Raw genomic sequence first — 71,161 nt, 5'->3', positions numbered from 1 at the left:
GGGGTCTGTCATTGTGAGGTCAGAGCAAGAAATGGACCAATGATGGCTTGGCTTAGATCACTGGTTTTCTTCACATTCTGTTCCTAAGTACAGGAAGGCTGCCCTGGTCAGTTGGCAGGTAGGGGCCTGGGGAGGCTGGTTACACCCTTTTAGAATTCACGATATCTCCCCTTTTTGTTGATTGTGGTCTGTTCTTTTCATTCTTTTCTTCTTTTGTGGACCTGACACCCAGCTTCCAATTAAATTATACACAGTAGCTTCTTCTTACTTACAATGCCTAGCCTTAGCTTGGCTTGTTCCTTTCCAGCTTTTCTTATCTCTTATCATTATCCTATCCTCCTTTTCCTCTGGCTCTGGGCTTTTTCCTTTTTTCCCCTCTGTTTAACTTACTTTGATTATTACTCAGTGGCTGGGTAACTGGATAGCTTCCCCTAGCATCCCCCTCTCCTTGTTCTCTTGCTCTTTCTCTGTTCCTTCCTCTACAATTTCTCCTTCCATTTATACTCTCTGTGTGACTGTCCAACCTATCCTTTCTCCTGCCTTACGTTTGGGCATTAAAATCTTCATTAGCCCACCAGGTGTTTTAGACAGGCAAAGCATCACAGCTTCACAGAGTTCAACAAGTGCAACCTAAACAGAAGTCACACACCTTAAAATAATATTCTAGGCGGGCAGTGGTGGCTCATGCCTTTAATCCCAGCACTCGGGAGGCAGAGGCAGGTAGATCTCTATTAGTTCAAGGCCAGCCTGGTCTTCAAGAGCTAGTTCCAGGACAGGAACCAAAAGCTACAGAGAAACCCTGTCTTGAAATTCCAAAATAACAATAATAATAATAATAATAATAATAGTATTCTATAACACCCCATAACCTACCTTTTCCTTCAGGGCTTATTTATCAGGTTTCTACAACTTTGAAATATGGCCACATGCTAGGGGTCAGTACCCAAACACAGGATCCAAACACATGAAAACCCTAATAGAAACCCTGTCCACTTTAATAATCACAGTAGGTGGAATCATGTGAATTATAACAGGCTCTGGATGATGTCCTTCACTGGGTATGGACACTGTATACTTGCTTTCTCTTTCTGTGAAGAAACATCATGACCTAAAACAACTGGAGGAAGGAAGGTTTACTTCCCTTTCACTTTCCTATCAGAAGCTGCCATGAGTGGAAGTCAGGGCCGGAAGTCAAGACCAGAACCTCGAGGCAGGAACCAAAGTGGGTACCATGTAGTAAAGCCACTTACTGACTTGCTCTCCTTGACTCTATAAGCCAGCTTATTTTATATATACAGTCATGACCTCCAGCCCAGGGACATCAGTCACTGATTGAAATTCCCCATAGACTTACTTATTAGATATTTAAGTTCCTTCTTCCTCAGATTACTCCAACTTGTGTCAAGTTGACAAAATCCAACTGGCACACACTGACACCCATCTATTAGTGGATGGGGAGCATGGTCCACTTCTCACAGACCCTAACATACTGTCATGACTTTTGGCTCATGGAGCCCATCACATCCATCCTCAAAGCAATCAATTCCTTTTGTAGTAGACTCAGATTGATCAGAGTAACATGGTAGCCTCTGATTGACTATGGGATGCTGTGGGAATGCTCTGTTTCCCAGGACACTCCAGGGCAAGTGACTAACTTCTACGGGGCTGAGAGGAATAGAGTTTATCACATTTTCTCCATAAACTCCTCATCCAATTTCCCACCAGACAGAAAACTAGGACCCCAGCAGGCAGTGGGTTGATATGTTCAAAGTGATCAGAGGAAAAAAATCCATCAGTGGTCCACGAATCCGCATCCCTGAAGGAGGAGGCACATGTGGTTTCTTTAATGAAACCTGATCTTCTGGGCCAAAATTATAGGGAAAGTAGAGGGGGAAATCCTCCCAAAATAAACCAAATAACCACCAAAATAGTTGAGAATGCAAATGAAAATTTTAGAGCAGACCTAGGAGCTAGGGCAACTCCCAAGTAGCTTGTCTGAGTGTTTTTAGACTCCTTTAGCTCTCATGGCCCCTTTGACGATTTTAGTTCTGTTTTGTGTCTCTGTCTATGTGGATTCTAAACCCTGGAACAGTTAGTGTTGTTCTAATTCCAGGCCTTTAAGATCTCATGCCTCAGAAATACCATCCATTGCCACCTGCATTAAGCCATCTGCTACTGCTAAGGCTCTCATTGTTGTCACCGTCTGACCTCCAGTCCCTCACAGCCACACCCCACCTTCTCCAAATGTCTCCACTGCCTGTTTGTCTTGCAGTCGAACCCAAGACCAAACCACAAGATCAGCTATCCACTCCCAGCTCTACTTTTTTCAATCATTTATCGTTTTTAGTGAGATATAATTTTCTCCCCTCCCCTCCCATCATCCCCTTCCCCTCTACCCTCTCCTATGACCCCCATGCTCACAGTTTACTCAGGAGTTGTCTTTTCCTACTTACCATGTCCATTAGATCCCTGTGTGTCACTCTTAGGGTCCTCTTTGTTGTCCAGGTTCTCTGGTTTGTGAATGTTTGGCTGGGTTTTCTTTGCTTTATGTCCACTCATGAGGGAGTGCTTATGATATTTGTCTTTCTGGGTCTGGGTTACCTCCTTCAATATGATGCTTTCTACATCCATCCATTTGCCTCCAAATTTCAAGATGTCATTATTTTTTTTCTGCTGTGTAGTACTCCATTGTGTAAATGTACCACATTTTCTTTATCCATTCATCACTCAAGGGGCATTTAGGTTTTTTCCAGGTTCTGACTATGACAAATAATACTGTTATGAACATAGTTGAGCACATGCCCTTGTGGTATGATTGATCATCCTTTGGAGATATATATATCCAAAAGTGGTATTGCTTGGTCTTGAGGAAGGTTGTTTCCTAATTTTTGGAGAAATCGCCATACTGATGCCCAAAGTGGCTGTATCAGCTTTCATTCCTACCAGCAATGCAGGAGTGTACCATTTACCCCACCATATATCCTCTGCAGAAAATGCTGTCATTGGTGTTTTGATCTTGGCCATTCTGACAGGTGTAAGATATTAGCTCAGAGTTATTTTCATTTGCATTTCTCGGAAGGCTAAGGATGGTGAGCATTTCCTTAAGTGTCTTGCAGCCATTTTAGATTCATCTGTTGAGATTTCTCTGTTTAGGTCTGCATCACATTTTTTACTGGAATATTTGTTCATTTGATGACCAATTTCTTGAGTTCTCTGTATATTTTGGAGAACAGCCCTCTGTCTGATGTGGGGGGGGGGGGGTTGGTGAAGATCGTTTCCAAATCTGTAGCTTGCCATTTTGTCTTGTTGACCATGCATGTTCTCTGCTTTACAGAAGCTTCTCAGTTTCAGGATGTCCCATTTATTAACTGTTGCTCTCAGTGTTTGTGCTACTGGGTTTCTATTTAGGAAGTGGTCTCCTGTGTCAATCTGTTCAAGTGTATTTCCCACTTTCTCTTCCATGAGGTTCAGTGTGGTTGGTGTCATGTTGAGATCTTTGATCCTTTTGGATTTGAGCTTTGTGCATGGCGATAGATATGGATCTATTTCATTCCTCTACATATTGATATTCAGTTATGCCAGCACCACTTGTTGAATTTGCTTTCTTTTTTCCATTTTATATTTTTACTTCTTTGTCAAAAATCAGGTGTTTGTAGGTGTGTGGATTGATATCCAGGTCTTTGATTCAGTTCCATTGGTCCTCCTGTGTGTTCTTATGCCAATACCAGGCTGTTTTCAGGATGGTAGCTCTGTAGTAAAGTTTGAGTCAGGGATTGTGAGGCCTTCAGAAGTTCCTTTATTGTACAGGATTCTTTTGGTTATCCTGGACTTTTTGCTTTTCCATATGAGGTTGAGTATTGTTCTTTTGAGGTCTGTGAAGAATTTTGCTGGGATTTTGATAGACATGGCTTTGAATCTGTAGATTGGTTTTGGTAAGATTGCCATTTTTACTACGTAAATTCTGCCTACCCAAGAGCATGGGACATCTTTCCATCTTCTAGTGTCTTCTTTAAATTCTTTCTTCAAAGATTTAAAGTTCTTGACTCACTGGCTGCTGCTCAACCTGGAGGCGGAGGCCAAAGGGGAAACTTTGTGGACCGCCTATCGATGAGCACCTGAACAGGAGCTGCTGTCCTTGGAACCGGAAGAGATCCGGAAGCGCCTGGAACTGGTTAAAGTGCCAATTCCTTAACTGCCGCCACGATACTGATCCGGGGTCTTCCGGGGGACTTGACCAACCAGGAAGTACGCGATCGCGATCATCTGAGTGACTACGAACTCAAGGACTTTTGGTGGACAAATACAAAGGGACAGCTTTCGTGACCCTGCTGAATGGGGAGCAGGCTAAGCTGCCATCAAGGCCTTCCACCAGATCCGCATTGAGTCGGGAGCTGTCGGTTCAGCTGCAGCCTACAGATGCTCTGTTGTGTGTGGCCAAGCTGCCTGACACAGGCAGTGTGAGGAGCTGGTGCGGCCCTTTGGCAGCCTGGAGCGCTGCTTCTTAGTGTACAGAGAGCGCACAGGCCACTCTAAGGGCTATGGCTTTGCAGAGTACATGAAGAAAGACTCGGCTGCCGAGGCCAAGTCCGATTTGCTAGGCAAGCCACTGGGGCCCCACACACTGTATGTGCATTGCACAGATGCTGGGCAGTTGCGCCCTGCCTTGTTGCACTCCCGTTGACTCTGTGTGGACCACCTGCCACCTGGCTTCAATAATGTGGATGCCCTGCGCCAGGCACTGTCCGCGGTCGATATGCCCACTTTCTGTCAGCTGCCATGTGGCCAGGGTGGGCAGCTGAAGGGCTTTGCAGTACTGGAGTATGAGACAGCAGAAATGGCAGAGGCTGTACAACTGCAGACAGATGGCCTGGCCCTGGGTGGCAGTCACCTTCGTGTGTCCTTCTGTGCTCTAGGTCCTCCTGGCCGCAGCATGCTGGCAGCACTCATTGCTGCCCAGGCCACGGCTCTCAATCCAAGCAAGGGACTCCCGCCTGAGCCAAACATCCTGCAGCTGTTGGACAATCTGGGCCCATCTACCTCCCTCCAGCTGCTGCTCAATCCTCTGCTGTATTAAGTGCCAGTGGCCAGCGGGCCTTTTGGGTGTGCCCACTCCATGCTACGGCTCAGCGGACCTACCCTGTCCACTGCCCTGCTCCAGTTATCCCTGCACACCCAGAGTCAGAAGAAACCTGAGATCCTGGGAGACTCCCCTCTGGGTACCCTCCAGGCAGGTGCCCAACCTGTCAATTCCCTCCTTGGGAGGTGTCTTCAGATGGTGATGCTGGCTCTGGGACTGAAACCTGCTGAGGGAAGCCACAATCCCTTACTACCACCACTGCTGGGCCCTTCTGGGGTGACCGGGAGCCCATGAGTCTGCATCCCCCAGCATCCCAGCTCACTCCACACCCAGCCCCTGTGGGGCTCTGAGGCCCCAGTCTGAGTTAGAGGCCTCTTCAAGGACAGTGTGCCCCTGCCAACGACCCCTGGGGTGTCACTGTTGGAGGAGCCCCCAAAAGGACTACCGCATCTCCTTGAACCCCTACCTGAATCTACATAGCCTGCTTTCATCCAGCAACCTGGCAGGCAGGAGACCCGGGGCTGGTGAGCATTGTTTAATTTCCATGTGTTTGTGGGCTCTGGAATTAGCATTGCTGTTGAATTCTAATTTTAAGCCATGGAGATCTGATAAGATGCATGGGGTGTTTCAAATTTTTTGTATCTGTTGAGGTTTGCTTTGTTACCCAGTATGTGCTCAATTTTTGAGAAGGTTCCATGAGGTGCTGAGAAGAAGGTATTTTCTTTTCTGTTTGGATGGAATTTTCTATAGATGTCTGTTGAGTCCATTAGAGTTATTACATCTGCTAGAGCCACTCCCAGCTCTAAATCTGCTCTAAAAGGTGACCTTTGACTCTTGTCAGTGCTTTGACCTTGCTTATCTCTCAGGGGTGATGTGAACAGTCTTCTGGGATGGATGACTGGGACCAAGCCTGCTTTGGTCTCAAGGTAGAGTGGCCTCACAGGAAAACCTGCCTTCAGTCAGGACCAGAAGGGGTTAATCTTAACAAGCCCTGGCTGGAATCTTCTAGGGTGGTTGCACCACTGTAGAGAATTAGATCCTCAGGAAATACTGGTCTTTGTTGTGATAGTCAATGGGAGGCTCCCCCAAGGGACTGAAATGGCTGAGAAGTCTAGTCACATTTGGGGTCTTTCCTAGTTAGGTTTCCACTGCTGTGATAAACGCCATGACTGATACCAACTCTGGGAGAGTGGGGTTTGTTCTTTACTACACTTCACCATCCATCAATGAGGAAAGCTGAGGTTCAAAGCTGGAGGCAGGAACTGAAGCAGAGACCATGAATGGAGGCTGCTTCCTGGCTTTGTCTCTCTGCCCTGCACTTCCACATTCTTGGCAATTATGCAGCTTCCTTTCCTGTTGCCACCAGCAGCCCAAATCCCCGCCTAAGCTGTCAACTTTTGACCATACTTGGGCACAAGGCCAGCTTGTGGTGAACACATCATTGTTCCTCACCTAAAACCTAGAAAGTCTCAGTGCTTTAACTTGGAGGTGCAACTTCTCGGGCCTCGATCTCTGGGACCAGAGAACTCGCCCGGGAGTTACTTTGCTCTAATAAACCTAGTGTCATATTTTTTGGTTCAGCTTCATCTGGCCCACTGCATTAGTAGAGAAACTTACTATCAGGAGGCAGGAAATCTATGACCTAGGAGTGCACATTCCCGCTTCTTATGGCCATTTCTACAAGAACAAATGTGCCTATGCCTGCCGCCGTACAGGCACAGCAGTGCCTGTGGTGTGCCCGAGCTGCCGTGCCCACCTGCTGTGCTGCTGTGTCCTGCCTGGACTTTGTTGCTGTGTTTTTGTCAACTTGATGCAGAAAGAGTTAAATGTGAACACCCTCAATGAAGAAAAGGCCTCCATTGTTGAACTGGCTGGAGGCATGTCTGTTGGGTATTTTCCTGATTATGATTGATGTTCAAGGGCTCAGCTCACTGCAAGCCCTCTGCCTCAGGTCCTTTCTCAGGTTCCTGCCCTGGCTTCTCTTCATAGTGGACTGTAAGCTGTAAGGTAAACAAACCCTTTTCTCCCCAGTTCCTTTTGGTGTCATGGTGTTTATGCAACATGAAGCAGACTGATATACACGACTACCTTAGTTCCTACTTTTGAGATAGATAGGAAACAGGCTCATAACCCTCTTACATCACCTCTGCTGTTTTCTGTCCTGTGTGTCTCCAGGGAGACACAAAGCCCGATTCGTTTAATGCCGTATGATCTACCACACACCAGCCATATTTGCCACCTTAATTGAATTTATTGCAATACTGTGACTTGGGTCTGTTTTTCTGAATAACTCTTCTCTTACATTCATTATCCAGCAATTAACCCTCTAATTGATAATGACAGGAACTTTTCACATCTTTTTTCTATAAATGGATAATGTTTACGCATGGAGTGCGAATCAAAATCATTATGAACTTTTTTTAGTTTTGTTTTTATGGGCGGTTAGTTTCGTTTTGTTTTCTTGATGTTGGTTTGGGTTTGGGTTTTTTTAATCTTGAGGATAATTCTGACAGAGGTAGAAGAACAGCACCAAGGCAAGCAAGCTGTAAATCCTAGCAGCTGGGGGGGAGGGGAAAGGAGGGGGAGAGCGAGAGAGCATTGCTGTGTGCCTGTGGCCACACAGGAGACAGTGAGAAGAGGGTGAGGCAGGGTTTAATCTCAGAGGAAGAGTGCAAATGCCCAAACTACCAGAGGAACATACTTGTTTTGGGTTTTGTTTTTGTTGTTGTTGTTTACATTGTGGGGGTTTTTTTGTTGGTTTTTTTTTTTTTTTTTTTGAGAAAAGGTTTTTCTGTAGCTTTGGTGCCTGTGCTGGACTAGCTCTTGTAGACTAGGCTGGCCTCGAACTCACAGAGATCTGCCTGCCTCCACCTCCCGAGTGCCGGGATTAAAGGCGTGTGCTACCACCGCCGGGCTCCAGAGGAACATACTTAAGCTCCAGCCAGACCCAAAAGAAAGAAACAGGAAAAAAAGGGCAGGGATGGTTACAGCCATGACCATACCTACACACAACGCAAGTTACAGAAAAACCACTTATGTACAGTAGATGAGACCCCTACAAGGGCCAGGAATGAGGAGTTCCACGGAACATCCACAACACAGAGTCCATGCTCCTAAGGAAATGGGAACGGTGATTTCCAGCAAGAGGGTGCCCTGATGTGCAGAGAGCACAATGTCCACCTCCTGCTCACAGGAAGCAGTAAAGAAAGAAAGAATGTTATACAGGCAGGCTTTTCTCTTCAGCAAAAGGGATCTCACCTGGTTTCTACTGCGAAGACTGGTTTGGATGCTCTTTATAGCCTGGTGATCATTTGCTGTTTGTAGAGCTAGGCCTCCCCTGAATCCCACACACTCCAAGCATTGTCAGTCAATAGACACAATTTGTTTATTTGTATTTTATGTGCACTGGTGTTTTGCCCACAGGTGTGCCTGTGTGACAGGAATTACAGACAGTTGTAAGCTGCCACGTGGGTGTTAGGAATTGAACTCAGGTCCTCTGGAAGAGTGGCCAGTGCTCTGAGCCCTCTCTCCAGCCACAGAGCCTATTCTTGCAGAAGAGGTCACAGGTACTTTGCAAAAGAGTTTTGATGTGGCCACGCCTTAAGCTTTGTTGTGATAATTGTCAGAAGGAATCTTTCTTCCAAATCTGTGCTGTGCCTAAATATACCAAAAATAAACTACGAAGAGTCAGAGTCAGTTTGAACCAGTCTAGGTTCAGCCACGCTGAACCGATTTCTTTCCTGACGTCCTCGGTCATGGCACAGCTGGCACAGCTGGCTATAGTGGTTGCAGGGAAAAGACCGCTTCCCCAGTCTTCCGTCCACTGCTAAGACCTAGGGATTTGCTTGGTTCATAGCCCCGAAGGACAGCAGGCCACTCCTACAGTGTGAGTGACTGCTCAGGGCCTGTGGCCCAGAGGCCTCATTTCCTACGTGTTTCCTCTTCACTGGACCTGAGTTTGAGTGAACATACACAAAATCAACTCTCTTGATGTTATTCTTTGATTTATTGTTTTCCTACTTCCCTACAGCAATGTTAGTATAATCATTCCCGTTATTTTTCGTAGTATCCTTTTAGTTGAAAGTGCCAGAAACACAAGCAAGTTTCAACCATTCAATAGCGTTCTCGTCAAAATTCCAATACCATTCTTCTCAGAAATAGAAAAAAAATCCTAAACTGTACATGGAGGCACCACAGGCCATAAAGATAGAAGAGATCGCAAGAGAGAAGAAAACCACTGGAGGGATGGCCACATCTTCAAGTTCTACTGCAAAGCCAAAGCAACAAAACCAGTGTGGCATTGGCATAGAAACACACTCAGTGGAAGCAGACAGAGTGTCCAGGTATAAAATCATGCTTCTGTAGCCACCCGAATTCTGACGAAGTTACTGAAAAGCGCACTTGGGAGAAAGTCAACTTCAAAACAAATGGCTCCAGCAAAACTGCATATCCACATAGAGAAACTGAAGCCGAGTCCTCTCCCTTGTGCAGAAATAGCCCAAATGGATCAAAGACCTCGCTGTAAGAACTCAACCTGTTGGGGACGGGAGAGGAAGGAACACTGCAAGAGGTCACCACAAGCAGGGACTGTCTGAGTGGACTCTCATGAAGTGGGTAGTCAGGTCCTCATGCAGTGTTAGCAGACTGGCTGGAGATAGCTCGGTTAGTAAAATGTTTGTCTTGAGAGGATACATATAGCAGCTTCTTTTATTGTTCTATTAATAAATAAAGCTGAGGAGTCAGATATTAGGGTAAAGCATGACAGGTCCACAGAGTGACAGAGAAAAGGTTCAGCTAACCCTCCTCTCTACTTTCCCAGATACAAAGCCCAATCTTTCCAAGTCCCTCATTTTCCTCCCCATGTCTCTCTATCTTCATCTGGGCCCACCAGAAAACTCTCGGGTTTATTCCCGGCCAGCTGAATGTGCACTCTGCTCTCTTGTTCAAGGTTTAGTTCTACTGGGAGTTTCAAAGTGACAATATAAACAAATCTCCCACATTTCCAACCCTGTTGTCTAAATAAAAATAAAAGGTTGTAACTCTAACACAGTAAAATATATAGAGTAAGATCAATTATCAGATAAGAATTAGAGTCACAATGTTCAGTCTATTTGTATCTGGAAAATTCAGAGAAAATATTCCATTATCTCTCTTCTCTTGATAAATCCAAAGTTTTGTACCTAATTTATTTCTGTCATGACTAAGGAAGGCTGTAAACCTATCTTGTCTTCAATCCCATCAGAGACCCAAGAAGGACTACAATATTACCAGAGTAGATGGGAGATGCCAAGCACCCAGACTCCCTAAACTACAGCAAAGAGACATCTGGCTGTCTGGACAATCACCCAAGGTTCCTCTGCAACATTGGAGCTTCCATATTTGGCCTAGACTTTTCTGACAAACTTTTCTGTGAAGCAGAAATTTTGAGCGACTTTTCTCTCTTATCTTGGCAAAGTTCAGCAGCTGCCTTTTTGTGTGTGTGTCCTGCTGGTCCAATTTAGACCGCATGATATCAGCAGTTGAGGTAAGGGCAACTTTTTTGCCCACTGACTAACTTTGCCACAATGAAAGTAAACTCCATATGGAGGTCCTTCAATACCCATCATCCTTTTTTGCAGTAAATTGGTGCTGCCAGAAGCAGACGTGTCTCATTGTCATGAAAAGCCCTTTGGTATTAAGGCATTTTAAATGCCATATTCTATAGGGCTCTGAATACCACCTATCTATCTAAAATATATCTGTTTGACTTTGAAAACATACCTAACATGACTGTATGTTTGTCTATTAGAGATGACTACTTACTAACCTGTCTTTCTTTATTATCCTAAATAGCCTTCAAGAACCAGAACTTCATATTCTATTTTTAAATGAGCTGCATAGGTACAATAACTTAAACAAGAGTAGAAACATATATGCAGTATAACAAAAATAACCTTAAATTTGTACCAATATACAAAACTCCATATCAATGTAAACTAATTGAGACTGGTAGTTGTTTTTTTTTAGTTTAGAAATAGATTCAATAATCTCCCTCTTTATTCTGTCATTCCCATATCTCCCCCTTTTCTTTTCAGAACAAGATCCCTCAATATAATCTCCTTCACTTAGCTTCCTCCCGGACCATGAGCAATAACAACTTGTAACCAACCCCCAAATGATGACAAACAGCCACCGAACGACCCAAACCCACCCACCCCACCTCTTGGGTATCTGGATGTCGTGTTCTTAAAATTACTTCCTGTTGTCTGGGGGTGATGGTATCTTTTAGGGAGCTCTTAGAATATTGAGATAAAGATCAAGTCCTGGTAAATGAGCAAAGGGTCAAGGTTATGATGGAGAAACCCACAGAGACAACTGATCTGAGCTAGTGGAAGCTCATTGGCTCTGGACTGATAACTGGGGAACCTACATAGAATGGAACTAGACCCTCTGAAAGTGGGTAATAGTTCCATGGCTTGGGCAGTCTGTGGGGCCACTGGCAGTGGGACCAGGATTTATTCCCAGTGTATGACCCGGCTTTGTAGAGCCCATTCCCTATGGAGGGATTCCTTGCTCATTCATGGGTCAGGGGGAGGAGCTTGACCCTGCCTCAACTTGATATGCCATGCATTGTAGACTCTCCAAGGAAGGACTTACCCTTTCTGAGTATTGGATGGGGGGCCGGGGGGGGGAGGTGGCAGGGAGTAGGAGGAAGGAAGGGAGAGGGAACTATGGTTGGTATATAAAATAAAAAACTTTTAAATAATTTTTTAGATTTGAAAAGGAAATAAATTTGTTAAAATAAATAATTAAAAATAAAGGATAACTGTTGGTCCAATGACCTTGATGTGCTTGTATAGGTTCTAAGATAAGCATGTGTCCATGCTTGCCAGAGAGGATGAACTTGTATACATTATAAGATAAGCATGTGCCCAGATTAATATTGGGGTCTTTAATCCATTTGGACTTGAGTTTTGTGCATGGTGATAGATATGGATCTATTTTCATTCTTCTACAGGTTAACATCCAGTTATGCCAGCACCATTTGTTGAAGATGCTTTCTTTCTTCCATTGTATACTTTTAGCTCCTTTGTCGAAAATCAGGTGTTCATAGATTTGTGGGTTAATATCCAGGTCTTCTATTTGATTCCATTGGTGATTCTGCACCTGGATGGCTGATACATTGGGTACCAGCATCCTTATAGCTCACCATCCTGGGTGCATCAATAAGACAGGAGTGTTCTGCGCCCAGATGGCTGATACATTAAGTACCAGCATCCTTGCAGCTCACATCCTGGGTGTGTCACTAAAGACAAGAATGTTCTGCGCCCGGATGGCTGATACATTGAGTACCATCCTGGTTGCATCACTAAAGACGGGAGTGTTCTGTGCCTGAATGTCTGATACATTGGGTACTGGCATCCTTGCAGCTCACATCCTCGGTGTGTCACTAAAGACAGGAGTGTTCTGCGCCCGCATGGCTGATGCATTGGATGTCAACGTCCTTGTGCTCATTGTATGTTTGTGGCACTGCTTGCTGAATAAACAGACATAAATGAACACAGTTCAGATAGACTCTGTTTAGTTTGATGGAAGACACTCCAATCTCAAGTCTGACTTGACAGTCACTTCTGCCTTTGAAATAACTGATCATAAATAAACCTTCATGCTAAGAACTAAAAAGATCAAGTTTTGGGAAAGCAGGCTGTTTTACTTGTTGTCTAGTCTCAGTGTGATGGGAAAATGCGAGGCTCATCTGAAGGCCTGGCTGGAGTAGTCTCTGATGCTGGACTGTTTTAGCTGACTGCCTTGAAATTGCCCTGAGCAGTTTGCAGTCCAAAGCTGATCTTCGAGTAATGTTTGTCAGCTTAGTGGCATTACGACAATCCAGGTGGAATCATTGATGTGGGACCCCATTACTCTTTTGGAGACTTCAAAGGTCACTGTTAGTGTCATGGTTCACTGCAGAAAATTTAAACATTTTAAATGTCATATGCAGCAGATCTCAGAGAGAATAAAGGACTACAATCTACTAAATACACCTGAGATACACAAGCCTAATTTCTAATTACCTGTTTAGGGTCAAGCCCAAAATCATACATAGAGTCACATTAAGTCTATATCTAGAATTATGTAGTACTCTATATGACCATTAATATCATGACAGAAAGTTGAAATATGTATGTATCAACCTTATAAATTTTGAGACAATATTTATATCTTAAGAAAAGTTTTAAATTTAAAAGTCAAAATAAAATCAAAGAATTATGAGATTAGTGACAATAGAATAGTCCCTTACTTTGGATTTTCTTTTGTCCCATACCAGGTGACTCTTCCGACATGAAACAGAGATTTTGGATTTTTCCTTTAGCAAGCATGCTTGAGTTTAGAGAAGGACTGAGGTGAAGAAAACACAAACCGAGGGAAGGCTGGATATGGAAATACTGGGTAAAGGAACAGGAACCAGAGAGACAAGTATTACCAACAGAATACAAGAGATAGAAGAAAGAATCTCGGACACTGAAGATACTATAGTGGAAATAAACTCACTGATTAAAGAACAAAACAAATCCAACAAATTCTTAACACAAAACATCCAGGAAATTGGGACACTGAGAAAAGACCAAACCTAAGAATAATAGGGGTAGAAGAAGGAGAAGAATTACAGCTAAAAGGCCCAGAAAATATATTCAACAGAATTATACAAGAAAACTTTCCCAACCTAAAGAAGGATATTGCTATGAAGGTACAAGAAAACCAAATAGACTGGATAAAAAGAAAGCATCCCCACGCAATATAATAATCAAAACAAAGAACACAGAATAGAGGACTAAGCCATACCCCAACTCTAAAGTCAGCTTTAATTGTTTATTGGACTGGGGCTACAAAAAGACCATTTTCCTTCAATGTCTGTAGGGAACAGCAGAAACAAAGATTTGGGAAAATTTATCTAATTTTTTCCTGCTGAAAATGTGCTATACCATTAAGCCAATATACGCTTTTCCTCGGGACATTTTCTCTGCATGATTCATCCTTCTTAGTCAGATGTCTTCTTTGTCCAGTGATCTCTAGATTCTTTAGTTGGATGCTTTCATTCTCCTGAAAGATAAAAACAAAACCCTCTCTAACTCTGGGGAGTTTCCGTTTTTGGCAGGTTAAGTCTGGTGAAATGAAAGGCATTGGTTAGTCTTGTAAGTTAATTTAGACGTCTGGCCATGCTGTTTCATGAACTATTGCCTCTCCTAAACAAGAGGGCCCTCCCATTTGAATCTAATCTTTATCAGTCTTGATGGTATCCATAGCTTTTCTTCTCCAGTAGAAACAAAAGTAAAACCTCTTCCCCAGTGTAACACATGTTCTGGTTTCCATTCTGAAGTTGACACATCTTTAAAGTATAGAGGCTGATTTAATTCAGCAGATTTTTTTTGTTATCAATGTTTCTCCGACTTTAAAGTTACTAGAGCACTGTGCCATCTATCTCTGGGGGTCTTAATTATCCCTTTCTGTTTATTAAGCATCTCTATTAGAGTTGGATTAGAGCTTTCTATAACTGCCTGCCCTGTGGGATTGTGTGGTATACCTATAGCATGCTTTATAGTATAATAAGCAAAAAGCTGTTTCATTTTACTAGAGACATATGTTGGAGCATTGTCAGTCTTAATTTGCATAGGTATCCACATGATGGCCATAAGTTCTAATAAATGTGTTATTATAGAATCAGCCTTTTCAGAACTCAAGCAGATGCCCATTGAAATCCTGAATATATATCTATGGTATGGTGCACATACTTTAATTTTCCAAACTCTGCAAAATGAAGTACATCCATTTCCCAAATTTCATTTCTTTGGGTACCTTTAGTTTCACAGAGCAACACAGAAAATGTTCAACTGACCCTCCTCTCCACCTTCCCAGATTAAAAGGGCCACAATTCTTTCCAAGCCCCTCCTTACTTCTCTCTGTGTCTTCTCTATTCTGCATCTGGGTCCACCAGAAAACTCTATGTTTTATTCCAGCCAGCTGAATGTGGATTTTCTGAATAAGGTTTAACTCCACTGATAGTTTTGGAGCAACAATACAAACAAATCTCCTGCAACAGATAAGGAGCTGAGCTAGATCCCCAGAGCCCAAGAGGTTGGGGCATGGGAGAAGCCGGAGTTGGCAGCACAGGTTCATAATCCCAGCACTGGGGAGGCAGAGAGCAGCTAGACCAGCCTCTGCTTTTTTCCAGGCTAGTAAGAGACCCTGTCTCAAAAATCAATGTGGACAGTTGACGAGTAATGGTACCTGAGGCTGTCCTCTGAACTGCACACAGATGCACCCAGCCATACACATACACATGGATGGACTAGGACACACACACACACACACACACACACACACATTGGCAAATAGTACTTCATGAAATCAGAAACACCTGTACTACTAAGGCAATATAAAATTATGTCTACAGAACAAAAAAAGTATCTTTGTCAACTATACTTCAGAAAGGAGATTAATATCTAAAGTAGATAAAGCACTCAAAAAGACTAAACACCAAGAAATCAAGCAATACAATAAAAATGAGCTAATTAATAAAATGATGGTTCTCAAGTGCTAAAGTATAAATGGTCAAGTAAACATACAGAAATGGTCAATATCGCTAAGCACCAGGGGTATGAAAATGAAAAACCACATTGAGATTTCAACTTACCCCAGTTAGAATGGTGATCATGAGGAAAACAAACCAGTGCTGGAGAGATGGCTCAGCAGGTAAGAGCACTGGATGTTCTTCCAGAGGACCCCGGTTCAATTCCCAGCATCCACATGGTGGTTCAGAACCATCTGCAACTCCAATTCCAGAGGATCCGATGCCCTATCTGGCTTCCATGGGTACCAAGCATACGTGTGGTGCACAGACATATACGTAGGCAAAACATTTATACACATAAAAATAAAAATTTAAAAATATGAGAAAACGAACAACAGCCTACCAAAATGGTTGCATAAGTAAAGTTGTTTGTCACCAAGTCTGTTGACCTGCATCACCAAGTCTGATGACCAAGTCTGAGGACCCACACAGTGGCTCTAACTTTTGAATGCACTGTGGCATGCATGTTCTTGTCTGTGCACACACACTAAATGAATATATGTAATTTTAAAAAACTAAACAAAAATGCTAGCGAGAATGCCAAGAAAGAAAACCCTTATACACTGTTTACCAGCATAATAGTCCAGGCACTAATATGGATATTTCTCAAAATATGACCCGCCTACACTCTTCTGGCTATTTACCCAGAGGTCCCCAAGCTTACATGTCATAGATACTTGCCCATCTATTTATTGTGGCACCGTTCACAAACATCAGATGTCCATCAACAGAAGAACAGGTAAGGAAAATATGACATATAGCTATATTAGATACCATCTATCTAATACATACATGCATATGCTGGAATTTGTTCAGTCATAAAGAACAAAATTGTGTCATTTGCAAAAAAGCGATGCTACTGAAGACTTTCATATTAAACAAAATAAGTCAGATTCAGATATTTTCTCTATGAATCATAGATTCAATATAAATGCATAAAGCCACATGTGCCTCTATGATATGACAGTAGAAGAGAACATGTCTAGGGGCATGGCGGGGGCTAACAGGAGCAGAAAGGGAAGGAGAGAGTCAGACCGTGTGGGGGACTTGTATAAAAATGTCTTAGATCAAAGAATGTAAGCATCAAAGAGTAAAAAGAAGAAAATGAAGTGGCACACGGAAGAAGCAAGGAATAATGGATTTCAGGTACAGTGGGATCCAGGAGGCCAAAAGATGCCATTGGGTCCCCACTCTTCACTGTCTTGCTTTCTCAACTACATCCGGTTTGCTTGTCCTTCCGCAGGCCACTGTAAATCACCCACTCTAAACTGCTGCCTCAAGCTTCCCCAGCTGGTCATTCCACCCTAAGCCAGTGGCCATGATCAAAAGATCAGAGATCCACCCCTGCCCACCCAAGCTTCACATGAACTAAGAAGCCAAGGTAGGTGAAGAAAAAAGCAAGCTCTTTTGACCAGGCTGACCCTGTTCTCATGTAGTCAAACTTCCCAGACTCTTAGTCGGCAGTGAAGTTCCACAAACCAGCATTCCCTGTTGAGAAGGCAGCCCCAAGACTCGTCCATCCCCTTCACGTAACTCCTCAAATATTTGTGTCTTCCTGTTACAGAAAGAAAGTTAAAGTCATTACTAACAGTAAGAGCATACGGCCTAGCTTCATTGCCCGTGAGCTCACGTCCCTTGCCTCTCCTCAGGCAGAGATCACTGTGCCCCCCAGAAATAAAAACCCAAAGACCCTCCAGCTGTGACTTCCACAGGATGTATGGACTGCCCTTGCCCAAGCAGCTCGCACCAGCTGCCCTGATCACAGGTCGGCATCTAGCAGAGGAAACAGGGCTGTTCAGTCTGCACCAGAAGACTCTATTGGCCAAGGAGGGCCAGGCCTGGACTTTAGACCTGGTGGTAAAGCCAGAGTAATGAGGAACTCTTATTACTAGGAGGTGCGGCACAGCTGGAATGCAACCCCAGGGGACACCCTGGCAGATGTCTTGCCATCACCCCTACTGAAGGCCACCCTCACCAGCCAACAAACAAAAACAAAACAAAAATAAATAATTAAAATCTAAAATTTTTATCCTAATTTTGTTTTTGGCCTTTTGGTTTTTTTAAAAACAGAGTTTCTCTGTATAGCCCTGGCTATTCTGGACTTCACTCTGTAGACCAGGCTCTCCTTGAACTCACAGAGATCTGCCTGCCTCTGCCTCTCGGGTGCTGAGATTAAAGGTTTGCATTAATTATCTTGATGGGTTGGTTGGTTTGTTTTGAGACAGGGTCTCACTGTGTAGTCCTGGCTGGCTGGTCTGGAATTGATAGAGATACATTTGCTTTGGCCTCCCTAGTGCTTGGATTTAGGGTGTGCACCACCACCACCAATCTCAGCTCTCCCGTTTTTAACACATTGAGTTAAAATATAATTTCTTCACAAAAAATTGTTTGTGCCTGTAATCCTAGATCTTGGGAGATCTAATCCATCAAAGTCAATAGTTCTGAGAAAGTCCCTAAATGTCCTAACCCTGCCTTCTGCCTTCTGTAGATCCTCTTCTGCTCACTCTCCTTGTTAACTGCAGTCTGCCAACCCAGGACACGGTTCTTATGCTGAAAAGCTCATCCTGAGGAAGGCTCAGGGCTACACTGGGATCCTGGACACCCAGTGTAGTCACCAGCCAGCTAATAAAGATTTTCTATTGGCTTAAACCCACGTCCAAGCAGTCGCCTCTGGTGAAAACCCCAAAACAGCTCCAGGTCAGCTTGAGCTACATATCCAAACCCTATTTCAGAGCAACAATAACAAAACAATCTTTAATTGAAGGAAGGAAGGAAAACACCACTGACAAGATTGTAAGATTTGGGGGTGACACAGTTTATTGTTTACCAGGGATTGGGTTAAAGGCTTTGCCAGTTTTTTAAAACTTATTTTTGCTTTGGGTTTTGTTGTTGTTGTTGTTCTTCTTTTTGTTATTTTAGTTTGTTTTCGTTTTTGAGATAGGGCCTTGGGCACCTCAGTCTGGCCTGGAACTTGCTATCTAGCTGAGGATAGCGGGAACTCCTGATCCTCCCTCTGGCTTCCCCCACCCCTGGTTGGATTACAGGTACACACCATGGCTTTCCGGTTTTAGGGTTTGTTTGTGGTGTTTTGAGACAAATCCTTGTATCCCTGGCTGGCCTTGAAATGATTTAGTAGCCAAGAATTACCTATGACATCCTGACCTCCTCCTTCTCTTCCCTCCTCCTCCCAGGTGCTGGGATTTTGGGCCCAGGCCAGTATGGCATCCAGGTTTTTGGTTCACGGGGTTTGTGCTTTTACCACTGAGGCATCTCCAGCTCCCATCATTTCCTTGAGACATGGCCTCAGTAGCCCAGACTAGCCTCAAAGTCCATGCACTCTTCCCACTTCCACCTCCCAAACATTGGTATTCCAAACACATGCCACCGGTTCCAGGGATCATTTCCTGATGTATTCACACAACGGTTGAAATAATCATCCCATTTTACAGATAAAGAAGCCAAGGCACTCTGAGGCAAGCAAACTAGCAATCCATCTGACGATGGCAAAACTTGGAACAGTACAGCTTCCTAACCCATCTCTCATTTTGGCTACTTCTCCCCTGGGCGCAGGAACGACAGAGCTAAGGTAGCAGGTGGTACTGAGAACTATCACACCCTCTCATTGCTCACCCACTCAGGCTCCACTCACTCAGTAGCCCAGGCTGGCCTGGGCATCACTGACCACTCTGGTCTCTTGCAGGAGTCACCTACTGGTGAGGTCGGGGGTAGTGATCCAGGCAAGTTCATGGTGCTCCCCCACCAACAACAAGTGTTCCCAGAAAAGCGGGGACAGCCTTTCTCTGTGGAGGGCAGGCCTCCCTCTCCCCCATGTCTGCCACACCCGGAAGTAGCTGTCTCTCTCCAGGGCTGAGTGGGAGGAAGAGAGCCAGCCGATAAGGGGCAGAACTTATGTCATCAGCTCACAAAGCTGCCCTTGTCTCAGCCGGCTTCAAGGGATCTGCTCCTCGCTGAGCTTCCTGCGCCCTAGCGGGGAAACCCCTTGAGAAACACGGGCATGAAAGGGGAAATGCAGGGCACCCCAAACTAGAACCTTAAACGGCTGAGCAACAAAAAGCAGCTTGTGAGGGAAACAATGTTATTCACAAGGCTCCTGGGAAAGGGCCATCTCAAGGTATTGCAGCTGGGTAGCCCAAGCTGGTCCTAGGAAGAGCCCAAGGATGAAGGGATGGTTGTGAGCATGCGTGGATGATTTCAGGAGCCAGACTGCAGGTCGGGAAGGGAGGAAGTTTAACTCCTAGTCCGTATCTTGTCCTGGGACCAGTTTTGCCCCTTACCACATGCATATATAAATTTGTCATTTAAGGGAAATAATTTATTTTGTCTTTATCTTATTTATTAGTATTGTGTGTGAGTATGGGTGCTTGTGTGGACTAGAAGACAACTTTTGGGAGTCAATTCTCTTATCAGGTAGGCTCTGGGGACCAAACTCGGGAGTCAGAGTGAGGTTACAAGCCCTTTAGCCATGTCGATATTTTACCACACACCTGTTTTCTGAATTAGGGTTGCTCTCGTGTAACCCATGATGCTCTCAGAGTTGTTACTTTGCCAAGTGTGGCCTTGAACCCCTGATCGATTGGTCCTCTTGCCTCCCTCTCGAAACTTCTTAGGTTAGAGGTGTGTGCCACCATCTTGTGGACTTCCACCAGTGGACGTCAGGTTGGCAGCTCCTGCGCTGTGGTGGCTCAGAACCTTCCTGATGCTGTGGGGAGGACCACTGGCATTCTCCTGATGCTGTGGGGAGGACCACTGGCATTCTCCTGATGCTGTGGGGAGGACCACTGGCATTCTCCTGATGCTGTGGGGAGGACCACTGGCATTCCCGATGCTGTGGGGAGGACCACTGGCATTCCCCTGATGCTGTGGGGAGGACCACTGGCATTCTCCTGATGCTGTGGGGAGGACCACTGGCATTCCCGATGCTGTGGGGAGGACCACTGGCATTCCCGATGCTGTGGGGAGGACCACTGGCATTCTCCCGATGCTGTGGGGAGGACCACTGACATTCCCCTGATGCTGTGGGGAGGACCACTGGCATTCTCCTGATGCTGTGGGGAGGACCACTGGCATTCCCGATGCTGTGGGGAGGACCACTGGCATTCCCGATGCTGTGGGGAGGACCACTGACATTCCCCTGATGCTGTGGGGAGGACCACTGGCATTCTCCTGATGCTGTGGGGAGGACCACTGACATTCCCCTGATGCTGTGGGGAGGACCACTGACATTCTCCTGATGCTGTGGGGAGGACCACTGACATTCTCCTGATGCTGTGGGGAGGACCACTGACATTCTCCTGATGCTGTGGGGAGGACCACTGACATTCTCCTGATGCTGTGGGGAGGACCACTGACATTCCCCTGATGCTGTGGGGAGGACCACTGACATTCCCCTGCTAGGAAGTAACAACTCAGGCCCTGTTGTTAGGGACAGGTCTACGGCATGTACCTCCAAGTTAGGTCATTATGAGGACTTAAGTCACAGTTAAAATCATAGTCAGGCATGACTATGTCAGTTCACACCTATAACTCCAACACGTGGGAGGCTGAGGCAGGAGGACTGCCCCAAATTTGAAACCAACTGGGCTACAGGAGACTGACCCTTTTTCCAAAGACAAAAATGGGGGCAGGGCTCACGCCTTTAATCCCGGCACTCAGGAGGCAGGGAGAGACAGATCCCTGAGTTCAAGACAGCCAGGCTACACAGAGAAACTCTGTCTTAAGGGAGGGAAAGGATCGTAAAAATACAGTAAATACAAACCTAATGACCTGGGTTAATTTCCAGGATTCACGTGGTGGGAGGAGAAAACTAACTTCTAAAAGTTGCCCCTCTGACCTACACACGCATAAGCATGAACACACACACACACACACACACACACACGAATTGTAAAAAAAAAAAGGGGGGGAGGGATTAAGATGATCAAAATATAGTATCTACATATATGAAGTGTCATAATGAAATTATTGTTTTACACAATAAATTGTAGGGGGGTGTGTTAGAGCTGCGGAGTTGCAGAGACACCCTAACTTAATCAGGAAGCCAGGCTATACTTAGAGCCGCAATAGGACAGCTCTGGAGGCTGGAGCTGCAATGGGACAGCTCAGCCCTGGAGGGAAAGTGTCCTGACCTACAGGAAGCCAGGCTATCTGAAGCAGTTGGAGGTGGTTTCCCGGAAGGCTACAGCAATCCTGCTTTTCTGGAGAGTCTGCTATGGCTGAGCCCTGCTCTGTTCCCTTAAGGGAAAGTCTTAGAAGAGCTATCTGCTTCTTCTCTCCCCCAAGATGTTACTTCTTTAACTAACACTCTGCTACAGGGGAAGCCCCTTCAGAAATGTAGCAATCTTCTTGGGCTCTGGCAAAAAAAAAAAAAAAAGTTACTTTTTCTGCTCAGCTTGGCTCAGCCCCTCTTAGGGAGCATCCCAGCAGGTTCTTCTGTTCTGCTCCGCCTTGCTCAGTCCCCCGAGGTTCCTCCCAAGGACAGATAAATGTCAGCCTCTAACTGAACAGGGAGAGAGGCTTACGTAGAACTTCTTAGAGGTGACGCTTTCCCAGGGAGAAGAGGGATTGGTTAGTTTTCCCTGCTCAGGGATTGGTTAATTTAGTTGGTCATGACAGAGACGGCTCTGATTTCATGGCCAAACTGTGCTTTTTTTTTAATGGTCCTTTTTAGCCTTTTGACTCTAATCTTAGGACCAGGGCATATTTTTTTATTTTTTCACTGGTTCTGATTCTAGGGACAAAGTGTGTTTCTTTTGGCACTGGTTTCAGAGTCAGGGCATGTTTCTTTAGTTCTGGGTTCAGGGATAAAGATATTTCTTTCCCTGGCTCAGGTCTCAAATCCAGGGTGCTCAGTGATTGGTTGTTTTCCTGCTCCAGTTGTCCCTTTTACCCTACATAAATGCTAATCATTTTCTTTTAAAGTTATTATTATTATTAGTTTTTCAAGACAGGGTTTTTCTGTGTAGCCCTAGCTGTCCTGGAACTTGCTTTGTAGACCAGACTGGCCTGGGACTCACAGAGATCTGCCTGCCTCTGCCCCCCATGTACTGGGATTAAAAGGTGGCTAATCAATTCTTATTTTAAAAGTTAATTCATTGAAAACCACTTCAGAATGTAAGGCACAAAACACAGGCTGGTGTAGCCTCTTGGAAAGCCAAACACAACCTCTTTTAAGCTCCAAAGTTCTATCAGTGGCCACACCCTGAGCCAGCCCTGGGGAAGTGTAAGTCCCTCATGCAGGCCGTGTTGGGACCTAACAAAGGTCACATATTCCTGATGGTCAAAGTGGTCAAAGGTGAGAGGCGGAGTGGGGCAAAGGTGATAGGTCAAACCTAGGCAGGAAGTCTAATAGCCAAGGAAAGAGAAATGGGGACAATGTCCCCTCATCCCAGCAGGAAGAGCCATGGGGGAGGGCAGAGCCTGGACCTGAATCTGCAGCCCAGCCACAGGGAATGAGGCTTGAGCCCCCAGTCGGTGGTGGACGATGGACGGTGTGTGGGGTTGGCTCCTGAGTACACGGGACACCTCCTTTTCTACTCTGGTGAAAATGCTGCCCTGCTGTGAGCTTCTGCCTGTGTTCTGCTGGCTTTCCCAGAACATCTCTGAGTCTCTGAGTCATTCAACCCAACCACAGGGTTTTAGATCAAACCCTGTCCCTGAGTCTTAGAGACTCAAAAATGCAAAATCATTTTACTATCAACCAAAAGAGAACCAGCATTCTTTTTTTTTTTTTTTTTGGCTATTCAGATCAAGCTCATTTACTGCTCTGCCTCCAGTTCCAGATCCTCCCGCTTTAACATCCCCAATTCTGGGACCACAGGCACCAGTGTCTACCAGAAGAGAGGATCCAAGCTGGGTAAGGAGGTATCCGCACTCTCATAACTCAGAAGGTAGAAGCCGGAGGACTGGAATTCAAGGTCATTCTCAATTATACTGTATAGGAGGATTCAAGATTAGCCTAGTCCACTTGAGACTCTGTCTCAGAACAACAACTCAACCAAATAAACAAAAACACAAACAACAACAACAACAACACACACACACACGAGGGCTAGAGAGCTATAAAGAGCACTTGCGGCTCAATGATGAGGACCAGGGTTCGGATCCCACAGCCCTGTAAACAAGCCGGACAACTCCTCTAATTTACAAGGCACACACACATAAAGGACTGCAGCGGTTAGATGGGAGAGGTACCAGCTCCCAAATCACGACATAGAGGCTTATTAGTTTTGAACGCTCGGCCTTGCTTAGACACGTTTCTAGCTAGCTCTTTTTAACTTAAATTAACCCTTTTTTCTTTATCTGTTTTGTCTCAGGGCTTATTACCTTTCTTACTTATTACCTTTCTTAGTTATTACCTTTCTAACTTTCACTGCTTCTCTCTGTCTTGCGGTCCTCTTCCTGGCTTCTTGTCCCTGGCATGTACTTCATTTTCTCCTCCTTCTGGTCTTGTTCTTTCTGTTGTGAGCCTAGATTTCTTCTCCTATTTATTCTCTCTGCCCGCCAGTCCCATCTGCTCTGCCGAGCTATGGACTGTTCAGCGTTTTATTACACCCATCAGGTGCCTTGGGCAGGCAAGGTGAAACAGATGCAATTATCTTTTCATAACTAAACAATTGCAGCATAAACAAAAGCAACACATTTACACTCACTCTGCAGCATAAACAAATGTAACACATCTTTGCCTAGTTAAATAATATTCTACAACAGGGAGGGGAATTTATGTGTCCACAAGTTATCTGCCTGGGACACCTGGACGAGCCTCTGGACTAGCTACCGCCCAGCACGACCCCCGCCGCTGGCCTCAGGCTCTGGGCGCCGCAGCTACTGTGGCTCCCGGCAGGCACGCTGTGGCTCGCTGCCCTCCCCGCCCGCGGCAGGCAATGCAGGCGACCTGGGGAAGCCGCGGACCCTGCACCCGGGGGGCCAGGATCTGGAGAGAGCTGTCTGGTTTCCCGGGTCTGGAACGGAGTCGCCGCACCTGCCGCAGCCGGGTGGAGCGCCACCCATGACAGGACCCGCCCCGGGCCCGCCCTCCCAGCCTCCCCGTGTGGAAACCGGCAAACTGCTCGGCGACGGCGGCTCGGCCTCAGCGCGATAGGTAAGCAGCAGTGGGGCGCTCGACCCCGCGGTGCCCTTGGACCTCGCAGCCCTGAGCTTCTCGGGGACTCGCTCCACTCGCGCTCGCTCTGAGTCCCGGCTTCCTGCTACCCGCCCCACTCCTCTCCGACCCGCAGTCAAATGAAGGGGCCGAGCCAGACACCTCCTCTGGTGCGGTGCCAACCAGCGACTCCATTGGGGAGACCCCCTCCACCTTTGCGGTCCAGAAACGGGGGGGGGGAGTTAAGCGGGGAGCTCCTACTCCCTCTTCCCCTCTCGCACGCCCGGGCGCCTACTCTGCGCTTCCCCAGATTGCGATCACCTCATGTGCTCGAGCGCGGGAAGACCTTCAGAGAGGGTCCTTCCTGCCCTGTCACCTTTGCGCAGAAGGGACAAACCAGGGGAAGCCTTGTTGGTGGGGGCCGCTCGGAGCCCTTGCCTGCTTGATTCCCCCCTTGGATGCTTGGCACTTTTGAGGGGTAGAGAGCCAGTTCTGTGGTATGGTATAGGGACTGTATGACTTACTGTCACCAACTTCCTGATTCTCTTCCTCACTTGTTCCATACCTCATGAAGACTACAGGGAGAACCCTCCTGTTACTTGCCCAAGGGCCAGTCATCCCAGACTCCAGACCACTGCCTCTGTGGACACTGCTGATGATAACTTGCCCACAAAGCTCAAAAAGGAAGCCCTGTCTTAAGCAGGAACTCACTGCAGTGGTCTCAGGGAGAGCTTTAAGGATTGCACTCTGAGCTCATCCCCAGACCCACAAAGGCAGGCACTGGCTGACGTTAATGACTCTAGACACACTAAAGAACCTCCAGGGCTATGTTCACTTAACCACAGATGTGCCTGCATTCCACAGGCCCTCCTCTCCGCCCGACAGGAGAGTCTTCCCTGTCATCAGGAAGGCTAAGAAGGATGAGCTGGGCAAATTCATGTGATGACTGCATCAGGGTTCTGAAATCTACTTCATTCAAATTATCCAAGAGTCTGCGTCAGCACAGGCATTCCCCGGCGATGCCACGTGCTTCAGGAACCCAGCGGTGACAGGAGAGAGCTGCTTCGGGGTTACCAGGACCAAAGAGCACGACAGGACAGTCAAAAGGAAGTATAGAGCAAGTGAAACCGAGGGAAACTGGCTGCTGGGTAATCACTGCCCACAGCTGGTGCTGCCTCCAGCACCCGGAAGAGTCCAGGAAAGGGAGGCCCCGTGGGTGTCAGGAGATCATAACTATCTTAGCCCAAGTTCAACTGGGAGAAACCCAGACACGGATGCGATCATAGGTTGAGTTCTTGTAGCCACTGTCCGGAACAGAAGTCAGGCTAGGGAGGGGCAGCGCCGTGTTCACCTGAGGCTCACAGAGGGAGGTAGTGGTGGATAATGAAGGCTGCCAGCGGCTGACTCAGCGCTTGCTCCCACTAAGGTAGCTGTTTAACCTTGGCCACATCATGTAAACTCTCGGGGTAAGGAGTAAATGAGGAGGTGCCTGTGGAAGTAAGTGCTAGAGCTGTAGGGACCAACCCGACATAAGATGTGTCATGGCTCTGGACAGACATGAGTCTTGGTGTGAATCTGCTTTTTCCTAGCTGTGTGCCCACAGTCAAGCTAGTCACTCTGTGCTTCACTTTATTTCCAGGTAAAACAGAAGGTCAGAGTTGGGCATGTAGCTCAGTTGGCAGAGTGTTTGCCCAGTGCGCATAAGACTGTGGGTCCAGTCTCTAGCATCGCAAACACTGGGCATGATGGCGCACGCCTGGAACCTAAGCACTGAGGGAGAAGGAGAATCGGAAGTGCAAGGTCATCCTTGGCTAGGTAATGAGTTTGAGGCCAGCCTGGACTACCTGAGACTCTGTCTCAAAGCAAAAACCAAAACCAACACCAAACAAAACAAAAAACATAACTTATGTGAGGTTTTTGTTTATTTTTTCTTTATTTTTGTTTTTTCAGATGGGGTCTCTACATAGACCTGACTGAGCTGGAACTCACTATGTAGACCAGGCTGGCCTCAGACTCATAGAGATCCATCTTCTTCTGCCCCCCCCCCCCAGTGCTGAGATTAAAGGCATGCACCACCACTGTATTCTCAGCTTCTCAGGAGGATGCGGCAGAAGGGTTGCTTGAGCCCAGGAGCCAGGCTGAAGCCGAGCCTGGGTGACAGTGAGGTGATCATAGGCGTGTCCTTGTGGCCAATATCTTTGTTGCTTGAAAAAGCAAGTGAAAGATAGTGATAGCATTGCCCTAAACATCCCCCGGGGCTGATGGATGTAATCCAGTGTCTCCAGTTCTGGAAGTGAAGCCGAGTACCACAGTGGGTGTTTGGCTGTGCCAGAGTTCGGGTGAACTTGGCTCTTCATATACCCTCAGTCTTTCTTCTGGAAAAGCCCAAAATGCCCGTTTCTGGTCAATGGGATGAGAGCGAGCGTTTCAGTACGCAAGAGGTCAAGTGCAGGGCAGTGCCTGTCTCAGTGAGGATCTCAATGCTGTAATTGTGCCTTGTGTGGTAAACAAGGATGGGTTCGGCCCAGGGAGAAAAGAGCTTTGAGAATGAGTCCCCTGGCACCTGAGAGCCCTGTGGGGCCCAGTTACTCTCCAGTACCCGGCCTAGCCCGGCCTGAGTCCTAGGGAGAGATGTGCAGCAAGAAACCCCTTCTGACCACAGCTCTGCATCTAATGGCAAACAAAAGACAGATAGGGAAGGAAGTTACTACATACACATACACACACACACGTGTATGCACACATACATACACATACTCCCCTGCACGCATGTACACTCACACACATGCACACAGATGAGCATACACACATGCACACACACATACATACACATACTCCCCTGCACGCATGTACACTCACACACATGCACACAGATGAGCATACACACATGCACACACACATACATACACATACTCCCCTGCACGCATGTACACTCACACACATGCACACAGATGAGCATACACATGCACACACATATATACACACACTCCTGATCACACACACACACCTCAGTGCGGAGGGATGGATACCTGGCCAAGCTGTCAGAATAAGAAGCTTGAGAAGCAGGGTTTAAGGGTACAGAAAGCAAACAGGACGAAGTTGTCTGGATGTGTTGTTCACTTTCCTCCATGAATCTAGTGGGAAAGTCCCACGTGAAGAAAGCAGGACAAGTGAGGAGTGAGTGACTCTGGGGACAAAGATGCACACTCAACTCCCGAGGGCAGGGACACACCTAGGGAACCTTGCTTTCTTCTTTGAGAGATGGGTTTCACGTAGCCTAGGATTGCCTCAACTTCTCCACGTAAATGGAAGTGACCTTGAACTCATTTTGATTTGATTTTATCTTGTGTCTGTGAATGCCTTTCTTGCCTACATTCACGTGCGTGTGCCATGTGCATGCCTGGTGTCCATGGAAGGCAGAAGAGGGCAGTGGGTCTCATGGGACTGGGGTCACAGGTGGTTGTGAGGCACTAAGTCCCTGCAAGAGCAGCCATGCTCTTAAGCACTGGGCCATCTCTCTAGTCCCTGACCTTGAACTCCTGGTTCTCCTTAAAGGTTGAAAACACAGGTTTGGGCCACCACATCCTACTAGGAAGAGCTCTTTTTATTTGTTTTTAATTTAATTATGTGTGTGTGCCAGAGAGGAGTTGGGTTCACTGGAACTAGAGTTGCAGGCAGTTGTGAACCATCAGACGCGGATGCCAGGAACTGAACTTAGGCCCTTTGGGGGAGCAGTGAGCTGTCTTAGCTGCTGAGCCACCTTAGGAAGGGAAAGAGAGCCACACCAAGCGTCTGGTTAGCCTGGAAGGTAAATAAATGCAGATGGCAAGCTGACTGCTGGATGAACCTGCCCCGTTAAACAGCCATAATCTAAAGAAACGTGGCCAGGGCTTTGCTGATCACGAAGCAAAGGAGTCAGGCAGGTACTACATCTCGTCCTCCAGGGCGAGGACAGTTTTTTATGACAGTTTTGGGGGGAGAGGAAGGGCGCTCATGGGGAAGGGGAAGGGCACCCAGAAAGCAGGACATAACCAGCAAGGGCTTGGTTACCTTGGTACCTTGAAGGGATTGAACATCACAGATCTTGGTGTGAACCAGGAATTAGGGGTGCTTCTGGAAGCACTGGGGAACTGCTCAAGTCAGCGGGCTGCTTGCAGGCCTGAGGGCGGTGGCAGGTGGATGTTTCCAGCCATCCTGAGCAGGACTCCTGCAATCAGGATCAGACTGCCCCGAGAGAAGAGAGGGTCGAACTTCAGCTCCCCAACTTCTAGCTCCAGCCCTTAGAACCATCTGTCCCGTGACCCCCAGCTTGTCTCCTCCTATCCACCACCAGCCGACAGATGGCAAAACTCAATTCAAACCCTAGGAGGTTAGAGAGGCCTAGCTCCCCCACCCGAGATCCTGGGGATGAAGCCCGAGAGCTGCTGAGCTTCCTGTTTAGTTGCCTGCTGTTCTGATTTCCAGTGGGTTACGCTTGGGGTAAGACGACAAAGGTGTATCAAACGCTTTTATGCCAAACACTGATTCTGTTACACAGTGGTGAGAAACTGGTTGTTTTTTCAGTGGAAAATCTGTTTGGATACGTTTAGTTCAACATTTTCTGTAAAGCCAAAATGAACCTAGACGTGCTAGCCGCAGAAATAACTCAGCACACAGCTCTGGGAGAGCGAGCCCAGCACATTACTGTAGTGCTGGTGTTCAGGAAGAGCCAGAGTGTCCGTGAAGGTGTAACTCAGGGACAGGGGGTGGAAATGTCCCACTGTCCTGGGACAGGGAAGGAAGGCCCTAGAGACCATCGGGTCATCTTCTCATAGTGTGACTGCAGGGGAGGTAAGGCCACTGGGCTTGGTGAAGCGAGCATGTCATCGTGGATGAAGGGACAACCATTTGGCTTTACAACCTTGGAGCGCCCTTCCCCCTCCAGGATCTTGAAACCAACCTGTTCCGTGAGGTCCACCTGCCTACACCAACACCTTGGTGAGCCAATTAACTTGAGCAAATATCCTGTGGGGATGGTGTGACAGCTCTCTTCCTGCAGGCCACAGAAGGCCACGTCTCTCACCTCCTGGAGGTGTGCGGTTCATTTGCATATACAGGAAGAAACGTCATTACAAAGAGGCCACCTGGCTATGGTCTGGGTGGCTGACCCTGCCTTTCATGAGAGCCAAGACCTCACTTGGTACTTCCTAGTTTTGACATCTTTAAGCATGGAATCCCTGAGTGGGAGTTGGAGAGAAGGGAAATGCAGTAAGGGGGTTTAGGAGTGGAGGAGAGGGGCAGAAGAGCCCAGGCCCTGGAGCACCGCCATCGGGAAGGTGAGGGAGGCAGGAGCATAGCAGAGCTCTGAGAACCCAAACCAGGAACTGCTCCTGGGAGCTTCTAGCTGTGCATCTGGAGTCCAGTGGAACTAGGCTCACCGACACAAGGCTGCTGCATACCCAGATGGCAAGCTGTTTGTGGCAGCAGAAGGCCACCTAACTCAAACACTCATTCCATCAATAACAGGCTGGGTCACCTACTCATTCAGACTTCGCAAGTGACAGATGGTAGAAATGGCATGGCCCTCAAAGTCCAGGAGTCCAGGTCCCTAGCAGGGCATAGAGCCACAGTTGACACCGGCAGATTTGTGTCATGATGACAATGAAGAAAATGGAAGTCAGGAGGCCAGAGCTGGAGGTGTGGTTCAGTGGGAAAAGCCCTTGCCTTGCCCTGGCTTAGATCCTCAGCACTGGGGGCGGGGGAAGGAGAAAGAGAGGAAGACAAAGACAGGTTAACTCTGCTTTAGTTTTGTGAATCTTGTATAGCTGATTTTTCGTATTACTTTACTGAAGATGGCAGAAGATCAGAGGAGACTCTCCTGGAAGAGGGTTGTGTCCCTGAGTTTTAAATGTGTGGCTACAAAGAAGGCATTTTCCTAGACCTGGACTCATATCAGTGTGGCAGGAGAGCTCAAAAGTCTCCCAGCAGCTTCCACACACGATGGCATCACAAGTGTAAAGTGTGTGCCGTAGCGAAAACTCCCTGCAAATGTGATTGTTTAACTGCTTACTTCATTGAGAAGTATACATTTTGGAGAACACATTTTAGTTATTATTTTATCCCATTGCATTGCCCTTTTGAGACCGGTCCTCACGTGACCCAGGCTGCCTACAAACTCAGTGTAGCCATGTGACTTGAACTTCTGAGCCTCCTGCTGTCGACTCCTGAGTGCTGAGATTACAGATGTCTCAAGTTTATACAGTGCTGGGCCTCGCGTGGCTAGACAGGCTCTTGACCCACTGAGGTCCATCCCCCAGCCCAAGTTCTGATATAAATCAAGTAATGTTTGTCACCTTCAGTAAGATAAAGTGTTAAATTTTAATTATTCAAAATTCATAAACTAAAAGCAAAAATAAAGTTTTCCAAAGATCCTTGTTGAATCTGTAGCCTTTACACCTCTGAAGTTACTAAAGCTAAGAGCTGTTCTGAGACGTTGATCCATGCTGTAGCCATAGGTAATAACGGAGAGGAAAATATAATAAAACCATGCGATGCAGTTTTGGGTTTTGTTGTTGTTTGTTTTTGTAGCGCTAGAGACATCACCTGCCGGGCAAGTGCTCTACCATTGAGCTATGTCCCCAGCCCAACTTGGTTTCTCCTCTTCTCTTTTTAGCAGTCGCTCACTGTATAGCCCTGGCCTGGAACTTGCTATGTAGCCCAGGATGCTCTTAAATTTTTAGACATCCACCTGCCCTGCCTCCTGAGTGCTGGGACAAAAGATACACCGCCGCTATAGCTGTCTTTTTGCATTCTGATCTTTTTTTTAATTAATTTTTATTTTATGTGTTCGACTATTTTGCCTGCATGTATGTGTTTTGCATGCATGTCTGCTGCCCTTAAAGACCAGAAGAGAGTTCTGGATCCACTGGAACTGGAGTTCTGAGCACTTGTGAGCCCTCATGTGGGTGCTGGGAACAGAGCCAGTGTCCTCTGCAAGAGCAGCAAGTGCTCTTAACTGCTGGGCCATCTCTCCAGCCCCTTCCAATGTCCCTCCTGCCATATGCTGGCTATTTAAAGACTTTTTTTGCAGTGACCGATTGAAATCAGTATTGGGGTAGCCTGGGCTCTGCTCTCTAGAGCAGCAAGGGAGTGAGTGTGTGCTCTAGCCCATCCCCCATGTCTTCCTCAACTAGGACTTGGGGTATCTTGGCTCTGAAAGTCTGATGAGCAGTCCCAAGGGAGGGACAGACCTGGGAGTGGACGCTCCCTGGCAGCCACAGGCTGTGAGCACGGTAGGGAGCGGCATAGGTCCTGCAGAGCCCTGAACTCAACCAGCTACTACATTAGGGGTTATTCCTTTCCCAGGGCTCAGGGGCACAACTCCTGGCCCTTGTTTGCCATGATTCTAGGACTGCGTCTGCATGGAGCAGGAACCCTCGACCCCGAAGCCCTGTGGCATCCATGAAATTGATATTTCTCCGGGACTATCTTCCTGTTGCTGGCATGCTGAGCTGACAGTGAGAACAAGTCCTTTCCTGCCAAGTCTAATCACAGGTGTCTCGTTTCATTTCAGGATGTGGTTAGAACCTTGAGGAACTGCAGGTTCCAGAGAGAGCGCTTTAGACGGCCGGACTGGATCCAGAGAGCAGATGTTCCAGAGGAGTTCAGTTTAACCCAAGGTCTGTTTCCCCAGGGAAGAGAAAAGGAGTAAAGGTGTCCACCTCTTCAAAGGACCACACTCAGCGCCTGGATGAGGGTGCTGGAGTGACGGGTAACTCCAGGAGGCCTTCCTGGAGGAGGTGAGTCCTGGCCTGGCTCTAGCTAATTACTGCAGTGTTACCATGCCCATGTGTCCAGCTGTGCCCACTCTCATGCTGGAGTGGGAAGTAACCAGAAAACTGTCCTGAGTGCAGGCTACACAGTGGCTCAACAGACCTAGCCCAGGTACAGAGCTCAATCTGCTCTCGATAGTCTCTAGACTGAGGTCTGCAGCTCAAGCAGAGCCCTGGAGCTGGCCCTCTGGGTAGCTCAGGCCCTGGGAAAGAGCCTCCACACACAATCTTGCTCCTTTCCTTGAAAACTCTGTGAGACCTGGAGGGAACCCTGCCTTTCTCAGCTGTCTGTGCTGTTCGCTACCTTTTACTTTCAATAGCTTGAATAGGTAGTACCATGCGGCTCGCAGTACGGTGTGGGCTCGCAGTACGGTGTGGCTCGGAGTTCGGTGTGGCTCGCAATACAGTGTGGCTCACAGTACGGTGTGGCTCGCAGTACCGTGTGGACTCGCCGTACCGTGTGGTTCGCAGGACAGTGTGGTTCGCAGTACGGTGTGAGCTCACAGTGCAGTACAGTGTGGGCTCGCAGTACAGTGTGGCTCGCAGTACGCTGTGGCTCGGAGTTCAGTGTGGCTCGCAGTACGGTGTGGGCTCACAGTGCAGTACGGTGGGGCTCGCAGTACCAGATGGCATTCAGCGCTCGCTCCTCCCTGGCCTGCCCTGTGGAATCACCTCTTCCACTTAATTTTGTTTAATTTTGTTTCTATTTTATGCATATTTCGCCTGAGTGTATGTCTGTGTAGCACAGATATCTGGGTGACTGTGAAGCCAGAAGAGAGCACCAGCTCTCCCAGAACAGGAGTTACAGCAGTCATGAGGTGTCATGTGGGTGCCGGGAGTTGAACCTGGGTCCCTAGAGCACCCAGTGTTCTCAGCTGCTGAGTGTTTTCCCAGGACTGCCCCACTTCCTGGGACCTTCACAACCCTTGGGGAGAGGCGTTGAGCCTCACACCCCACTGTCTACCTTTGTGTCCTACCCTAAGACCCAAAAGAGTTTTGCTGGTGCCACTTCCGCCACTGGCAGGGCTGCTCCCTGGGTCCGATCTCCGGGTCCCTCTTACCTGGTCACCCAGCTGCTGAGCAGCTGCTGCTCACGTCATCAGCCACCAGCTGGATTCCCCCTCCTAGAATCCTTCCTGGAAAACTGCTCCCCGTTTCTCAAGGGCAAACAGCGTGAGGGCTTCACCCCAGCCAGCTTTTGCGCTTCTCTGAGCTCCCACTCCCCTCGTCCTGGGTTGCTCACTAATTGGCCGTTCCAGCTCAGCCTTCGATAATGCTCTTCACTTGAAACATGCTAAACTTGTGCAGACAACTAAGGTGAACTCGGTGCTCAGCCCAAGCTCCCCCCCCCCCCCCGTGTGACGTCTTGGCCTTCCTCCATCTGGCATTCCCTATAAACTCCTCCTCCCAACTAAGCCCCCCCATGCTCCCTCCCTGAGGGGAGGCCTTACTCATCCTTGCCCTTTCCGAGTCCCTCGCACATAGTAGGTCTTCCACTTATAGCAACAGAGTCAATAAATGTCTCTCATAGCCTATATAATCCTTAATACAAAGCAGGAATTTAAAACAAGATTTGTTTTTATTTTGTGTTATGGATGTTTTGGTTGCAAGTAGAGATGTGCACCATATGCACGCAATGCCCTCCAAGGCCAGCAGAGGGTGCTGGATCCCCGGAATGAGTTGTCAGCTGTCCTGTCTGTGTTGGGAACTGAATCCAGGTCCTCTGCAAGAACAGCGAGCACTCCTAACTGCTGAGCCATCTCTCCAACATCAAAATAAGGATTTCTCTCATTTATTATTGATAATGCTACGAAAGAAATCACTGTCTCCGCAGCAGACTGAGCTTGCTGGCCATTGAGTCTGTGCTGACCATGTATTCTCCATGTACAAGGGACTCCCAGCACCAGGCTTCCCGCAGACAGACCTGGGCGCAGCGAAGAACACTAAGCATCTCAAGCAGAGTCACTGTTTTTTTTCTCAGAGTAGACTCAACAGGTCTTGGGTGTGTACTAGGAGGAACGAACGGGGATGGGGACGTAACTGTCATCGTCAGCCCAGGGTCACCTTAAAGCAAAGGGTGCCAGGTGCCATGCCGTGGCTTTGGCCAAGGAACAGATGCCTGGGGGTGGTGATTGCCGGGAAACTGCACAGGGCCTTATTCATTGCAACGATAGAAGTACCCGAGGGCTTAGAAAACGACACCAACTCGGCCGTAGGTTTTGCATACATCACCTAACCTAATCCTCAGCACCGCCCGAGTTGGGTGTTGGCAACTCCTAGTTTATAGATGAGGAAATCAAGGCTTAGAGGGATAAAATAAATCTCCCAAGGGTCACCTGTGGCTAATAGCTGAGACTATTTTTTGAAAACTGACTGTGCACACTGATAAGACGGCCACACTTCTGAGAAACATTTCCTTTCTCCCTTAACCCTGTACCAGCTATAGAGGTGGCTCCTCTAAAGGGGGCCTGAGCCTGAGGTCGCATCTCTTGACACCAGCATCCATCAGCTGGAGACTTTATACTAGCTTAGCTCCCGTAGAAAACTCTCCATATTCATCCTCTGACTGGGGTGCTGCCTGGCCAACCCCCTCCCTCCTCACTCCACCCTCTTACCCCTAAATCCCCCTCCCTCCTCCCTCCACTCTCTTACCCCTCAACCCCTCCCCATGCCTAGTACTGCATGGAAGGTGTTATCATGGAATAGAATTTTAGATTAAAAGCAGCAGCAACAACAATTTCATCTGGAATTAGCAACATGTGCTCATAATCTCAGCTTGCGGGAGCTGAGGCAGGAGATCAAGGGTTTTAGGCCAACAAGTTACATAGTAAAATCCTATCAAAAAATAAAATAATTGCCAGACAGTGGTGGAGCATACCTTTAATCTCAGCACTGGGGTGGAAGAGGCCGGTGGATCTCTCTCTGGGTTCGAGACCAGCCTGGTCTACAGAGTGAGTTCCAGGACAGTCAGAGCTATACAGAGAAACCCTGTTTCAAAAAACAAAAAGCATGGGGGCTGGAGAGATGGCTCAGAGGTTAAGAGCACTGACTGCTCTTCCAAAGGTCCTGAGTTCAATTCCCAGCAACCACATGGTGGCTCACAACCATCTGTAATGAGGTCTGGTGCCCTCTTCTGGCTTGCAGGCATACACACAGACAGAATATTGTATACATAATAAACACATATTTTTTTAAAAAAAGCATATACATACATACACACGCATACATACATACATACGTACATTCATACACACACATACATACGTACATTCATACACACATATACATACATACATACATACATGTTCTAAGTGAGTAAATACAGAAGAAACCACTTGGCCCTCGGGCAACAGGAGTTTGAGCTCCATGGGCCCACCCATATGTACATTTTGAGGGGCAAGGAATTTTTGACAATCTGAAAAATTAACAAGTGAATGTAGAAATGTATTTTAATAGATATATCATGAATACATAAAATATATGTCGATAATGATGTATCTGACACAAAAGATATACAAACCTATTGTGTGTGCATGTTTTTAATTGTCTCTCACAGTCCAGGTTGACCTTGAACTTACTAGGTAGCTGAGTATAATCTTGAACTTCTGATCCTCCTGCCTCCACCTTCTGGGTGTTAGGAGGACGTGTATGCATCACACTCTGTCAACTAAGCTCCGCCCCTGCCACACGAATCTATGATTGTGAGAACGTGGGCACACAAGCACGCCGTGTCCGTGTGCGAGAGGAGAGCAGCGCTGCAGAACTGAAGATGACCGTGCGATCAGTCCCAGCTGGAAGCGGGCGCAGCTCTGTGAAGAGTGCGTTTAGACACGTGAGGCCTCCGCGTGACTGAAAAAGTCGTAATTGCATAGAATGAACTGCAGGATTACAGCACTGAAATCTATATGCCCTACCATGTGACAACCTCGTTGCTTCCTCTCCTGTGCCCCTGTGGTGCTCAAGTGTTGGGAGTAGCTGCTTAAAATTGTCTCCATCTGAGCTGGTCATCCTTCCAGGAAATCTCACATGATACACAGAAATCTTTCACAGCTGGTGTGTACTGGCCACCATACAGAGTATACATGTGATCTTTCATAGTTGGTGTGTGCTGCACTACACAGAATATACAGAGTATACATGTAGTCTTTCACAGCTGGTGTGTACTGGCCACCATACAGAGTATACATGTAGTCTTTCACAGCTGGTGTGTACTGGCCACCATACAGAGTATACATGTAGTCTTTCACAGCTGGTGTGTACTGGCCACCATACAGAGTAAACATGTGATCTTTCATAGTTGGTGTGTGTTGGCCCCCATACAGAGTATACATTTGTATTAATTGATTACTATTGCTATTAGTAAGGCTTCCTTCCAGTCAATAGCCACTGAAGATAGTTTTAGGGGAGTCGAAAGTTATGTTTTCAACTGAATAGAAAGTTGACACCCTTAGCCCCTGCATTGTTTTCGGGTCAACTATATTTACAAAATACGTATCAGACATAAAGACTTAGAGTAGCGAGGTGTGGCGGGGCACTCCTTTAATCCTAGCACTCATGAGGTGGAGGCAGGCAGATCTCTGTGAGTCTGAGGCCAGCCTGGTCTATAGAGTTAGTTCGAGGACAGCCTTGTCTACACTAGCAACCCTATCTCAAAAGAAAGAGAAAGGGATGCTGGGTAGTAGTAGCACATGGGTTTAATCCCAGCACTCAGGAGGCAGAGGCAGGTTGATCTCTGTGAGTCTAAGGCTAGCCTGGTCTACAGAGCGAGTTCCAAGACAGGGCTGTTAAACAGAGCAACCATGTCTGTGTCTTGTGGGAAGAGAAGGAAAGAAAGAAAGAAAGAAAGAAAGAAAGAAAGAAAGAAAGAAAGAAAGAAAGGAGGGGGGAGGTAAGATACTGCCCACATCAACATCCGCCTCCAGAAAGAAGAACGCATTTTCTAACTTTCTAGTCCTCATCTGTTTATCTCTAATTGGTATTTCTTTGTACCTCTTTTTCTTTTTCCCCTACCCCCAATAGCCCTGGCTGTCCTGGAACTCGCTGTGTAGACCAGGCTGGCCTTGAACTGACAAATATCTGCCTGCCTCTGCCTCCCTAAAGGCGTGATCCACCAAGCCCGACTCCTTTATACATTTTTGTCTTTCTTCAGAAACATGGCTTTCTTGTTCTTAGCCTCTTTATAGCTTTACCACATATTTATACGTACAGCACCATCTCTAACATGGGCGTATTTTATAGTTTTCAGTAAAGGGAAACACTGTCTTTCTGCAGCTTGCCTTTTTACCCCACTGCTCTGGAGCGCTTCAGAGAGGTGGCTCATTCCTTCCGCGGCTGCAGAGAGCTTCGCGGAGTGGTAGTCTCACACTTCACCGTTCAACAGCTGATTATTCATTGCTGCCGCTTTTGCTCAGTGATGCCACAGACATTCTTGCCCAGGCCTCCAGGGTCACACAAACCAGTTTATCTGACGTGCAAAGCGGTCCATGCCTATCATCCCAGTTCACAGGAGGCTGTGGATTAGGAGTTGAAGGCCAGCCTGGGCTAATTAGCAAACCCTGTCTCAAAAATCAGAACAGCTTGGAATGAGACTACAGGGGGTTCATGGAGTTGCTGCCCGTCCCATTCTCTAAGTCAAGGCACCGACAAGTGTGTTCCAGCTAAACTTTATTTTAGTGACAAAGTGTTTCCCAAAGTAGTTTCCTCCCAGCAGGAAAGACCGGGACCCGGTTTTCTCATTTATAGCAAAAGGAAATTTAGATGCCAGGATGCTGTGGCCGTGCACGAAGGGGACGGGCACACTCACCTCGGAGTCCCCAGCCCTCCCCATCTCTGCAGTGGCTCATGTCTCTCATATGCCCTCTTTTCTCAGGCTGAGGCCCCAGGCGTGGCCACCCTGGCATAGCAAGCTATTTCCAAAGTGACGTCCAAGACTTGGTACCGACCCTGCTTGGGTCCTGGTCAGGAAGATGAGGCTCCTCCGCAGACGCCACATGCCCCTGCGCCTAGCCATGCTCGGCAGCGCCCTCATGTTCTTCCTCTTCATCCGGCCAAAGGAAGTAAGCAAACGGGAGCAGCAGGCCATGGAGAAGCCTTGGCTGAAGTCCCTGGTAGGCCAGAAGGACCATGTGCTGGACCTCATGTTAGGTGCTGTAAACAACATCAGAGATGCCATGCCCAAGCTGCAGATCAGGGCTCCGGACCCCCAGCAGACTCAGCTCTCCACAAACCACTCCTGCCTTCCTGGGTTCTATACCCCTGCTGAGCTGAAGCCCTTCTGGGAACGGCCACCTCAGGACCCTAGCAGCCCCGGGGCTGACGGAAAACCATTTCAGAAGAAAGAATGGACCCCTCTAGAGACCCAGGAAAAGGAAGAGGGCTATAAGAAACACTGCTTCAATGCCTTTGCCAGTGACCGCATCTCCTTGCAGAGGTCCCTGGGGCCAGACACCCGACCCCCTGAGTAAGTAGTGTCCAGAACTCTCAGAGGAGACCAGAGCTTTCCCAGAAATGTGGCCAGGAGTTGTCAGAAAGCAAGCCAAAGGGAATTTGAGAACAGGCAGGGATTTCCTCTTCCCTTTTGCTGGCCAATTGCCCTGATCGCAGGGGCTGGAGCTCAGGAGTACTATGGTCAGGCAGGGGCCATAGGGACCTGTGAGCTGAAACACAGCTGCGGAGGGGACAGGATGTAGAAGAAGAACCCAAGGCTGCCGGCCAGGACCTGGCACAGGGAACCGGGAGGGGCTGGGACAGAGCTGTGGCTTCTGCAGCCCTCAAGATGCTGAACCTGCTGCTGCCATCTGGGCCTCTGGTACTAATTTGAGAGAGGGGATGTATCCTGACTGCTGCTGTGGTAGTCCAGAAGGTCCCCACACCACCCTCTTGGTTCCCTCTAGTGAAGGCCACAGGTCCGTAAGTCATTCCAACTTGAAGCCACTTATGCTCTTGATTTTGGGAAGACCCACACTTGGATCTTAGAGCCGCCCTCCCCTCTAATGTGTGCCCCCCCCCCGTAATCACACTGTGTCCTGATAATTTTTTTTGTCTTTCACACTTAGCCATTGTCCCTTCTAACTAATGAGTTGGAAAAAAACAAGAGGCTCCACTAAAAGTCATAACCTTAACAGGCTGCAAACCTGGGCTTCCCCGGACTTGAGCCAACAAGGTGTAGCTTGGCCATCAGGAACCTCTCAGAAAAGAATGACGTCGGCATAGGGGCAGCCAGAGCAGAAAGCTGAGGAGGCTCCCCAGCGGTCTGACAACATCTCCCTGATAAACAGGAGAGCATCAGGAAACTGAGTCTGATAATGCCAGGACTTAGGAGGCTGAGACAGGAGGATTGCCAGTGTGAGACCAGCCTGGTTTACACCGGGAGACCCTGTCTCCACAAAACGAAAAGGGTGGTCAGCTGTGTGTTCCCTGGGATTCGGGTCCCTGACCCTTACGGTGTCTAGATGGCAGGATAGCCGGGTGTCACGCAATGGTTGCTGGGGGAGACGGTGGGGGAAAGGTCCCAGGAAATTGCTAGAGTCAGATGGCGAGGAGTCTGGAGAGGGTTTCTAGAGGAAGTATGAACTAGAACTCTTAGGAAGGACCTTTATCTTACTCTGAACATTTGCCCTTAGTGACTCAGCCCTCTGAACAGTCACACCCTGTGCAGTGTCCAAGGTGCAGAGAGAGGCAGTTGTGGGAACACCTGGCCTGAGAGAGAAATGCAGTTGCGAGGAGGGGTGGTGTACCTGAGCATCCTGGGCGTGGCTTTGGACGGGACTGCACCGAGGGCGGGAGGATGGAGCCACGGAGTAAGAGCTATTCCCAAGTACAGGCAGGGAATGGCGATTGGTGTGTTGGGTATGGGGGATAACAGGAGCTGGGGGTAAGGGAGCTCTAGACAGACCTCTCTTTCTTTCCCCCCTGGAACTCCTCCCCTGCCCCAGGACTTAGAGAGTTTGTATGTCCTTCCGTTGTTCCAGGTGTGTGGACCAGAGGTTCCGGCGCTGTCCCCCGCTGCCCACCACCAGCGTGATCATTGTGTTCCACAACGAAGCCTGGTCCACTCTGCTGCGCACAGTCTACAGCGTCCTGCACACCAGCCCTGCCATCTTGCTGAAGGAGATCATCCTGGTCGATGACGCCAGCACAGAGGGTGAGGTTGGCGCGTCTGCGTAGGGGCAGAGTCCAGGGGCCCTCTGAGGAGGCCAGGCCTCTAAGGACCCGTCTCAAGACCAGGCGGGAGCGGGGCACACGGGCCACATTCCTAGAGCCTAGAACTTATCCGCACCACACGTGGCAACCTGGGCCTCCGAGGTTCCCTGTTTGCTCTCGCGGGCAACCCTAACTCAGGAGTTAAAAGGAAATGGCCAGCGAGCGGCTTGGCAAGTTAGTGCACTTGGCTGCCAAGCCTGGTGACCTGAATCTGAACCCTGAGACCCACGCACTACCAACCAACTCTACCTGAGTGTTGTGATTTGAGTGTGTGTGCACAGGCGCGTGCAAATACAAACACTAGATAAATAAAGGAGGAAGAGGGGAAGGGAGGGAAAGACGGGGCCTGCTGGGCAGGGCAGGGCAGGTGGCTGGAGGGCCCTCCTGGTCTCCCTCTGATTCTGAAGGCTCCCCCCTCAGAAGCCTTTTCTGTCCTAAATGTTAATAGGGGAGACTGCTCAAGTTTTCGACCTCCCGCCAGTTCCAGAGTGATTGACTTGACCTAGGCACCAGTTAGAGGGGAAAATGGTTCCCTGAGAAGGCTCATGAACCGTTCAGAGCTCATGGGCATAGGGCCTGAGCGCTCCTTCAGCAGACAGTGAAATGTCATGAAATGATGGGGACTTGAAAGTCCAACCTTGAGGATTCTAATTCCAGCCCTGACTGCGCTGGGCCGCTCTGAGTTCCAGCTTCCCTTTTCTACAAATGGGCACCCTTGACTCCTGCCTATGGGAGGTGAGGGTGTGAGACAGGTGATGAATATGATTTGTGGGCTGCAGGGGATGGAATGGCGTCGCAGGAGAGCTCCCTGTGAGTTTGTTTTCCTCGCCGTGTGGGAGTGTGTAGCCCTGAGATGTTCTGTTTGGTGTGACTGTGACTGGCTGATGATGGAGGCTGTGCTGGAGCTGGGCCTGGAAGGATTGTTAATCCCAAAACCACTACCACCGTTTCAAGCCAAATCTGAAGCAAGCTTTATTTAAATACCGGCCAGGTGGATGGGCTGTGGCTAGATTCCTGAGAAATGGGCCAGAATCACGGTTTGTGGTGGCGTAAGAAGGAAATCCCACAATTCATTGCATTTCCCATCAGGTCCAATCAGAGGCAAACATATATCCTGAAGTACCTCCATCCTGTGTGTGAACCTCCTGCCCATCAGTGGTCAAACACATCCATGCAGATGGGTCAAACAAAAACATGTGTCTTGCTGCCTCCCATAGACAACAGTTCCCAGCATTGCAGGAGCTGTCTGTCCTGGAGCAAGGGGCTCACAGGTCAGAGGCGTTTTTGTTTCATGGATCTCTGAGGCACAGTAAATAGGACTTGAAGTGTAACTTTGGCTCTCACAGAATGCGTGTCTGAGGAAGGAGCAGCAGGTGGTGGGCGTTCCTGGGAGAGAGAGTAGCCCAAGCAGAGCTCTAGAGACAGGAGTCTGTTAAGAAGACTGAGGGTGGCTGCAGTTCAGGTTTGCCACGGATCTGAGAGTAACAGGATGTGGAGGTTTGCGCCTTGTTGGGATGCTGTGTTCAAACCAAGGACTCTGTAAGCAGGTTCTCCCTCTATCGAAGTCGTAGTTCCTTGTCCCGCCGCTGTGACCAAATACCTAACAAGGGGCTGGAAAGACGGCTCAGCTGTTGGGAGCACTGGCAGCTCTTTCGGAGGACACAGGTTTGGTTCCCAGGTTAAAGTTCTAGTCCACTGTGGTGGGGAAGTCACAACAGCAGGCGCCTAAGGCAGCTGGGCACACCGCATCCACAGCCAGTGACGGTCTGTGCTCAGCTCGTCTTCTCCTTGTCCTGCAGTCCCGAATGCCAGCGAATGATGGCAGCACAGCAGGCCACTCTTCCTGCCTCTCTTCACCGGATCAAGAGGTCTGGAGGGTCATCATTCGGTGATCCCAGAGCCTGTGAAGTTGACAGAATGAGCCATCACACATGTTGAAGTGGCATTCATGCCCGGGCTCAATATATCTACTTAAAAAGAGACGAGGCATCACTGTGGACCCGTGCTCATGCCCCATGCTACAGCCAGAGCCCCCCTGTCTCTCCCAGCTGCTCTAGTCCTGGGTTAGGGAAGATCCTTCAAGAATATGAGGGCAGAGGGAGAGGCCGCTGGGCATAAGTACTACTGAAACCTCTTGTCTAGGGAGCTCTCTCTTTTCCAGGGAAGACTGGCACTTGGCCACACAAGTATCGAGGTTGCAGAAGGGAGGTCTGGTGGGCAAGTGCCTGGCATGTTAGGTATCTGGGAAAATCAAAAACAAGTTAAAGGCTCCATGAGGGGAGAATCAGGGCACAGTGACAATCAGACTGAAGCAAAATCCAAGTCTAGAAGTATAAACAGCTCAGTGTCTCTCTGACCTCTGGAACTCACGGTCTTCTGGGCTCCAAAAGGCCCATTTCTCTAGCTCACGTTCACAGCACACGTAGCTCCTTTGTGGGCTCAGGCTAGCTCCAGCCCACAGTTCCTGCTGTCCTCCGTGGCTGTCGTATGGTTCTGCGTTTCCAAAATGCTGGGGTCTGTGCACAACCGGGCTGTGCCTTCATCAGTAGCCTTTCTCAGGTTCTCTTCTGGGACCCTGACCAGTCCAAGCCTCTGCTGTTCTCTGTGACCCCTTCAATCCTGGATTTCTTCTGAAACCGTGGCTGCACCTGTACCAGTGATGTCCCCTGGCCTCTTTCAGCGTCGAGCCTCAGTTCTTCCCCATGACCCCGTTATGTCTTTAAAACCAGTACCCTGTGTGACTCTTCCACATGACCAAGTTCAGCTGGCTGCCAGTGCAGAGGTCCTGCCTCGGTCTTCTCTGGCCACAGCTTCCCAGAAGAGTTCACTTCCTGGTCCCGGCCTCTTGCTAATCATAGCCGAGTCTTTGGCTCTAGCTGACTAGAACCACAGATTCTTAATTCAAAATATCTCATGGCCCTAATATAACCTTTAAAGGACTTCCCTCTGAAACTTTGCAAGCCAGTCTTCTATCGGCTGCTCTGCTCTGAGCGTTGTCTTCTGAGCTCCCATACCAGTTCCGTAAGCTCTCAGCACTGGATGACTTTTCTAGCCAAGGTCCCACAATTCTCCCAAAAAGCATGGTCATACATCACAGCAACACCCCACTCCTGACTCCAGTTTCTGTCTTAGTTAGGTTTTCTATTGCTAAGAAGTGTCTGGGAAAGGAGAGGGTTTATTTCACATTGCAGTTGTTGCCCAGCATGAAGGGAAGTCAGGACAAAAACTCAAGGCAGGAACCTAGAGGAAGGAGTTGAAGCCAAGGCCATGCAGGAACACTCATACAGCTTGCTCAGCCTGCTTATATAACCCAGGATCTCCTGACCAGGGATGGCACCAACCGCAGCGGTCTGGGCCTGCCCACATCGACCACTAATTAAGAAAGTGTCCCATCGGCTTTGAAGCTCAGGCTGATCTTTTGGAGGTGTTTTCTCAATTGTTGATCCCTCTAGCCTGTGTCAAGTTGACAAAAAAGAAAAGAAAGAAAAAGAGCAATCAGGACAGTACCCTTCATAGCAGTCAGCAGACCTGTGTTCCAAATACATTCCTAGTTAAACTACATTATTATGTGTGTCTGTGTGGGGATACGCGTGTGAGTGCAGGTGCCCTAGGAAGCCAGGGGTCTTCGGAGATGGGGTTACAGGTGGCTCTGAGCAACCTGATGCTGAGCTGGGATCCGAACTCAGGTCCTCCAGAAGAGCAGGTGTCTCTCCAGACCCCATTCCTGTGTTTGCCAGGGGCTGCCCCCGGCAGGGGACAGGTCCCTCAGAGGATGTAAAGAGTAGGTGAGAGACAGAGAGAACCAGTCCGTGGTGATGTGGAGAATCTTGCAGCCTGAGTGACTGGAAGCCAGGGCGCTTCTTTATACAGAATTTAGTAATCAGGGATACATCCATGTTGCTCCAAAGCATAGATCATATCATTCTGGCTTTGGACATGTGTTTCACCTCCTCTTGCTCATTTATTAGTCATCAATAAGCTATGACAGAACAGAGTTATCATTTCCAATCATTTCCTCTCAAGTTTTGATATCATTGATAAGCAGTTTTCATTTTTAATTATTATTACTCGTTAACCCCATAACCCAATTTTTAAGAATCTAGAGGCATATGACAGCCTGCTCTCGGGCTGATAGCTTTTGTGGCTACAAGGGTACTAGGCCAAAACAAAATCTTCCAGCCATCCCAGGCCTGCTGCCGTGTCCAAGCTTGTATTATTAACTCCTAATGGTCAGAGTGCCCAAGAAAAATCCTCAGGCAGAAGCTGCTGCAGCACTTCAGACTCTGGCATACTACAATGCTCACATTTATATCTTTACGAAGTTTGTTTGCAAATCTAATCCTGGCATTCTGTTGTCCCTGGGTCATATGACACCACAGTGGCTTTGCATGTGCTAGCTTTTCCAGGAAAGGGGGTCCTGACATCTCATTCTTCCTACACCGTTCTTATCCATCAACATAAGCCTCCTTGGAGGGCAGAGGTCACTTCAGCTCATCTAACTTTGGTGCTGTGTATCCCACGTGATTGCCTGGGTATATAGTGGGAAGAGGCTTGCAGGCTGATCTGTGGCCAACTCTTCCAGCCCACTGAATTTTGTTGACCTTTTTGAGTTTACTTTGTTTTGAATATCTTGTTCCTGCATAAGTACAGGGACAGATGTTTAAAGAATGTCTCAGAGCCTCATAAAGAGACCTCTGGCGTCTTTATGTGTGCCACAGCCTCCAAGGCATGAGGAAGATCTTCAAGTAAATAAGGATATCTCCCTAAAAGTGGGCAGGGTAGTATCTTCAGGATTATCCTGGGAAGTTTAGAAGCAGTACTCCTGGGAGAAGGCATAAATGATTCCTAAGGAATTTCCCATCCATCTAACATCCCCAAATTGTACAAATATTAAAAGTCCCCCAAGTATGCAAGAGGTGGAGATGAACACCAAAGGTGGCTCGGCCGGCGGCCATCCTGCGGCTCGGCTTTGCTGGGCCTTGGTCCAGCAGCTGTGCTGGCCTCATGACTTCTGCCATCCCCATCAGACAGGTGCCAGGTGTTCTCTCTGTCACCTCCAGTTTGGCCTGGGCTCATTCTTTTGTTTTGTTTTCTGTGTATAAGTGCCTTGCCTGCATGTAGGTCTGTGTACCATGTGTTCACCTAATGTCTTTGGAGGGCAGAGGATTCCCCTGGAACTGGAGTCACAGATAATTATGAGTCTCCGTGTGGATGCTGGGACACAGGTCCTCTGTAAGAGTATCCAGAATTCCTAACCACGGGGCCATCCCTCCGGTACCCACACACACTCGCTCTTAAGGCCACGTCTGTCATCTCTGACTTCTCACCTGAGAACTCTGGCTGGTCCTCTTCATTTTCTGAGTCCTGTTTTGAGACTGTATGATGAGATGTCATTGCCTACAGTGACATTCACTGCCGCATCTCTACTTGTGATCCTCGGCAGTGCACAATCTGTAAGAAACGCCCCTCTCTGAGCCTCTCAGCCTCCGGGAAGCCTCTGAGTGCTCGTCAGTAGGAACAGAACTGTGGGGCAGCAATCTTGGCCTGTCTATCCACACAGGATAAAATTTCCCACACGTTTGACTATTTGATCAGATTAACTGGCTCTTGTTACACACACAAAAGGACTGCTTCTCTGCTGGACAGTGTGCCTGCTCTCTGTCCTCCTACCCAGGTGCCCCACAGCAGCCCTGTGACCATGATTATGTGGGCATTTGATACTTGGGGGAGGAGACCCTGTGATAGGCTGGAGGACTTTCAATTCCTTGCCAAGAGACAGAATCAGAGTCTAGACTTCACCCCTTCCTGCCCTGTGACCATGATTATGTGGGCATTTGACACTTGGGGGAGGAGACTTCACCCCTTATTGCCCTGTCTTCTTGGAGCTTAACGTCTTTGTTTTATTTATTGGTTTTTCAAGACAGTGTTTCTCTGAGTAACAGCCCTGGTTGTCCTGGAACTCTCTTAGCAGACCAGGCTGGCCTCAAACTCACAGAGCTCCACCTGCCTCTGCCTCCTTGTGTTGTAATTAAAGGTGTGCACCACCACCACCTGGTTGCTTAGTTTTTTTAGTTGAAAAGACAGAAAATTATTTTATTTTTTTAGATTTTTTTATGTATATGAATGCCTTGCCTGCATGTATATGTGTGCACCATGTACGTCTCTGGTACCCGTAGAGGCCAGAAAAGGGCATTGGATCCTTGGACCTGGAGTGAAGGATGGTTGTGAACCACCATGTGGGTCCTGGAAGCCAAACCCAGGATCTCTGCAAGAACAGCTAGAGCTCTTAACTGCTGACCTATCTCTCCAATACCTTTATTTTGTATTTTTTGAATAAGATCTTATTTATATGTATGTATATGTGAACATGTCTGTATAAGGATATGTGCACAAGAGTGTAGTGCCCACAGAGGCAAGGAGAGACCTGGAGGTGGAGTTCCAGGTAGCCGTGAGCCACCTGAAGTGGGTGCCCCCCTGCCAGAGCAGCGAGAGCTCTTAACACTGTGCTGTCTCTCCAACCCCCAGAACATCATTTTAGATAACAACGAGTCTATGAAGCAGTTCGGGTAAGAGAGAGAAAAGGAACAGTGTTAGACTACCGAGTCAGGGGACCCCTTCAGCAGAGATGCCAGGGAAGGCCGCTCAGGCTGTCCCGACAAAAGCAGCAGCCAGCACAGGAGCCCTTGGGCGTGGTGCGTTGGCGCAGGCTGTCATGGCTAAAAAGAAGTGGGCAAGGCAGCCAAACACACGGATACAAAAGTGAGCAAGGGTGAGTCACGAGGCCTGTGTAAGCAGTGGCAAGTGAGTCTGCTCTTCTGTGAGTGGCGCACAGCCTAAGGCATGCTGACGTCACTATTTTTTGCTTACTTTAACTTTAGTATATGAATTTAATCTTTTTCTTTGAAATCTATGAACGGTTCGTTTGTGTGTGTGTGATCAAGCTGAGAATCAAGCCTAGGCCCCTGTGCATAATAGGCAAGGCTCCTGCCTCTCAATCTTGACCATGTTTTTCCTTCTCTTCTTAAAAAAAAAATTCTTTTAGCCAAGTATGATGTCACTTGCCTTAATCCAGCACTTGGGACTGAGTCTCTGTGAATTTGAGGCCAGCCTGGTCTACATAACAAGTTCAAAGCGAGTCAAGGCTACCAGCCGGGGGGCTAAATAGAGAAATTGTGTCAAAATTATTATTAGCGTATGTGGATGTGCATGTGTGAGTGTGTGCATGTGTGCATGTGTTTGAGTACAGGCCCACACATGTCATGGTATATGTGTGGACGGTAGAGAACAACTTTGGGCACGTCTCCCTTCTCCTCTGACTCTCCTGCCTCTGCCTTGCATCTCACTGCAGGAGGTCTGGGATTGCAGATGCATGTCCCTACACCTGACTTTTTTTTAAACATGGGTTCTGGAGATCAAATTCATGCCATCAGCACCGTGCTTCAACCCTCTGAACCCTCTCCCTGGCCCCATCTTTGACCCTAAATCTATCCAAACTGTCATGCAGCCATCACCACTGCTATCTGCAGACCTTCATCTTCCCATGTTGCACCTCGGTGCCTGTTAAAACCACAGTGCTGTCTGCACCAGCACCTGGTGCCCGCATCCCGCCTTCTGGCTGTTGCATTTGAGCACTCTGGCTACTCCTTCTATTATAGGTGAATAACATATATAGCATTTGTCTTTGGGGGCTGGCTTCTTTCACATTCCATAGTATTTTCAAGATCTGGTCTGTGGAGCATGCATCAAGCTGAATAACATTCCCTGGTAATGATAAACCTCATTTGCTTATGCATTCATATGTTGGTTTTGCAAGTGGCATTTATGACTAATCCTGCTATAAACAGGTATACAAATATCTGTTTCAGTCCCTGTTTTGAATTCTTTTTTATCTGTACCCAGAAGTGAAATTGCTAGATTATATTATGATAAATCTGTGATGGATTTTTTATTTTTTTATTTGTTGTTGTTTGGTTTGGGTGCCCTCCTCCCCAGCGCTGAGACGTGAACTTGGGGCTTTTCACTTGTCGGGGAGACTGTTCTCTCCTTCCACTCTGTGGTTTAGTAATTGAACTCAGGTTGTCAGGCCTTCATAGCAAGCACCTCCACTCACTAAGTCATCTCACTGGCCCTGGATTTGTTTTTAATGCACCTCTGAAATTAAAATTATCTAATTGTAGTAGACTAAAGTAGCAGAATTGTGAGCCTGAGTCCAGCCTAGACCCCATAGTGACACCACATCTTCAAAAACAAAGTTCATCTGATTTACAGTTTTAAGAGAGAACGCTGAGGAGCAGGAGGAGGCCAAGAATAAAATACAGCTAGTTGAGTGTTTGCTTAGAGAGAGAGAGAGAGAGAGAACACTGAGGAGCAGGAGGACAAGAATAAAATATAGTTAGTTGAGTGTGTGCTTAGCGAACAAGGTCCTGTGTTCAACCCACAGCGGACATTAGTCACACATGATGGCACATGCCTGTAATTCCAACACGTGGCAAGTGAATACAGGAGGATCAGAAGTTCAAGGTCATCCTCAGAGATGCCAAGGGCTGGAAGGATGGCATTGGCTGCTCTTTCAGAGGACCCGGGTTCAGTTCCCAGCACCCACCTGGTGGGTCACAGCTGTCTGTCACTCCAATTCTAGGGATCTGACACCCTCTTCTGACTACATAGGCACCACACATATGTAATGTACAGACATACATGCAGGTGAAACACCATACACATAAAATAATTTTTTTAATTAGAAACTCAGAAGATGAAAGAAAAAATTAAGAGTTTGAGGCTAGCCTGGATTAGAGACCCAGGAGAGAAAGTGGTGGGGAGATTTGGGGTTAGGGCATTGCTCAGTGGTCGAACATTTACCTAGCATGCTTGAGGCCATGAACTCTGCCTCCATCATCATCGAACATAGAGAGAGAGAGAAAAGAAACTGCGTGTGTGTGTGTGTGTGTGTGTGTGTGTGTGTGTGTGTGTGTGTATGGTTTGTTTTGTTTTTCAAGACAAGGTTTCTCCATGTAGCCCTCACTATCCTGGAACTAGCTCTGTAGACCAGGTTAGCCTCAAACTCAGAGAACCACCTGCCTCTGCCTCCTGAGTGCTGGGATTAAATACAGCTCCATATCTAGAACATTCTGGGAAAGTATGGAGGAGTGGCTGGGAGAACAGCTGGCTGTGATACCTGGAGTGACAGCTTGCTGTTGAGTTGACAATGAAGCTTTAAAGGAGGGAAAAGGCAGAGAGAACCCAGATTGGCACCAGGGCGGAGTGGCTAAAGGGTTGCTGGTGTAGAGGCCCCGAGGTGAGGCTGGGAGCGCAGACTTGCACTGAGGTGCAGGGCTCTGCAAGGCTGGAGGAAAACCTTGGAGCTCTCAGTCACAGAAGCATTGTGACCTGTGGGCTGCATGGGGCAGAGGAGAGGGGTTTGCCTGTCTTGTGGACTCTCATCCTGGTGAGTGATAAAGTCACAAACTGTCATTGGCGAGACCTGAGAGCACATGCTAGGCTGCCTGTCTCTAGACTCAGCCTTGAGTCCTATGTCCAGTAACCCAGAGGTGGGACAGACGGTGGATGATGTGGGGAGTTGTCTGACTTTCGTGCAAGGACCTGAGTCCCCAAACCAGGAGCCCCCAGCCTGGCCCACTGAGACTGGAAGGAAGGCGTGGGAGAACTCTAGAGCACAGGGCCCTGGAAGTCACAGCTTTGCGCCTCTCACTGTCTTACCACACAACCCACTTCCTGTGAGGCTTGCCATGGTTATCTCTACCATGAGCTTCCCGTGAGAGAGCAGGGTCTCTGGAGACCTCAGCTGAACTGCTGAGAAGGTGACACCACAGTTGGGCTCCTCCTTCCTGTCAGCAACACCTGGCAGGGGCCAGGCTGGGGCTCACATGTCCCGTGGTGGCCAGGCTGGGGCTCACATGTCCCGTGGTGGTGACAGACACTCCCTGTCCCGCCCCTGGACAGTGCATTGCAAACACTAAGTCACTGCTGGGTTGAAGCCACCACGTGAGACTCCATTGGAACAGCCAGGTCCTGACACCAAAGATAAGAGGCTCCATTTCTGAAACAAGACAGGCCTCCCTCTCAGGTGCCTTCCTGGAGGGTGTCATTCGCAAGGGCAGTGGGTCAGGAACACTTGCCTACCAGAAGGACTGAAAAAGAAAGACCAGGAGGTCACTTTTGAAGCTTAGTTTCTTTCCCCCAGACTCTGCTCTCCCTGGCAGTGACCTCCTGGGGTCTCACAGGGGAAGCAGCAAGACAGTGGATAACTAAGGGGACCAAGAAACACCCTCACCCCAAGAAACTCACACCCCTCAAGTCCTAGTAGGTGACCTCAGAGCTCTTAGAGGAGATAAGTCTTCACACACAGGCTGCTTAGGACCCCGGTGCCACCGTAGGGTCTGCTGGGGTGACCTGGGCTCCCAGTCTTGACTTTCCATCTGTTAACCCTGGGGTAAACAGGCACGATGTCACCTGCTTTAGTGACTGGCACATGACAGGTGTATGTGTGTGTGTGGGGGGGAGTTGCTATCAGTGACATCCCAATAAATTGTTTTCAGGGCCTATGATTTATAAAACGCAGTATCCAGAGAGAGGCCCAGTGTGAGCCACAGTTGGAGGGAAGAACACAGTTGCCAGAATTGTTTTCCACTCCTAAAACTACAAGCGCCTCCATTTCACACAGTTAGGAACAAGAGAGAGAGCTGGAGAGAGACTCTGGAGTTAAGAGCGTGCACAGCTCGTCCAGAGACCCAAGTTTGGCACACTGGGTGGCTCAACCCTGCCTCTAACTCCAGCTGCAGCGAGCCTGACATCCTCCGGGCCTGCAACACTGCACAGACACGCACACATATGCGTAATTTAAAAACACAAAATCTTTTTTTCTTTGTTTTAAAAACAGAATAGTAAACCAGGAGTGGTGGTGGCGCACGCCTTTAATCCCAGCCCTCAGGAGGCAGAGGCAGGTGGCTGTCTGTGAGTTTGAGGTCAGCCTGGGCTACATAGTGAGTTCCATGGCAGCCAAGACAGTGAAACTCATCAACAAAAATACATTAAAATATAAAGATAATTGATGTTTCAAGATGGGATCCTTCAAAATAAAACTAGTTTAGATGTCCTGAGGATTTTAGGTGGAATCCCAGGGCCCTTAGGGAGCACTACACGCTCTAGCCAGAAGGAGCCTCTCCAGGTGTCCCTCACAAAGGGAAGCCCCGAGAGAAGTCCCCAAGGTTTGGTCTGTGCATGGAGCAGACGGGGCAGCACAGCTGAGAAGAAGGAGGCAAGGTGCTCCCTCAGGAGGAGCCGCTGCTCTGCAGAAGGGTCCTCCCTGCTCTAGCAGAGGGGTCCTCCCTTCTGCAGGCTCCTGTTGGGTCTGCACTAGCCCTGGCAGGTTGTCCACCACCTACTGTGATTGTCATGATGTCTTGCCCCCAGGCAGTCTGTTCTTAAGACACAGGCTCACATCTGCCATGCTCCCTGCTGTAGTTAGTCCCTAGCTTGTGCAAGCCCGTGGGCATGGGGTCCACAGTTCTTTTATATATAGTGTTCTCTTATGAAAAACATGTGTTCTTCTTGGGCATGCCCAGCACTGGAGAGGGGAGGCGGAGGCAGGATGACCAGGACCCTAATGACAGGCCTCAGGCAGGGCTTCCTCCCTGCATGTCTCCTCTCTCTGCCTTCGCATCCTGTGTAAGGGATCTGTACAGGTGTGTGGGAGGGGTTGGCATTCAGACCTGCTGAAGACCTGGGAGTACCTGGGCATGGTGCCCACAAGGGATTAGTGAGGAGCTGGTAACAGTGGCCTTGTCCCTTCCAGAATACCTGAAGGAGAGGCTGGAGCAGTACGTCCAGCAGCTGCAAATCGTCAGGGTGGTGCGGCAGCCGGAGCGGAAAGGCCTCATTACAGCCCGGCTGCTGGGAGCGAGCGTGGCGCAGGCTGAGGTGCTCACATTCCTGGATGCCCACTGTGAGTAGCAGATGCCTGCCCCGTGGAGGTCTAGATAGATACCTGGCCTTCACCACTGGCAGATGAGGAAGGGCTGAGGCTGTCCTGTCCTGTTTCAGAAGTAAAGAGGCATGGTGCTCTTCCATTTTTGCCCCTTCCTTACACTGACTCCAGGCATGGTTCCTGAGAGAGCATAACCATGAGGCTTGGTGACTCGGGACAGCTGGCGTGACTCCGATGTGTGGGCCCAAGAGAAACCACTGTCCCCACTCCGATGGCCACTTACCCTTCCCTTGTGTGGACCTAAGAGAAACCCCTGTCCCCACTAGGAACGCTCCTGTCTGGGATTTTTCTACAGGGCTATGTGGAGTTTCAAAGGGCTCCCCCTTGACTTTTCCTGAAAGAAGAATAGAACCCAGAAAACTCTGGACTGGTACCAAGAACCCAAGTTCCCGTCTGGCTCGGCCTCAGTTTCCTGACTTACCTAACAAGATATCATTAAAATAAAATAAAATAGGGGTCCAAAAATGGCTTAAAGGTTAAGAACACTTGCAGAGAACTAAGGTTTTAATCCCAGCACCCACATAGTGGCTCACAACCATCCATAACTCCAGTTCTAGGTGATCAAAACCCCTTTTCTGACCTTGCAGGCACAAGGCACACATATGGCACACAGATATACAAGCAGACAGAACACTCAGATACATAAAGTAAAATAAATAAATCTAAAAAATGAAGTAATGTAGAACCTATGTTCATTTAAAGTCAAAACTGTCTAGGTGTGGTGACATGTGCCTCAGCATTTGGTGGCAGAGGCAGGGGGATCACTGTAGGTTTGAGGCCAGTCCACTTAGTGCACAGTATAGAGAGTTTGAGTCAGTGGAGACTGCATACATAGCAAAGCTCTCAGGAGGATAGAGAAGAAAGAAAGAAGATCCCACGCCTGGGGGAGAGCAGCTCCACAGTAAGAGCTGGGCGTTGACATGCGTATGCCCTGGAGGACAGAGAGCCCGTTCTGAAGCCACATTCATGTGGGGGTGGAAACCCTGAGGACATGGGCTTCAGGTCTCTGGGAGTTAGTGTCTGATTTATGCTGACCAGGTTGCTCCCCCAAAACCTAGCGTCCCCCTTGCAAAGCCACAACCACCTTTCAGGAGGTGGAGGAAGAGGCTTCAGGGATTCTATGTGCCCACCCCCCACCCCGCCCTGGGCCTCCTCTGAGGCTAGAGGATCATCTATGGCTGGGCCCCTGACCTCCACCTTCTGGTCTGGGTCTGCAGGTGAGTGCTTCCACGGCTGGCTGGAGCCCCTCCTGGCTCGCATCGCTGAAGATAAGACAGTGGTGGTGAGCCCAGACATCGTCACCATCGACCTTAACACGTTCAGGTTCTTCAGACCTTCACAGAAAGGCAAAGCCCACAGCCGTGGCAACTTTGACTGGAGCCTGACCTTCGGCTGGGAATTGCTTCCTGAACACGAGAAACAGAGGCGCAAGGATGAGACGTACCCCATCAAGTAAGGACTGCACCCTGCTGAGCCCCCACCCTGGCCTCTGCCCACTAAGCTCCGGGGGACCTGTACCATCCCACACCAACATCCTCTAGGTGCTTTATCAAGCCACAGTCCCTGTGAGGTAGGTCCTTTTGTTAGCCTGTTTTACAAGTGAGACTGCGAAGCCAAGGAGGTAAGCAGATAACTTCGGCTCCTGCAGCTAGCACAGGGTAGACGACCTGTGTGCCCAGTGTGGACCCTACCGCCTCACACTGGGATAGCTTGCTCCTGCTTACTGCTGGCCGTCTGCCAGCCTGTGCACCTCCACCTCACTCTTTGCTCCTATATCTAGGAGGCCAAGGCCTCTGCTTGCAGAGCAGGTGAGGGATGCTGTGTGGAGGTCATTGCTGAACAATCATTGTAATAGGCTCCCAGGCTCCCAGGTTACTGTCTCTGGAAAGACTCAGAGAAAGGAAACAGGTGCTGCACCCAGTGGTGCATGCTTGTACTCTGTCTTAGTCAGGGTTGCTATTGCTGCAATGAAATACCAAGTCCAAAAACAAGGCGGAGAGGAAAGAATTTATGTGGCTTATGCGTCTGCATCCTAGTCCATCATAGAAGGAAACCAGGGCGGGATCGCAAACAGGGCAGGAACCTGGAGGCAGGAGCTGATGCAGAGACCATGGAGGGGTGCTACTTACTGGCTTGCTTCACATAGCTTACCCAGCTTTCTTTCTTATAGAACCCAGGCCCACCAGCCCAGGGATGGTACTCCCCAAAATGGACTGTACCCCAATGGCCCTCCTCCATTATTCACGAACTAAGAAAACGCCATAGGCTCACCAACAGTTCGATGTTATGGAGGCATTTTCCCAATTGCAGCTTCCCCTCTCAGAGGATGTTAGCTCAAACTATCCAGCACATAATCCGAGCCCCTCAGGACGCTGAGACAAGAGGATCACAAATTCAGGGACTGTCTGGGCTACAGTGCATTCAGGGCCAGCCTGGGAAATCCAGGGAGACTTCTGAAAGCTAGAATGTCTGAGGCGCTGCGACGTGTGTCAGCGCTCAGTGGGAGAGCTCTTGCCCAGCCTGTACAGAGGCCTAGGTTCAGTCTGAAGCAGGGCAGGGTGGGGAGAGGGAAAAGGAGCAAGCACAGGCTGTGTGCTTCAGTTTGAGGCTTCAGCTGCCGTGCATTTTTCATTAATGAGGCACATCAGAACTGTCTAGCTCTGCCAGCCACCACAGATAGCCTACTGGTGTTCTCTTATTTGGGGGGGGGTAGATTTGGGGTTTTTATAGTTGCTTCAAAATGTGAAAATCAAACTGATCCTGGCCGTGCACATCTGAAACCCCACCTTCGGAAGAGAAAACAATACCAGAAGTTCAAGTTATCCTTGGCTAGCCAGCTCAGGCCTGCCTTGAAGAGAGCCTGTGAAAAAAGAGTAAAAACCATGTTTTTACCATAGAGCACTAATTCTCAACCTTCCTCAAGCTGCAACCCTTTATACAGTTTCTCATGTCGTGGTGACCCCAACCATAGTATTCTTTTTGTTGCTACTTCACAACTGTAATTTTGCTACTGTAATGAATTTCAATGTAAATATCTAATATGCCATCCCAAAGGGGTCATGATCCGCAGGTTGGGAACCACAGCCATAGTCTTCTGACAGCAAGCAGGCTAGGTAGCTGACAGCTAATGTGCTTAAAGCCTACGGAGGCTTGCCTCTCGCTCCCTGCCTGCCCAGCCTCTACAGATTGCAGGACTTTTGTTTCTTTTTGTGCTGTGTGTGTGTGCGTGTGTGTGTGTGTGTGTGTGTGTGTGTGTGTGTGTGTGCAGATGTGTGTACAGGTGTGTGTGTGCAGATGTGTGTACAGGTGTGCAGACTGTGCAGATGTGTGTACAGGTGCACGCATATGCACATGTTTTTGCATGTGTTGTGGGCACATGTGCAGGTGAGTGCTTCTGCTTGTGTGTTCATGTTTCCAAGGATGGTGTTGGGACCTTCCACCTCGTTCATTGAGGCACTGTCTCTCGGTTTAACCTAGGACTCACCAACACAGCTGGGATGGCTAGCCAGCCTGTCCTGGGGTCCTGTCTCTGAGACCAAGTAGCAGGCAAGTTGTCATGTCCACCTGGATTACCCAGGGTTTCAGGATCCGAACTCAGGCCCTCACACTTGTGTACCGCCTTCCCTGCTGAGCCATCTGAGCCGTGTTCTCCTGCCCAGATCATTACAGATTTTAGGCTAGCCTGAGCCACAAAGTTCCAGGAAAGCCTGGACTATAGAGTAAGACCTCTCATCTTGAGAAAAAAAAAAGAAGAGGGGAAAGAGAAGACAGAGGACGAAATCTACACTCCCTGCTGACTCTGTTGGTCTCATAGGAGCCTTTGTTTGGCATGTATAACAACAAACCCGCACTCCACCCAGGCCGGGACCAGGCACACAGCAGCACAGGCAGGGCACCTGGCCCCCACCCCTCACTAACGTAAGACCGTCCAGCGGGTGAACAAAGCTCCAGTGTTTGAGGGGTGAATGTGCACTGGGTTCAGGTGCCCTGGCAGCACACACTTCATACGGTGGTCCTTCAACACTGGTAACTCGTCCTCGTTCTCACAGAGATGCCTGAGAGGAGAGCTGAGGGACACAGGGTCCCAGGAAGCAGGCCAGGATATACAGGCATTTTCTAGAGACTACCTGTTGAGATGAGTCTACAGTGGTGTTTCTGAGTGGCGTTTGTCTTCATGGCCAGTTTGTCAGCGATTCCCCCAGTCTGGGCACCTCTCAGGTATCCTCAAAAGCAGGTCCACCTCAGCGCTTCATCTGGAGCTCTCGGGCTCTCGGAGCTGCCTGGGGCTACTTGGGCTGCCTTAGGACCCCTTAAAGACAGAAGGAGTGACAGGAACCCAGTCCGAGCATGGTGGCTTCTCAACTGAAATTCCTCCTAGAATGTGAATGTGGCATCGGGGAGACAAGAGCAGGACCCCACTTCCCCAGACTTCTGTGACGTCTCCTTGCTACACTGGCTCAGTCTTTACTTGGGTCTGTGTCTCCCTGCCTTCATTTGACGGCATGGTACATGTGCCTCTCCCTGCCTCTGCCTCTCCAGATCCCCGACGTTTGCTGGTGGCCTCTTCTCCATCTCCAAGGCCTACTTTGAGCACATCGGAACCTATGACAGCCAGATGGAGATCTGGGGAGGGGAGAATGTGGAAATGTCCTTCCGGGTGAGAATGGAGAGAGCTTGGAAGGGGAAGGGGTGGGGGATGACAAGCAAACCTCAACATGGAGCGGGGGAAGGAGGAGGATGACAAGCTGTCTATCAGGCATTGGTACCTTCGAGGATGTCATGTTGGAATGGACTTGAAAGGGTATCTGCTTTCTGCCCTGGCTCCCGGTGAGGGCAGTAGGACTCTGGAGCTGAGACCGATAGTTTGAACCAAACCCCAGGGAAGAACTTCTAAGAGGGAAGGGATTGTGGGAGCAGTAAGGATTGAACTCAGGTATCGGCTGTTTTATGAAGAATGTGGGAAATGGTCTCAGTGAAGGTGAAAACGGGTCAGGAGCCAGTTTACCCCCTCCAGTTTGTAAAAATCAGGCTCCTTTCCCCATCTCAAAGGACACCTGCCCTGGGGGCCTTTGGGTTTTCAACAAGCTCTTCCTAAGCGAGAGGAGAGGTGGGACCTGGTTCTGATGGAGGCAGAACTCTGAGGAATTCTGAGAATGAGGCAAATCCAGACAGGTTAGGAAGGATTTCCTCTGAAACCCGCTAGTGAGAAAGTAACTAACAGGAAAATGAGCTCATTAATGGAGGCATCTCGGTACCTAGCGTGCATCAGGCACATAATTGCCGTCTGATGTTCCTGTAGCTGGCGTGCATCAGGCACATAATTGCCATCTGATGTTCCTGTAGCTGTGGCTGTGGATTTCTGTTGCTGCCGTATATAAGTGTATAGCAGGTACCTCCCAAAACAGGACCCAAAGAGCCCAGTGGGAGGGTTGTCTCCAGCCAGCAGCTAGCACAGAGAAGGGCCACCAGCCAGTATCTGGTTCTCACTTTTGGTGAGCCTCTGACCCAGATCCAGTATCTCTCCTGGGAAGCTGGCATGCTCAAGGCCCAGTGGTCACGGGCCACTGACTGGTGCTCTGGTGTAGGGGAGGCCAGCTGTTCTGTAACCCCTGGGAAAGCGTCCATGTCTCAGAAAGCTAAGAACCCAGAGCTGAGAGTAAGCCATAGCACAGAAGTAAGCGACCGTCTCATCTCTGGCATGAGCCCTGGTGACTCAGGACTGCACACCACATCCACTAATCCAGAGCAAGCGGCACAGACTGCCTGGACATGGGTAGCTACGCGATAGGGGGAAGCCCACCAATGTCTCTTTCTTCAGGGATGGAAAGGCAACGTATGTTTCCATCCAAGGACCTGGGCTCTGGTGTTCTGGGGACTGAACAGAACTGCTTGGAGGGACTTGTCATCCAGCCTCCTGAAGGCCCCATCCTGTCTTCTTTCGTGTCAGGTATGGCAGTGTGGAGGCCAGCTGGAGATCATCCCCTGCTCTGTGGTGGGCCACGTGTTCCGTACCAAGAGTCCCCATACCTTCCCCAAGGGCACCAGTGTCATTGCACGCAATCAGGTGCGCCTGGCTGAGGTCTGGATGGATAGCTACAAGAAGCTTTTCTACAGGAGAAATCTCCAGGCAGCAAAGATGGTGCAGGAGGTAAGATGTCGGTGCCTGGTGAGGGAACCATGGAATTCCAGGCCCCTGGTCTGCTGCCCATTGGCAGGGGCATCCCATCTCTACCCCTCTGCCTCCCTTCATTCCTCAGAACTCTATAAGCTAGCCCCGTGAACACAGGGCTCTGAAGCTAGCGGGCTGGGGGAGCCTTGGTTGTGCCTCCAGGGAGGGGAAGGAAAGGAAGGAAAGAGATAGGAAGGAGAAACCATCACTGGAGGAACGGCTCTGACAGGCTGACGGGGGAGTCACAGGATGTGAGGGAGTGTTGTGAGGTAATGAGGTCCCCAAGGTAAGGCAAGAGGTCAGGTATTAGATATGAGGCTGAGCCTGTAGCCATGATGAGCCGGGGAGAGTGGCGTCAGTGTTCCATGTTGTCTGGGCTGCTCAACCCAGACAGGAAGACTTGGGCTGTGTCACTCACCTTTTAGGGGACTGACTTGGTTGACAGAATAATTTTGGTGACATTTCGGAGCGACTGCAGCTGAGGGAGCAGCTACACTGCCACAACTTTTCCTGGTACCTGCACAATGTCTACCCGGAGATGTTTGTCCCTGACCTGAACCCCACCTTCTATGGAGCCGTGAGTTAGCTTACCCACCACCATGGTACCCCAAAAGAAGTTAAGACCACGCAGCCCAGGAGCAGCCAAGCCGAGAGGATGGGGAGACAACTGGGGGCTTCCTCAAATAGTTAAAATCCTGATAAAGGGGGCAATCCGTGAGGAGTGATTCTCAAGGGCTGAGTCTGGGAGAATACCCAGGAAGGTGTGGTAATACGCATTGCTGGGCCCCATCCGCACTGTTTCCATCCAGACATGGACAAGTCCCAGGTGATGGTGAGGGTAGCTCCTGTGTGCTAAGGACCTCTCAAGGCCTGGCATCCTAAAGGCCTGCTCATCTTTCCCTACAAAGGGCACCCTACCCTGCCCATCCTTGGGGCTTTTCTGCCACACCTTGCTATTAGCTCCAGGCATCTGGTTCATGCCCAGAGTGGAAAGGCCATTCCAGTGGTGCCCATGCCCAACTGAGCTATCCTGCCCATACCCAGCTGAGCTATCCTGCCCATACCCAGCTGAGCTATCCTGCCCATACCCAGCTGAGCTATCCTGCCCATACCCAGCTGAGCTATCCTGCCCATACCCAGCTGAGCTATCCTGCCCATATCCAGCTAAGCTATCCTGCCCATACCCAGCTGAGCTATCCTGCTTCCCCTCTGCTCGCCTTTGTGCAGATCAAGAATCTCGGCACCAACCAGTGTTTGGATGTGGGCGAGAACAACCATGGAGGGAAGCCTCTCATCATGTATGTCTGCCACAACCTTGGCGGCAATCAGGTAGCTAAAACATGCTTACCCCGGGTAGACCCGACAGGAGCCCATCTCTGAGGCACCTCCTCTTCCCACGGGCCCCCTTTCTCTATTCTGAATAGTTCTGCAACAGAGGCCATGTGGAGGGAGGAGTCACCCCTGTGGCAGGAAGCAGCCAGGCTGAATGACTCACACATGAAGTGGGCCACAGGGCTGGCATCATGCTGGGCACTAGAGGATGAGGGGATGCTGCCAACAGAGAGGGCTGTAGAGAGTTGCTGGGCATTCTCTTTCACCTATACTCAGCTATTATCCTTAATGCTCCCCTGGCCAGAAAATACCGCTCTGACTCCACCTCTAGTAGTGACCCCCAAACAGCCACCTACCGACACCCTGGAGACGTCCCTATGCCCCAGTGCCCCCGCACATCCCTGAGGGTAACCTGTACGCCTCTGCCTTAGTTTGTGTTCTGTTGCTGTGTTAAAACACCAGGAAAGGGTTTTAGACACAGGTGTAGTCCTGGCACATGCTATGTAGACCAGGCTGGCCGCCTGCCTCTGCCTCCTGAGTGCTGGGATTAAAGGCGTGCGCCACCACTGGCTGACAGGTTTGGTTTTTGCTTCTACATCACCGTCTATCACTAAAGGAAGCAGGGCAGGAATGTGGAGACAGGAACTGAAGCAAAGGCCTTAGGAAACCAGTGCTAACTGGCTTGCTCTCTGGCTCACGTTCAGCTGGCTTCCTCCCCACCAGGACACAGGAGCACCACCTCCCACAGTGGGCCGGGCCTTCTCATTAACCAAAATATGCCCTGCACTCTTGCCTATTCCGGCCTTCATCGGGCCAATCTGATGGTGGCATTTTCTTAGTTGAGATTCTTCTTCCAGATGACCCTAGTTTGTTTCTAGATAACAAAACCAACCAGCATGCTCCTATCCCATCCCTCAGATATCCGGTACCCAGATCTGGTACACAAGATGAAGGAGTAGCCGGTACTGACTGCGGAGACTTGCAGATGCAAGCAAAGCCCTTTTAGGTGGTCCATTGGTGAATATCTTTTATGTCAATGGTGATTTATTAGCCAACCTAGAACCAGCAGGTGACTGTGATGGCATATACCATGGGCTGGATGGCACAATGTTCTAGTAGTTGGAAGGCTGGTCATGAGTTTGAGACCAGCCTGGTCTACATGACAGAAATCTAAGCCAGCCTTGGCTACAAAACAAGAATCCATGTCACACACAAAAATGTAGTGTTCCAACATATGACTGCATAGGTGGTGCTTATATATATAAGGCTAAGGTGAATTTTAATTTATAGTTCAATTTTAGTGCAAATAATTTATAGTTCTAAGTACTGTCAATCCAGTATAACACTGCAATCACTGCAGCGACACAAATCACCAAAAGTAGCAGCACATTCCCACCTCCTCCCCAGGAAGTCCTCTAGTTGGCGCTGTCGGGCAGGTGGCTTTGGGAGGTAGCAGGGAAGCTGCCTCCCCTGCCCCAGTGAACATTTTTGTCTTGACTTGCAGTACTTTGAGTACACATCCCAGAGGGACCTTCGCCATAACATTGGGAAGCAGCTGTGTCTACACGCCAGCGCTAGCACGCTGGGCCTCAGGAGCTGTCGGTTCACTGGCAAAAACAGCGAAGTGCCCAAGGACGAGGAGTGGGAGTTGACGCAGGTAAGTCAGTGGCCCAGAAAGCGTGGGACCGTGAGTCCGGAGCATCATCTGCCCTCTTCTCCCTCATCTTCTTCATCTTCTGTGGAGTCGGTCCATGTCTGGTCATGTCTGGGCCCTTCTGCCGTGGCGCATTTTAAGGCTGAATCCAAACAGGTGAAGAGACACTCATGGTGCTCCCCTGCCTCGCATAGTAGGTGCTAAGCAATGCTCAGGCATCGTCTCTCTTAATCGTTTAGGGGCTCCGTCCCAAAGGACAATGTCTGCATTTCTACCAAGTAGTCAGATGAAATTCAACAAACTTGTCTGGCCCAAGCTTCAGGCCTCCCTGAGTCTCTGCGAGTCCAGGGTCTGTCCCTCCCACCACACCGCATGAGGTGGGCGGTAGAGTCTCTGGGAGTCCAGGGGCGCGAGGTGGGCGGTAGAGTCTCTGGGAGTCCAGGGGCGCGAGGTGGGCGGTAGAGTCTCTGGGAGTCCAGGGGCGCGAGGTGGGCGGTAGAGTCTCTGGGAGTCCAGGGGCGCGAGGTGGGCGGTAGAGTCTCTGGGAGTCCAGGGGCGCGAGGTGGGCGGTAGAGTCTCTGGGAGTTCAGGGGCGCGAGGTGGGCGGTAGAGTCTCTGGGAGTTCAGGGGCACGAGGTGGGCCGTAGAGTCTCTGGGAGTCCAGGGGCGCGAGGTGGGCGGTAGAGTCTCTGGGAGTCCAGGGGCGCGAGGTGGGCGGTAGAATCTCTGGGAGTCCAGGGGCGCGAGGTGGGTGGTAGAGTCTCTGGGAGTTCAGGGGCACGAGGTGGGCCGTAGAGTCTCTGGGAGTCCAGGGGCGCGAGGTGGGCGGTAGAGTCTCTGGGAGTCCAGGGGCGCGAGGTGGGCGGTAGCCACTCTCCTCACCAAGCCCGAGCTCTACTCACTTCGGTGAGCTGCTCAGAAATAAATAATGGTCTAACCATGAAGCTACCAGAAAGGATAGAGCCAAAGTTAATGCCAGAAACAGAAAAGGGGGGAAAAGCAGCTATGACCCCAAGTTTTTGAACCTGGCCACCCTGGAGAAAGGGAGGCCCTGAAAGGATTGTTTTTTGTTTTTTTCGATCAGCCACGGTCTTACAGTCTTTAGTGACCGCCATCAGGCTGCCGTGGTGCATGGATCTTCGGGAAGGAGGTGGCAGTGTCCTCTCTGTAGCTTGCCCGGTTTCCTTTGCCTTTAGTCAGCTGCCCTTGTCCCGTGGTCCCCAGGCTGACCCCCCACTGTGTTGTCTTTTGTCAGCTGCCCTTGTCCCGTGGTCCCCAGGCTGACCCTCCACTGTGTTGCCTTTTAGGATCAACTCATCAGAAACTCAGGATCAGGCACCTGCCTGATAACCCAGGACAAAAAGCCAGCCATGGCGCCCTGTAACCCCAGTGACCCCCGCCAGCTCTGGCTATTTGTCTAGGCCTGGGGGTCAACCCCAGTGCAAATTCAACAAGCCCCTCAGGACATGGTGTCACCAAGCATCTGGATGGCTTCTCCCCGGCTCCTCTGGAGGCCCGAGAGGTGGATTTCTAAGCCTTCTTCTTGCAACAACACTGGCGCCATTTTCTTTCCTCCAGTGGAAGAGACCAGCAGGTCACATACTTCTTGGCCCAAGGCCTTCCTCATCCTCTAGAGACAATGGCCTTTAACGCAAGCTGAAAGTTCACCCTGCAGAGGGACTGGACATGCAGAGACCACCCTCCGTCGTTAGCACACCCTAGTGCCAAATCGTTCTGCCTTACACAGAGTGCCTTTATCCCACAGCGTTTGTGTACTTATCCATGGAAGAGACATGAAAGGAGCCCCCACTGGACCAATAAGAAGGTTGAGACTGAGCTGGGATATAGTTCAGGGAAAGGCCCTGGGAAACTCCCTAGCTCCACAGAAAACAGGAGAGAAGGAAGGCCAGGAGAGGAGAGCAGAAACAGAGTCGAGGGCCTTTCTGCAATCACACACTTGGCAGGTGGCTCAAGCTGGGGCTAAGGCCCTGTCTTTGGTGCTGAACCAGGGCTCCATCCAGCACACAACACTAGACCATGCACTGCCAGCCTTGCTGGTTCTTGGCCCCCTCTGACCATTCTGGCTGGCTGGCCTCCAGAAAGTCAGTTAGCAAGATGGGAGACCACATGGAAAATTGGGCTGTTCGTGTTGAAAGAAGTTCATGGGCTCAGGCATCCGTGAGTCTCAAGGCTTAAGGCCTTGGCCCCTTTGTTCTAACCCATATACAATGAGATAAAAAGCAAGGCAAAAACTAGACACAAAGGTGCAGGCTTGTAGTCTTGGTACTTAGAGACTAACACATTTTCAGTCCAAGGTCAGACCGAGCTACAGAGTTCAACCTTGTCTCGAAAGCAATAAAAAACAACATGGGAATCTGAGAGCAGCACCTTGCAGTCCCTAACTATGGTAGACCAAGTGTTTAATTTGTTTTTCAGTAGAAGCTAGATAGGTGTTTGCCCAAGGTCACCTGGCAAGATATTTGGTAGCTCTGAGACCAAACTCCAGATAACACTAATCAGAGTCCTAGCAAGTCTGAGGGATCAGGGACGGTGTGCAGAAGACTGGAGGACGAACGCCACCAGCTGTCCTTGTTCAAGCGCCCAGAGTGGAGCTGACATGAGAATGCCAACCCTACTCCAATCAACTTGGACCCCACTGTTCTGCCTGGAAGAAAATAGAAATGTCCAGCAAGGCTTTGGAGGGCTTCAGTAGCAAGTTGTCACCACACGAGGGAGCCGTGGGATCACAGCTGCCCCATGGTCCATGCAACTGCACTTGGCAGGAAGTCTCCCACTTTCCCTGGGAGAGTCAGGGGTGCTCTAGCCAAAGGAAGCGGAACTGGTCAAGCTATGATCCGGGGTGGGGGAAGGGAAGAAAGACATGCGGACCCAGCGGAAATAAAGGTTTGATGGTATTGGTAGAGGACGTTGTATTGGGCTCCACTCTCTCTGTTCTTGCTAAAACAGATTGGGAAGAACTACACTGCCCTAGTAGAGCCACCGTCACTTAGCTGCAAGCATCCTCTAGCCAGTGAAGTGTGTGTAGGTGTGAGATGGGCCCTTCCCCCGTGGGCTCCCACTCGAAACGTCAGCAAGTCCCAGGATGTGCTAGTAAAGGAGTCAGTGACAGCTGACCCCGTTGAAGAAAGGACATGTCACACGCAGCTCCTCAGCATGAGCCAAACCACGGGAAGGTCGAAGGGGCCTGGGAAACAAAGACGGTAGGTTGAGGTGGTGATGGGAGTAGAAGCTAGAAGGTGACTTTGGCTCGTCCCAAGGCAGAGGCAGCCTGGTCTACATAGCAAGTTTCAGGCCAGCCAGGACTACAAAAAAAGAAAGTCTCAAAAAAAGAAAGAGGGGAAGCAGGGTGTTGGTGGCGCACGCCTTTAATCCCAGCACTTGTGAGGCAGAAGCAGGCAGGAGGCAGGTCTCTGTGAGTTCAAGGCCAGAGCAAGTTCCAGGACAAACCCTGTCTCGAAAGAAAGAAAGAAAGAAAGAAAGAAAGAAAGAAAGAAAGAAAGAAAGAAAGAAAGAAAGAAAGGGAAAGAAAGGAAAAGAAAGAAAGGAAAAAAGAAAGGGAATAGCTGGGCGGTTAAGAGCACTGGCTGCTCTTCCAGAGGACCTGAGTTCAATTCCCAGCACCCACAAGGCAACTCATAAGTGTCCATAAATCCAGTTCCTGGGCATCTGACACCTTCCCATCGTTGCACATAAAATAAAGTAAATAAATTATGATTTTTTTTTAAAGAAAGAAAGAGAAAAGGAAAAGAAAAGAAAGGGGGGACTGAAGAGATGGTTCAGTGGTTAGGGATTCTGCTCATCCTTGGGACCTGGGTTCAATTCCCCACAGTCACACAGTGACTCAAGTTCCTCATCAGCTCCACACAGTGTGTAATTTCAGTTCTGGAAGACTCTGAGCATACCAGCCACATGCGTGATACACAGACATACATGCAGCAAAAACCCATAGAAATTTTTAAGTTTTAATTTTTAAAAAGAAAAGAAGAAAAAGTTAAGAGCTGGGGAGAGTTCGGTCAGTAGCCTGGGCCTGGCACGCACAAGGCCAGGTACAGGGACTTGATCGACAGCACAAGCCTGTAATTCTAGCATTCAGGAGACAGACACAAAAGGAGACGTTCACATCATCAGTTACATGGAGAGTTGGAGGCCAACCTGGGCTACAGCAACAATGTTCGGATCACGTGGGCATGAAGGTGACCATTCTGGCTCCATTCATTTCTTCAGATCTTAAACTGAAACACTTCGTGGGTCCCTAAATGCATTCTGGACCCTAATCACTGTGAATGAATGAATGAATGAATGAATGAATGAAATTGCCCTGGCAATGCTGAAGCACGCATGGGCAGCCCGTATATGGTGGTTCTGTTGAACTTGTCCATATTGGGTTTCACGGTCTAAGTTGATGAGGACGGCTGACCAGGTCTCTTCTTCAAGAGGGCACCAGATCTCATTACAGATGGTTGTGAGCCACCATGTGGTTGCTGGGAATTGAACTCAGAACCTTTGGAAGAGCAGGCAGTGCTCTTAATGCACACCATTAAGAGAGGCAGGAGGATCAAGAGTTCAAGGCCTGACTGGGCTTCAAGCACTGTGGCTAGTGGCTAAATCTGCCCTACGAGAGGGGGTTGAGTTGGAGCTGAGAAAAGCTCAGGGAACTCACAGAAAATGAAAGCTGCCCTCCTACCCCGGAACGGGCCCAGGTAAGGGGAGGGGCATATACGGCCAGAGTGTTAAAAAGGCTATGGCTGGCTGCCTCACTGACCTTGCCCAACTCAACATCATCCTTAAAACCCACCCAAGACTATTCTTAGGCCTACCAAGGTTCCTACGTTCTCCAGCCCGCTGCTGCCCCCACATAACCACTTTCTGATGGTTTAATTTTGAGACAGGGTCTCAAATAGCCCAGTCTGGCCTCAAACTCTGACTCACTCTACAGCAGAGGGTGACCTTAAAATTCTGCCCTCCCGCCTCCACCTCCTAAGCACCGGGGTCCTAAGCCTGCACCATCATGCCTAGCTATATATTTGCTTGTTTTCTCCTTCCTTCCTTCCTCCTTCCTTTTTTTCTTTTATTGTTTTGACAGAACCTCACTTAATGTAGCCCCAGGTTCCTGTGTTGCTGTTCTGATAGAATCTCATTTACATAGCCCTATTTACCTGAAACTTGGTCACAAACTCAGAGAGATCTACCTGCCCCTGCCTCCTGAGTTCTCAGATTAAAGGCGCGTGCCACCACACATGGCCATATATATTCTTAGAAGTGATAATTGTCTACAGCACGAAGCATAGATTTCCCCATTTTCCATGCATGTGCACAGAGTAGACATGATCACGTTCATAACTGGCTTCCTTCGCTTAGCATGCCGGCAGCGTCTTCTCATATCAGTCTAACTCATTCCTTTTGAGAGTTGTGCCATATTGCTACTTATGAACCCAGCACTGAGGCAGGGGATTACAAGATAGAAGCTAACCTGAGCTACATAGCAAAACTCTGTCTCAAAAAATAACAACAGAGTCGCTGCTGGCCCAGGCTGTGCCGGGGGACAGCATCTATAGCACGATTAATAAAAACCCAGAGACAGATATTGGGGCTCATCCTGAAGGTCAGAAAAGCAAAACAGCCAGCCACTGAGTCTCGCCTCTACCTCAGTCCAAAATGGTGATGGTGGCCCTGCCTCCAGGAATCTCAGAATGAGACAGTGTCTGATAGCTGTCTCTTCCCATTTTATATTCATCTCTAGTGCTGGGATTAAAGGTGTGCACCACTACTGCCTGGTTTCTATGGCAACTAGTGTGGCTACTGGGATTGAAGGTGTGTGTCACCACTGCCTGGTCAGTAAAACATCAGTGCAGCTGTTTTACTCTCTGATCTTCAGGCAAGCTTTATTTATTAAAATACAAATGGGATATCACTACAAGCTTCACCACCCACCAAGAGTTGTAGCGACAGCAGAGGGCTCCAGCAGCTACCCAACCTCAGCCATCAGAGCCTCAGCCTCAGTCCCACCTACACCTAGGCCGCAGTCACCAGAGATGCACCTGAGGGCTGAGCATCAGCACTGTGGCCCTGCCTGCACCTGAAGGAGTGCTCTACGGAGCCACAACCCAGCCACACCAATTTAAGGAGAAGGGACACTCTCTGAAGCACAAGCCGACTGGGGGAAGAGATGGGTACAAGGTAAGAACACACTAAGCAACACAAAGAGCAATGCCACCAGAAACTAGTGGGTCTTGACGAGAAGACCTGAACATCCCAACGTAGGTGAAGCAGAAAAAAACAACACCAAAAATAATTTTATGAAGATGATTGAGGCCCTTAAAGAGGAAATGAAAAACTCCCTTAAGGAAATGGAATAAAATACAAACAAAAAATTAGAAGAGATAATAAATCCCTTAAAGAAAACCAAGTGAAAGCAACCAAACAGGTGAATAAAATGGTTCAGGACTTAAAAACTGAAATAGAGGCAATAAAGGAAACACAAACCAAGGGAAATCTGGAAATGGAAAATCTGGGTGAACAATCAAATGCCAACAGAGTGCAAGAGATGGAAGAGAAACTCTCGGGAGTTAGAGATACGGTAAAGGAAATAGATGCATTGCTCAAAGAAAATATTAAATCCAATAAATTCTTAACACAAAATATCCAAGAAAATATGGGACAATGTAGTGGCATTTCGATTGTATTTTAATAAATAAAGCTTGCCTGAAGATCTAAAAGTAAAACAGCCCCACTGGTCAGCCTTACAGACCAGGTTATGGTAACACACACCTTTAATTCCAGGAGCCATAATGACAGACACTTTTAATCCCAGTAGCCACACTAGTTGCCATAGAAACTGAGCAGTGCATGCCTTTAATCATGGTGGTGCATGCCTTTAGTCCCAGTCCTAAAGAAGATTATAAAATGGGAGGAAATAGCTCTCAACAACACAGGCTCATTCTGAGATTCTGGGAGGCAGGATCGCATTTCAGACTGAGGTCGAGGTAAGAGCCAGTGGCTGCCTGCTTTGCCAGCTAGGAGGACCAAAGGAACTGAATCAAAGACCCAGATATTAATCCACACACTTATGAACACCTGATTTTTGACAAAGAAACAAAAAGTATAAAATGGAAAAGAGAAAGTATATTCAACAAATGGTACTGGCATAACTGGATATCCACATGTAGAAAAAAATGAAAATAGGTCCATCCAATGGAATCGAATCAAACAACTGGATATTAATCCACATTCGTTCGAACACCTAATTTTTGACAAAGAAGCAAAAAATATCAAATGGTGTTGAATATATAACAAATGGTGCTGGCATAACTAGATATCAACATGTAGAAGAATAAAAATAGACCCATATCTATCACCGTTCTGGATATCAACATGTAGAAGAATGAAAATAGACCCATATCTATCACCGTGTACAAAACTCAAGTCCAAATGGATCAAAGACCTCAACATAAAGCCAGCCACACTGAACCTTATAGAAGAGAAAGTGGGAAATGCACTTGAACAAATTGGCACAGGAGGCCACTTCCTAAACATAACCCCAGTAGCACAGACACTGAGAGAAACAATTAATAAATGGGACCTCCTTAAACTGAAAATCTTCTGTAAAGCAAAGGACATGGTCAACAAGACAAAACAACAGCCTACAGAATGGGAAAAGATCTTCACTAACCCCACATTAGACAGAGGTCTGATCTCCAAAATATACAAAGAACTCAAGAAATTGCTCACCAAAAAAGAACAAATAATCCAACTTAAAAAATGCAGTACAGACCTAAACAGAGAACTCTCAACAGAGGAATCTAAAATAGCTGAAAGATACTTAAGGAAATGTTCAACATCCTTAGTCATCAGAGAAATGCAAATCAAAACAACTCTGAGATTCCATCTTACACCTGTAAGAATGGCCAAGATCAAAAACACTGATGACAACTTATCCTGGAGAGGTTGTGGGATAGGTAAAGGAAACACTTCTGCGGGGTAGGTAAAGGGAACACTTCTGCATTGCTGGTGGGAATGCAAGCTGGTACAGCCCCTTTGGATGTCAGTGTGGCAATTTCTCAGAAACTTAGGAAACAACCTTCCTCAAAAACCAGAAAAAAACACTTCTGGGTATATATCCAAAGGATACTCAATCATGCCACAAGGACATGTGCTCAACTGTGTTCATAGCAGCTTTGTTTGTCATAGCCAGAACCTGGAAACAACCTAAATGCTCCTCGACTGAAGAATGGATAAGGAAAATATAGTACATTTACACAATGGAGTACTACACAGCAGAAAAGATAACAACATCTTGAAATTTGCAGATTTGCCAATGGATGGAGCTAGAAAACATTATTCTGAGTGAGGTAACCCAGACCCAGAAAGACAATTATCATATGTACTCACTCATAAGTGGTTTTTAAACATAAAGCAAAGAAAATCAGCCTACAAATCACAATCCCAGAGAACCTAGACAACAATGAGGACACTAAGAGAGACTTACATAGATCTAATCTACATGGAGCGTATAAAAGGACAAGATCTCCTGAGTAAATTTGGAGCATGGGGGCCTTGGGAGAGGGTTAAAGGGGAGAGGAGAGGCAGGGAGGGGAGCAGAAAAAATGTATAGCTCAATAAAATCAATTTAAAAAACTAATTTTTACAAAGATGATTCACTCCTCTTGATGGATATTTGCTTCTCATTTCAGCTCCAAATGCTAAACAATTCCACAACTGAGGTCCTCATTGCATTACTGTTTTCTAACAAGGCATTTTTTTTAATGTTTATTTATTTATTTATTTATTATGTATACAATATTCTGTTTTGTGTGTATGCCTGCAGGCCAGAAGAGGGCACCAGACCTCATTACAGATGGTTGTGAGCCACCATGTGGTTGCTGGGAATTGAACTCAGGACCTTTGGAAGAGCAGGCAGTGCTCTTAACCTCTGAGCCATCTCTCCAGCCCTAACAAGGCATTTTTTTAAACATCAGTAACCACACTTGGAGGGAATTTGAAGCAGGATTATTACCTAAAGGTCTCCATCAAACAATATCATGTAGAAATTAAAGTACTTTACAGATTTGTTTCAAATTTTATATTTGCATGTAATGTTTTAAAGTGTTTTGATTTATTTCTGAAGAATGGATAAGGAAAATGTGGCGCATTTACACAATGGAGTATTA

The 71,161-nt window shown here is 48.5% G+C and overlaps 1 protein-coding gene and 1 pseudogene across 3 annotated transcripts; both read left to right on the top strand.

The window, feature by feature from the left end:
* Positions 1–1,167: 1,167 nt before the first annotated feature.
* On the top strand, positions 1,168–6,989 carry LOC142844119 (ribonucleoprotein PTB-binding 1 pseudogene; annotated as a pseudogene).
* A 17,568-nt stretch (positions 6,990–24,557) lies between these two features.
* On the top strand, positions 24,558–64,896 carry Galnt6 (polypeptide N-acetylgalactosaminyltransferase 6). 3 transcript variants are annotated; one of them, XM_075960686.1, is made up of 12 exons: positions 24,558–24,801; positions 32,354–32,579; positions 38,482–39,072; positions 40,583–40,755; positions 52,627–52,776; positions 54,036–54,270; positions 57,358–57,475; positions 58,766–58,966; positions 59,433–59,564; positions 60,215–60,316; positions 61,824–61,976; positions 63,281–64,896. In XM_075960686.1, the coding sequence occupies exons 3-12, from the start codon at positions 38,579–38,581 to the stop codon at positions 63,392–63,394; spliced, it is 1,872 nt and encodes a 623-aa protein (XP_075816801.1). In that variant the 5' UTR covers positions 24,558–24,801; positions 32,354–32,579; positions 38,482–38,578; the 3' UTR covers positions 63,395–64,896. The 3 variants fall into 3 exon arrangements, with proteins under 3 accessions (XP_075816801.1, XP_075816800.1, XP_075816802.1); XM_075960685.1 differs by having other exon boundaries at positions 24,739–24,801; positions 32,354–32,459; XM_075960687.1 differs by having other exon boundaries at positions 24,739–24,801; positions 32,354–32,459; positions 63,568–63,775.
* Positions 64,897–71,161: the final 6,265 nt, after the last annotated feature.

The sequence above is a fragment of the Microtus pennsylvanicus genome, chromosome 2 (genome assembly GCF_037038515.1).
Source record: "Microtus pennsylvanicus isolate mMicPen1 chromosome 2, mMicPen1.hap1, whole genome shotgun sequence".
Taxonomy (NCBI): Eukaryota; Metazoa; Chordata; class Mammalia; order Rodentia; family Cricetidae; genus Microtus; species Microtus pennsylvanicus.
Note: the sequence above shows the minus strand (reverse complement) of the source record. Positions and strands in the feature narration are given on the sequence as shown.

Bases quoted from the DNA above. Each gene is read 5' to 3' on its own strand.
- Galnt6 (XM_075960686.1), top strand. From the start codon at position 38,579: ATGAGGCTCCTCCGCAGACGCCACATGCCCCTGCGCCTAGCCATGCTC. The intron at 39,073-40,582 runs GTAAGTAGTGTC...CCGTTGTTCCAG, and splicing joins CCAGACACCCGACCCCCTGA to GTGTGTGGACCAGAGGTTCC. The intron at 61,977-63,280 runs GTAAGTCAGTGG...GTTGCCTTTTAG, and splicing joins AGGAGTGGGAGTTGACGCAG to GATCAACTCATCAGAAACTC.